The sequence below is a fragment of the Pteropus vampyrus genome, unplaced genomic scaffold (genome assembly GCF_000151845.1).
Source record: "Pteropus vampyrus isolate Shadow unplaced genomic scaffold, Pvam_2.0 Scaffold68, whole genome shotgun sequence".
In the NCBI taxonomy this organism is placed as follows: Eukaryota; Metazoa; Chordata; class Mammalia; order Chiroptera; family Pteropodidae; genus Pteropus; species Pteropus vampyrus.
Genome location: NW_011888849.1, coordinates 2,085,067 through 2,151,257, shown reverse-complemented (window position 1 = coordinate 2,151,257; position 66,191 = coordinate 2,085,067). Strand labels below are relative to the sequence as shown.

Below are 66,191 nucleotides of genomic sequence, written 5' to 3'. Positions count from 1 at the left end.
GAAAGTGATGGCACCTAGGTAGTAATGAAACTTGACAAGAGAGAAATCAACTAGACTGCTTTTTGTAGTGGTCACAAATAATTAACTCCATATTCTATGTGAGGGTCATATGCTTCCTATTTCAACAAAGTATTAGATATGCACTAAACAAATGTTTATTAAGTCCTATATGCTAGATCCTGGCCTTGGCCAGTGAACAGGAATAAACACAATGGCAGGACACAATACCTGTCATTAAGTGACACCGTTTATTGATAAGCAAATTTACTTTCCAAATAAGCCTACTTTGTTTCACTTTATAGTGAGTGTTTTATAGGGTACTCAAACTCTGTGTTAGGTTTCAGACAGATTTTCACACATAGAGCAGTGTTTGAAGATATGTGCTCTTCTATAATTATACAGTAAACCACAATATATCCTCAGCAGCCATGACTACTAACTCTAGGCTTCTGATTCCTTTGTAAAGAGATCCTTAGGACATGGAGATTGGCATTGACTCTCCGGATAGGCCTATTTATGTTCTACCTGGCCAGTGAGAACATGATCAGAATATACTCTGCAGAGCTATTTTTCTATTCAAGAATGAGTACTTAACAGATGCTTTGAACTATTCTTTAGACCATAAGAATTGGAATTTCATTGGAGATTAGCCCTCAGAGTTTGGGAAGCATCTCGAATCTAAAGGTTTCACCAAGCTGCTAACAGAAGATTTTTAGATTTTAAATAGCTACGTACTGACCCCCCTCTAAATAATTTCCTTTTATGCCAAGAGTTGGCTTCAAACATTCAAAATCTCAGACTCTTCATCTCTTCTCTCAGGATGGCAATATGACCTTTGCTCATATGTTGTAGTCCTTACAATGTGACTGTGAAAACTGATTTCTGCTGTCAGTTTCCAGACAGGTTTCAGACATCTTAATGGCTAGGGAATCATGTTAATACAAAATCAGAATAGATGTTAGCTGTGTCTTGGACTTTCGGTATATCTAATATAGATATAATCTCTTCACTCTTCTACCCATATCTCCTCCCCAGCTTAAACTTTAATTTCAGTATTTAGTCATACATTGAGTATGTATTGAGTCTCTTTCTTTAACTTTGGTTTTACACAACTCTATTCTCTTCCCATGACATTTTGACAAAAAGACTACTTGACCTTTCTTTGTCTAGATTGCCAATCTTTTGGAACAGATAGCTTCCTAATTGACGATATCTCTTGTAACAACTAAATGTTCTACTACAGCTGTTTCTGTGCCCACTTCACTCTCCTTTTTTGAGAAGTTAGCCTGTGAGTCACCATTTTGTTTACTTCAGATGTATTGATCACCACTGAAGATCCTTCTTAATAAAAGTGCTTGGGTACATCAAGTAACTTTCCAAAGGAAGAAGTACTTTTACTAATGTTTTTCTCTTTGTTCTGATTCCTTTCTTCTTACTCTCCAATTTAAGAAGTTTTTTCTAACAGCATTTCCTCCATATAAGTGCTGAACAGCTGGGTTAGCAGAACCGTTGATTGGGGCAACAATAGATGGCTTACTTAGGGACAACAATATGATCAACAATGCCCAGGCAGTGAAAAGAAAGACTCAAGTCAGAGAGCATGGTGGCAACAGATTTGGCCTTTCCCTCCTTGAAATTTTCTTTCTTTGCTTCTGCAGTGCCATTTTTTTTCAATTTTACTTCTTAGTCTCCTTTTCTCATACCATGATGTATTTGTTCAGGAAATATCAACAAGGACATTGGAGAAGTAATGATGAATGAAGGTAGAAATATAAGTGCCAGAGGATACTGCTTTGAACAGTGAAGACTTTAATCTCTGTTCTCCTGGGACTTGCATTCTAGTGGAGAAGAGAGGAAAACAATAAATAGAATGTTAAGACAGGAAATAATGTGGGTGGGCAGAATAGCTGCTTTAGATAGGATAATCAGGGATGGCTGTCTTGATCAGGTGACTAGGTGATAACATTTAAACAGGTTAGACAATGAGTAGAAGTGAGAGATGCAAAGAACAAGGTAGGAGCTGTCCAGGCAGAAGGGCAGCATGTACCAAAGTAGGGTGGTCATACTTGATGAACGAAAAGAAAGCTGGATCATAGTTCAGAATGGGGAGAGTGGTAGGAAATGCAGTTACAGAAGTAGGTAAGGACCACTCCATGCAGTGAGCCTTGTAGGCCATAGTAGACTGAATGAATTTTATTCTAAGAGCATCAGTGGGAGGCCAACGAATTTTTTAAAATGGGTATGATATATGATTGTTTTTAAAAGGTCACTGGGGACAAGTGGAAATGAGAGGTCCAGTTTGGAGACTGTTGCAAATAGTTCAGGCTGGAGACAATGATGGTAGAGTTAGTGAAATGTCAGTGAAAATGTAAAGAAGTTGGGGAAACATGTTGAGTTTGAGGTGGCTTTCAAATACTCAGGTGGAGATATATCCATTAAACAGTCTAGAATTCAGTTGAAAAATCTAGACTTCAATTTGTAGGTTGTATATCTAGATGGTATTTAAAGCCATAGGAGTACATGAGATCATCTAAGAAGGGAAAAGAGAATAGTGAACTGAGTCTTGAGGAATTCCGGCATTTTGAAATTGGATGGAGGAAACAGGAAACCCTCAGAGAGATAGGACATGTCCAAAACTTGAACTCCTCACTTTCTGTCACAAACCTCTTTTTTTCTGCAGCCTTCCCTATCTGAATTGATGCCAACTCCACCCCTCCATTTCTCAGTCCAAAAACTTTGGAATCATCCATGACTCCTCTCTCACTCTTGCCCTCTCTCATCTTCTTACCCTTACCCTCACTCCACATTCAGTCTATGAGGAAACTATGCTGGATCTACCTTCAGAGTTATCTAGAATCTGCCACTTATTACTCTGACAAGTATCACCAGATTATGGTCCAGACCATCATAATTTGTCATCTATTTTACTTTTAACCCCTTAAGTCTAGTCTCAACACAACAGCCAGATGTAAGTCATGTCATGTAATTTCTCAGTGCAAAACCCTGCAGTGACTCTCCATTTTCCTCAGAGTAAAAAAGCCAAGAGTCTTACAGTGGTCCTCAGTCTTCTGTATCTGGCCCTCGTCACTTGTAACCTCATTTTCTGCTATGCTCCCTCTTTCTCACTCAGCTCCAGTCACTCTGGCCTCCTCACTGTTGCCATTAAGGCTAATTCCCACTCTTTTAAATCTTTGATCAAATGTCTCTGTCAACAAGGTCTATAGTGACCTCCCTGTTCAACTTTACAGTGCTGCCTGTATGTATACACTGATCACTCCTTATTCTGCTCTTTTTTCTAATTACCTTCTGACATATTTTTTTGCACATGTCGCTCATCTCCCCCACCTCCATAGAAGTTCCTCAGAGGCAGGGATTTGGTTATCTTGTTCGTTAGTATGTCCTAGGCAAGCACCCAGAAAAGTGTCACATAGTAAATATTCCCCAATCATTTGTTAAATGAATGGATGAGACAAAGAAAACTAGGAGTATGTGATGTCATGGAAACTTTGGAGAGGATGTTTCAAGAAAGAGGAATGAGTTAGTTGTTGAATGTTGCTGAGCGATCTAGTCAAATGAGGACAGGCATGTGTCCTTTGGATTTGTCAACATGAAGATTGTAAGTGACCTCAATTAAAGCAGTTGTAGGGAAGAAACAGACACCAGATTGAATTTGGAAGAAGAATGAATAGGAGATAAAAAATTGCCGACAACCCTTAGAGATTTCGTTATGCAGGGGAGCAGAGAAATAAAAGTGAATTCAGGAATATTTTTTATAAAATGGAAGATATAGGGCATGTTTACATATGGTTAGGAACAGTCTGGTAGAGAGGAGAGAGATTGATGGGGTTGTGAAAAGGACAAAGACCTTGAAAGTGAGAAAGAACTACAGTGTAAAGTGAGAAGGGATTGCTCTTTGATAGAAAGTACGCTTCCTTCAACAAAACAAATAGAAAACTAGTGCTCTCTAGACAAATTTATTCATTTTCACACATGGCTTTAAATACCATCTTTATGGTCACAACTCTGAAATGTCAGCCTCTGCCTCATACTGGTTTCCTGAGTTCAAGATCCACAGAACCTGCTACTTGGCATTTGTTCCACAAGCACCTTAAACTAAGCATTTTCAAAAACAAATCACCTTATCCCACAAAACTTCTGTTTTATTTTGTATCTCAGAAATCTGATAGTCATTCCCATTCCTTTTCTCCTTTCTCCAAATTCATTAAGCTACCAGATGCTTTCAGTTTTCTCTCTTTAGTTAGTCCTGGCAACATTGTGAGCAGTGGCAAAAGATTAGAAACAACCTTAGTATCCATGGGAAAAAAAACTAGTTAAATTGTGATACTTCCAACAAATAAAAGTTGTATGATAGGAGTTGATTTCTAGGATACTTACTATTAGATTTTTAAAAAGGGAGTTGTAGGACAGTGTGTGTTTGTTTTTAATATTAGATATTTGCTTGCACTTTAATGACCACTGACATGTTGTAGCAGTATTTTCTATACTGTTTCTAAGAGATGCCTCAGGAATACAAGGATAATTTCCTTTTGGTCTTCGTGAGGGGGAAAAAGGGGAATTCAAATTGAATAGTTTCATTAAGTTGAATTCATTTAATTTGCAACTTTATGAGTGCCAACCATGTACCAGGTATTGGATATTTTTGCAGTGAACATGATGACATATATTGGGATTTTATATAAGATTTCATTAGGAAATGCTAAGTTGAGAAGATATCTGCACCTCCACGTTTATTGCAGCATTATCTAAAATAGCCAGGACATGGAAGCAATCTAAGTGTCCATCGATGAATGAATGGGTAAAGAAAATGTAATATATATACACAAGGGAATATTCAGCCATAAAAAAGAATGAAATCTTGCCATTTGCGACAACATGGATGGACCCTGAGGGCATTATGCTAAATGAAATAAGTCAGAGAAAGACAAGTACTGTATGATCTCCCTTATATGTACAATCTTAAAAAAAAAAAAAAAGAAATCTGAACTAATAGATACAGAGAACATCTGGCATCTGCCTTCTTGGGCATTCTGTGTCCTGGCTCTCATGAAAGATTTGCTTTTTCATGTTTCTGTGCCTGTGTACATTTTGTTTTTTTCTGCTTTGATTCCAGTACTCATCCCATGCTCTGCTCCTTCTCACCCACTTTTCCTCTCATTCTCTATGATCCGTTTATTTTTCTGTAAGCTTTCAGCTCAGATGTCATCGCCGAAATGTCCTCTGGAATAGGCCTTCCTATTCTCTGCTTTCCTCCAATTTAGGTGTTCTCTTCTTTGAGCACTAATAGCATTTTACATATACCCCTATTATGGCAAGTTATACTGTTTTGAAATTATTGGTTCTTATTGCTTCTCCCCATCTTAAACTGAGCTGTTTGAAAATAGGGAGAATCAAACATACAAAGATCCTGTGTTTGTGACATAGAGCCTAGCAATATTAAAACAAAACTAATAAATCAGTTAATCTCTTCAACCATCTAACTCCACAAGGTGGGAAATAATTGAACTTTAGGCTTTCAGTGACTTATTTCATAACCTTTCTCCAAAGACATTGGAGAGACCCTTTGGCTTTCTCATCGAGATAAATTAGTGATCTATTTCAGACCACCTTTTTTCAGTGAATTTTTGATTTGTTGAATCTCTTATTTTCCATTCAGAAACATTTTAGCATGGCTTCTACATACTGATTTTAATTGAGGTATTTGGAGGACTTAAATGTGAATAATTTGTTTTCTTCTAGGTTTTGGGCGGAAAGATGTAGTTGAATATTTGCTTCAAAATGGTGCAAATGTCCAAGCACGTGATGATGGGGGCCTGATTCCTCTTCATAATGCATGCTCTTTTGGTCATGCCGAAGTAGTCAATCTCCTTTTGCGACATGGTGCAGACCCAAATGCTCGTGATAATTGGAATTACACTCCTCTCCATGAAGCTGCAATTAAAGGAAAGATCGATGTTTGCATTGGTAAGACTGTTTACTTTGCATCATTTTCTGAAATGGTTTGTAACTATTCTGAAACTGAATCGACTTCATTTGTTAATATGATCAAATTCTGCCAGGCTGAATTTAAATAGTGCTTAAGAACACTTCCTGTTTAATCTAACCGCTATTTACTGAGTATCTTTTTGTGTATTGTTCTGGGCTTAAGTTCTTTAGAGAATACAGTACAAAATTCCTGTTGTCTAGAAATTTGTATTCTCTTGGGAGCTAGGACACACAAAGAACCAGATAAAAGCATGAAAGAAGTGAACAGCTATGTTAGAGGATAATGAGCACAATGAGTTAACTGGAGTCAAGTCACTCCTTCCAGGAGTCTTTCCAGGAAGTAGTGGGAGAAAAGTTTTTGTAAAGGTTGCCAGGGACTTTCTTATAAAGAGCTTTGAATTCCAGGTTAAGAAGCTTGATACTGTTATGTAAGTCATGTGGAATTATTGAAGACTTTTAAGGATATATTTTAGAGAGAGTGATCTGGTAGGAGGCTGGTGGAATGGATGGCATCAGGGAGATTAACTAGGAAACTGTAGAATAACCCAGATGAGAACTGATGAGGGTAGGAACTAGGGTTGTTGTTGAAGAATAGAAATGGCAGGATAAGTAAAGAATCATTTGAAGGAAAAAATATCAACCATTTAGAATACTATAATGAATGTGATAGGATTTGCCTGACAGATTGATCATTGACAGAAAATTTTATGTGAGAAAGCTACTTATCTGAGAGTTTTCATTAACCTGGTACTGACTTTTCTGAGCCTCACATAGAGATTTTGGACTCTGCTACCTTAGTTTCATTTCCTAATGCAAAACAGGGACAGTTGAAGTCCTTGAGGCAGGAAGAAAGCCAGTTTTATGTACTAGGAAAAGTCCAAGGGCTTTATGCTGGACTTATATTGTTTTCCCTTGCCTCCAAAACCCCAAATCACTATTTATACCAAAGTCACCATCTTAGTTTAAATCAGGTAATTTATAAAGATGTAAAATACATTACCTAGTAACCTCTGCCCAATTCTCCTTTCCTATATGTGTTATTTTGTTACTGCTTTCCGCTCATAATCTTTTTTTGCTTTCTGAGCTTCAGATATATAAATAATTAGCTTTAATAATGAAGGGTTTTCCAAATATAGTTATAGATCTGCACTATCCAGTATGATAGCTGATGATTTGTAATGTGGCTGGTCCAAACTGAGGTATACTGTAAGGAGAAAATACACGAAATTTCAAAGACTTAATATGAAAACAAGAAATGCAAAATATCTAATTTTATATAGGTTAAAATGTAAATATTAAAATGGTAATATTTTGGATATATTGGGTTAAATAAAATGTGTTAAAATTAATTTAACTTGTTCTTATTTTTTTCATGTGGCTACAAGAAAATTTTAAATTACATATGTGGGTCACATTAATGCTTCATTTTTACTTCTTTTGGATTGTGTTGATACAGTTTAGAAGTAGAGTAAAATGAACATTAACCCTGTCAAAGAACAGGAGCTGGGCCTCACTTTCTGCATGTATTTGCCCATCTTTCCCCATCTCCTTATTTAGAGAGTATGATGGAATATCTTTATATATAACAAATAGCAGTACAGAGTATAGCACAGGTTTTTTCCTTTTATATGCTTTGGATTATAATGTAGCAGTTTTGGGATTTGTTAACGCTACAGAGAGTATTTTTCTTTTTTTTTTTTAAAGACTTTACCTGCATTTTTTTTTTTTTTTTATTCCCGGGCTATACACAGCTTTAGAAATTTCATTTCTGTTATGATAGAACGATCTTTCTAATGTTGGCAATATTCATTTGGAATGAGAAAATAAGCTTTCAAGCAAACTTTCCTTTTATTCCCTTATACACTTTTATCTGTCCTTAGTCACTTGTCTGGCAAAAGAAAATCTGACCTTGACCTTTTATTAAATAAAAGAGGACTTTTATTTAATGTGTAAATACGTTAAATAATGGAATGTTATATATATTTTTATAATTAAAATATATTTATTATACTATCAGGATATGAAAGTTCTTAAATAGCCTTGAGACTTCTGAAATGGAATTTTTGAGAAAATTATTTACTAAAATCAATCTGTCATGATTACCATCTTAAAAAAGGTAATGTTGCTATTTTTCAGTGCTGTTACAGCATGGAGCCGAGCCAACCATCCGAAATACGGATGGAAGGACAGCATTGGATTTAGCAGACCCATCTGCCAAAGCAGTACTGACTGGTAAGTCTATGTACTCTCTAGGTATTCCTGGAAGAATATAAAGAATGAGCTTGCTAGATAGTCAGCTTCCTGCAGTTAATGACCTTAAACTAGATATCTTAAATAGTGTTAGTTCAGTCGATATTTTTTTCTACATCTGGACAGTTGGCATTTGATTCTTATCTAAAAAAGGTAAAGCTTTTGTTTTTTCTTTTTAAATTGGTGTTCCTCCTTCACTATTTCATGCTTTTTCCTGCTTTTATCTTTTCAAAAAATCTTGGGAGCTCAAAGAAGCCTTACAGTAGCAGTCAGTACACAATTCATATTGTGGGCAGCAGTTTGGATTTCATTTCAGCAAATCAAACAGTACCCGTATGTTATATTATGTTAATTTAAATTGTATTAATTTTAAAGGGGTTTTTTTGGTATTCATTGTAAATATAAAAGCTACAGGCTTAAAAAGTTTATATTTAATCATTTTTATTTGTATATAGTGTTGTCCCTTGATATCTAAGGTTCCAGGATCCACATGGAGTGAAAAAATATGTGAATGCTCAAGTTCCTCATATACAATGGCCATAGAACAATGCATACAGTCAGCCCGCCACATCTACATATTCCCAACTGTAGACTGAAAATACTGTTTTCAGTCTGAGGTTGGTTGAATTCGTGGATGCAAAGACTGCAGATATGGAGGACTATATTTAAAATAACATTATAATAAAAACAATTTTAATGTTGAAAAAATATAGATTCACAGGAATATTAATGATTATGTTTAATTGGTGATGCTATAGATTATCTTTTGTCATTTCTGAATGTTGGTATATTGGATTTTGTTTTTTCTTTGGCTTTTGAATGAAGTTATGGATACATTTTGTGTGTTAAGCAAATAACATAGTGATTTTAGAAAATTTAAGGAGTAAAAAGGAAAGGCTCACCCATAACTACCACCTAAGACAAACTTTATTCAAATTTTGGTATATTTCCTTCTTGGCTTTCTTTTTTCTATGCATATTGTTTTTGTATAATTGTCACACTTCAATATATAACACTGAAATTTTTTTTTTACTTTTATAACAGGTAATTTGTTATGTAAATATTTTTAAAAAGCATAATATTCTATTGATTAACCATTTTCCATTTACTGGGAATTTATTTCCAAATTTATCTACTTAAATATATTTCAGTAAGCATCTTTATGCATAAATTTGTCATTACTTTTGTAATTAAATTTTTTAAATTTCTGCCTTTTTTTTCCTAATTCACAGGTGAATATAAGAAAGATGAACTCTTGGAAAGTGCCAGGTGTGTTATAAATATGTACCATAAATACTTCACCATTTAGATGGTTTTTTTTACAATAAGCAAACTTTAAAAGAGAATGAATTTTTTTAATGTTCACATAAATGTCTTCAGATAGGATCTGATAAAGAATAGAAATTGCTAATACATTTTTTGCATATTTATTAGGAGTGGCAATGAGGAAAAAATGATGGCTCTGCTCACACCTTTAAATGTCAACTGCCATGCAAGTGATGGTAGAAAGGTATTTCTTTTTGCAACTAAGTTTGTATTCATCTCTTGGTAACGTGAAAATACATTTATCTTATTGTAAATTAAAACATTTAATGAGAATGCTGATATTTTCTTTTGGATAAAGTGAAACAGTAAAACTTTATTGATAATAAACATTTAGTTGTTTGCTTCCTATTTCCAATAATGAACTTACAAACTTTTATACTATGCCTTGAGTGTATATGCTGGATTTTATAAAACTAAATTGGTAACTATTTAGACAGTGAAATTATGAAGTATTTTCTGGATTTCTAGTTTTATATTTGGGATTGTTGCTTTCTGCACTTTTTTTTAGCCAGTATTTGAATTTCATTCATTTTTACGATTAATATTTCAGTCAACTCCATTGCATTTGGCAGCAGGATACAATAGGGTAAAGATTGTACAGCTGTTATTGCAACATGGAGCTGATGTCCATGCTAAAGATAAAGGGTAAGTATCTGAACAAAAATGAGAGTTTCCTAAATGTTACTGTCTTTGTAATTCTATAACCTTATAAAATTCATATTTTTTACTAAACAGCATAAACATTTATCAAGCTTTTACAATATGCAGATTGCTTCAAGGATATGGCGCATTAAAAAACATTACGGCAACACTCTTAGAGCTTACGCTGCTCTTTAGGGAGCATGAAGAGATACCTAACAAATACAAGTTCTCTGCTAAGTGTGTGGTGATAGAGAGGGATACATACTACTATAGGAGTTCCCACGGGAGAATTCTCAGTGATGGCTGTAGTGACTGGGAAATCCTTCAGAAGGAGATGCTACTTGACCTGAACTCAGTTCAAGAAAGAGTTTAGAAAACATCACTACTTTGTGCAAGAGAATTGGTGTGAAGAGGTGCTAAAGCAGATATTATAACATATTTAAGAAAACAATGACTAGATCAGCTTGGCTGAAATAGATTTTCACACAGAAGAGAAATGAAGGTTGGGGTTGGAGAAATAGGTAAGAATCAGGTTTTAGAGGACTTGATATTTTACACTAAGTAATTCAGACTTCATTCTGTGAGCCACTATAGCCAATGAAGGACCTTAAGCAAAAAGGATGATGATTCTAAAAGGAGTTTTAGGAGGTATTTTCTCGCAGCAATGTGTAGGGTAGATTGAAGGTGGAGACTAGAGACAAAAAGAGCAGTTAGGAAAGTGAGTTTTGTAGGGGTTCAGGCATAATGAGGATCTGTTGTGGTGGCAGAGGAAACGGAATTGAAAAGACAATGCAAGAGATATTACAGCGTAAGAATGAATAAGATTTGTTGAATCTGTCTGGATGTGATGAGAGAATAAAGGAATGAAAAGATAACTACATTTCAAATTTTGAAGCTGAATGAGTGAGAGCCAACGATTCACATACTAAAATCCAGGGCGGAGGAATTCTTTTAGGGGAAAACATTGAGTTCACTTTTAGAACTCTTGGTTTTATGAGATGATGGTGGGAACTCAGGTGGAGGTAGCTAGTAAATAGTTGGAAATGAAATTAGTACTCTTAGGTAAGTAAGAAATCATAAAACCAGAAATGGTAAGGAAAGTCATGAGCCTTTAAAGAGAGGACAAATAGAACTAAAGAGTAAGTGATGGATGGCCATCACTCACCAGGGGCCATCATAATGTTGTATGTGGTAACTAATTGTGCATGGTCCCCAAGAAGGAACAGCTTAAAAGATATGTCAAGATTTTAAGGTTCTACTATACCTTCTTATATAGAAAGTTTTTCTTCCATTGCCATTCTGAAGGAATTGGGTTTCAGTTTTATTAAGAATAAAGCACTTTACCTCACAGAATCTCAAAAAAAGTTTCAAAGAAGAGCCAATGTTTGAGCTCTGAGTTTGGAAAAGATGTATAGAAGTAAGCCAGGAGGGAGGGAAATCTTTCCTAAACCCAGGAGATAGTGAACTGCATTCAGGGAACTGCATTCAGGGAACTGCAGATGGTTTGTCATACTATTATTGAGACTAGAGAGGCTCAGATCATTATATGCCAGGTTAAGCAATAGACACTGTCTTTCAAAAGCAAGGAAGAACCAGGGAAGGACATTAAAACAAAGAGTAACCAGACCAGATTCTCTTTTTGAAAAATTGGGCCACAGCTTGGAGGACAAATTGAAGTGAGGGGTTATTTCAGTAGTACAGGGAGAAATAGTAGAGGCCCAAACTAAGACAATGGTAGAAATAGTAAGGGGGGGCGGGGAAAGATAGATTTGAAAGAGACCTTGGGAGTTAGAATTGTTGGGACTTAGAGTTCAAATAGATGTTATTAAATTTTATGCATTTTTATTAGAAAGTCACATAAGCCACTTGCTATTTAAATCTAACTGTAAGTTTAAATTAATTAAAATTCAATAAACAAGCCTAGGGAGTCTATAATAACAGACTTTCTCCCCTCCCCCGCTTTATATTGTAGTGATCTGGTGCCCTTACACAATGCCTGTTCTTATGGTCATTATGAAGTAACTGAACTTCTGGTCAAGGTTAGTTCTCTTGTACTTTTTTTATAATTATATAAATTATTTAAATACATAGTATATCTGTTTTCTATGTTTTTAGTGCTTAGTGGATAGAAGAGTATATATAATTATTATAAAATGTAGATGATTGATTATAGATCAGCATCTGACTGCTTGAGATTTTTGAGATACCATAAGATTTTGAATGTAAAGTAGCCCTACCATCTTACGAATAGCAGATTAAGTGATTCTGTAATTTGTGGCTAAAGGTGAAGTTTAAAAACTTGAAAATATTAGAAAGCAATTTTTAGTGAATCATATATTATTAAAACCACCAGATACATTTGCAAGACTTATCCAGTTGTACTTTGAGTTGGAACAGGCTCACTCGGTAAGCTTTACATCTTCTAGTATGCTAGGTGGCTATTGTTTAACAAGCAGGTTCCCAGCAAGAAATTCCTTGTTTGGCTCACTATTGGATGAGAATAGAATACATATGTTCACCTTAGAGTGGATTCAAGAATATTACCCATCCCCATTTCCTTTTGTCCCCTAGTCTCTATTTATGTATGTGATCATACTTTTAGATTTCTCTTACTCTGCACCCATTCTGTCTTTTTAATATTTTTCCTCCTTCTATAAGCAGCTGTCATGGGAAAAGAAAGAGTACATTTATTTCCAATGCTCCTATGCTTTCTGTGGAGCATGTGCTACCACAGAATACATTTTCCCACAGAAACAACTTTGTTATGATTAAGTACTCTGAGTAGCCCATAAGCCTTTTTAAATTTATAATATAGGTGTAATGTTATACATTTATAATAGTAATGCTTTTGCTTGTTATAAAAGTGAATCTTGAATTCAGCAGACTATTTGAAATGTTATGTAAATGAGAGTGAAACATCAGACAGGTTGCAGTGGTACTTTTACAGACAACTGAATGGTGTTTTCCTAAGACCTAGTGTTTTACTAAATGAGAGTGGAACACTGACTAGAGGTCATATACAGAGAGAAAGTTAGCAAAGGTGAGGGTGCAAACAGGTACCAGAGTAGTCAAGTTCAGGAATGTCAGGAGAAAGCAAGTAGATAGAGAAGGGAATACAGGCAGACGTCCTGGGCAATGCTGAGTCTGTTGGCAACCTTTGCTAAAGGGTCTGGCTAGCAGAAGCTGGCATTTACCAGCAAAAATGCAGCAGCTTCTTTTCATGACCAGGATACAATATAGATTGTGATGTGACTGCTTGTAAAGCTAACATAATTTTATGCCAGTAGTAGAAGTATGGTGTCAGGAGCAAATGTAATAACAGATGCATTATACTTTCACAGTCAAATCACATTGAAAATCTATTGTTATTCTAGGCACTCAGTGTTTTTTAATGAATTTTTAAAACAAGCGTATTTAGTTGAGGTCCACTAGGGTGATAGGAAGTCTACAAAGCATTTGATAAGAAAAGTGACTGAAAAAGCTAAAAGTATTTAGACTGGAAAAGAAAAACATAAGAGTTGCCTTCAAATACTGCAACGAAGAATATTGATCTTTTTTGCTCCAGAGAAGACCAGTAGGTCAAAGTTTAAAGTACGTATTTAACTTAATGAAACAGTTATCAACAGTTATCTAGTAAAGATAAAAAGTTAGGTTAGTTGAGAATTAGTTTTCCCATCACTGAAAGTACTAAGAGAGTAAGTCGCAGGTTTCACCTTCTCCAGGAATACTGTGGAAGGGATTTCGTGTTTGATGCGAGGCTGAACTAGAAGGACTTTTGTGGTCCATCCAACTCCAATACTTGGAAATGGCTAAAATTAAAAAGACGGATGATAAGTATTAGCAAGGCAGTGGAGCACTGAACTCAAACATTTATGGAAGCAATGCAAAAATAATACAGCCATTTTAGAAAAGTGTTTGGCAGTTTCTAATAAAACTAAACATATATCTACCATATGACCCAGCATTTCCACTCCTAGTGATACATGCAAATGACAGCATGTGTCCATAAAGAGACTTGTACGTTAATGTTCATAACAGCTTATTCGTAATAGTTAAAAACTAGGAATGCTCCAAATACCCATCAACAGGATGATGAATAAGTAAATTATGGTATTTCTTATACAATGGAATGCTGCTCAGCAATAAAAATGAATTATTGATACAACAACATGAATGACTTGTAAACATGTGAAAGAAGGTAGTACATACTGTGTTCTTCCATTTTTATGAAATTCAAGAACAGGTAGATCTAATTTATGGTGCTAACATCAGAATGGGGGCAGAATTGTCTATAAAAAGGAGCATGAGGGAACATTCTGGGGTAATGAAAAGTGTCCTATATCTTGAATTGGGTGATAGTATCATGAATATGTACATTTGTCAAAACTCAGCAAACTACAGTAGTCCCCACCCACCACCCACGGTTTTACTTTCTGCACTTACAGTTACCCACAGTCAACTGTGGTCCAAAATGGAAAATTCCACATAAACAGTTGATAAGTTTTAAATTGTTTGCCATTCTGAGTAGTGTGATTAAATCTTGCCCTGTCCCACTTGGAACATGAATCATGTATCCATGCTGTAAATGCTACCTGCAAGTTAGTAATTTTTTAACTATCTGTTACCAGCTTGCTGTGCTGATATTATGGTGATTGTATTTAACCATTATTTTACTTAGTAAAGAGCAAAAGTAGTGATGCTGGCAATTCGGACATGCCAAAGAGAAGCCATAAAGTGCTTCTTTTAAATGAAAAGATGAGTACAGTACAGTAAATTTTTTTCTCCCCTTTAATTCCACACCCCTCCCCCACTTCCACCCTTGATCCATGTATGTTGCCGTTTCCCCTTAAGAACTGGATCTCTGAAGGCGGGGTGTCCCCACCCACATGCTTGTGGCGTGCACCCAGGGCCTGGCACACCTGGGGCATGGTCTGTGGCTCCGCCTGGGGCGCGAACCCAGGGCCTTCTGTGTGCAAAGCAGACGTACTAACCACTGTGGAGCTACCCCACAGTAAGATATTTTGAGAGACCACATTCACATAACATTTATTACAGTATATTGTTATAATGAATCTATTTTATTATTAGTTATTGTTTCTCTCTTACTGTGCCTAATTTATAAATTAAACTTTATCACATGTATGTATGTATAAGAAAAACATAGTGTGGTTTGGTACTATCCACGGTTTCAGGCATCCACAGGGGGTTGGAACATATCCCCATGGATAAGTGTGGACTGTATATACTTAAGAACTGCATTTTACCACATGTAAATTATTCCTCAAAAAAGGAAAAGATGCATTTTAAATCTAAAGCTTCATACTTAACTGTTTTTAACAATAAAAGAGTTAAATAGGCCTTTGTGGGTAGACCTAGCAACCAGCTACTGTTTCTTTTATGGAGAAAAAGTCTTTCTGAAATAATTGGTTTAAAAAGTGAACTTTGGAAACATAACCTGTTTAAGCTTGCTTAATGTTAAATTACAGAGTACTAATAATTCTAAATTCTCTTAAAAATTAAACTAAATATATGCTTTCCTCCCCCAGCATGGTGCCTGTGTAAATGCAATGGACTTGTGGCAATTCACGCCTCTTCATGAGGCAGCTTCTAAGAACAGGGTTGAAGTGTGTTCTCTTCTCCTAAGTTATGGTGCAGATCCAACACTGCTGAATTGTCACAATAAAAGTGCTATAGACTTGGCTCCCACACCACAGTTAAAGGAAAGATTAGCATGTGAGTATGAAATGATGAATGTTTAGCTAGGATATTATGATAATCAATAAACTAAAAATTTTTTCTTTCTTGTTTGTAGAAATTTTTAAATAAAAAATATTTTCCTTAGCCATGAGTATCTGTTGTTGCTCAGATAGCGTATTTAATCATTTGGAAGTTCACTCATTCTGCTCTTCAGATGCTATGAAAAATGCTTCTTTGTATGTATCGGTCTTATTGATGATATGCTTTTGGGGAAAAAAACAATTGGGGTTTTGTTCCTATCTTTGATGAGACCCTCTAGTTAATCTGCCATTGAAGTTAGTGTTATTTATAGGATTACCATATTGCAAACCTATTTCTCAGATTTACCATTTAATATTCTTTGGTATTTGGACAATTCTATGGTTTCTTGTTTGTAGCTGAAGTAGATGTACTGAGAAATAGTCACCTAGTTCAGATATAGTATTGTTGTACATAAATAGGAAACTTGTATTATTCTGTAATAATAAAGGTTAATGGATCATTTCACAAATCTGATGAATAAAAGAGAGGAATCTTGAGAAAATACCCTCTTTCATTTGTTCATCAGTAGGTGCGTCTTGAAAATTTCCAACTTGTCTAGTCCTCAGTTCTCTGATGTGTGAGCACAACTACCTGTTTCCATAGTGTCAGTATAGGGACTATGATCATCTTTTATTTCTTTACTGAGGAAAGTTCTGTGCTTTGGAAAATTCTCAGAACTCTCGTCTGGGAATATATTGCAGAACTCCAGATACTTCCAGACTAAAATAGACCTTGAGTTGGCCATGGGCTAAATGCATATATAAAGTTGAGGATGAATTGGGTCATAACTGAGGAGAACTAGAATACCACTGTCTCCCTTTTCAGGGGTTAAATTTGAAGAATATCTTCAGAGCCTCAATTTGGCTATTTTAGTAGATAATTCTGAAAATAATTTCAAGGAAAATAGTGTCTTTTACTGACTAAATCCCATCCTTTCAATAATTCTCATGCAGATATAAATGCTTGTTCTTTATCTAGATGAATTTAAAGGCCATTCTTTGCTGCAAGCTGCGCGGGAAGCTGATGTTACACGAATCAAAAAACATCTCTCTCTGGAAATGGTGAATTTTAAGCATCCTCAAACACATGAAACAGCATTGGTAATGTTTCAGACTTAAGTTTTTAAAATGCAATAACCAAAAAATAAAAAAATAAAATAACCAAAAACATGCTTAACTAATCATAATGTCCTACTTCCTTCGATGATACAGGGTAACTACTTTCTGTCCTACTTTCAATAATAGCATTATTTTAAAATGTGCTTTTTAAAAATTAATGCCTGTACATAAAGAAAAAATGTCAAACAATATAGAAAAGTAGGCAGTCTCACCCCGCAAAAGGCAATACTGTTATTCATATGAGTATCCGTCCATAAAAAAGATTTATTTATATACCGGCATATAGTATATGTAATTTTTACTATCACACATGGTATATATTATAAATGTTTCTGACTGAAATCTTGGAACCCAGTGAAAATAATGAAAAAGAAGAATTCTGCCATCAAGATAAAAATTACTTGGTTTTCCTTCTAGTATTATAATATTTTTCAAAATTAGGTCTAAAATCTATGTGTCTCCCCTCTATGTTGTGTGAATAAAGTGTGTAAGCGGAGACTACTTCCCTAATAGAGGTAATGACAGCTCTGTGGAACTGTAACAAACTAAATGAGAGCCAGGCAGTCTGTGGAGAAACAGAAAAGAATGGGAGCTAGTAAGGGTAAACTGATTATACCCTTTCCTAGTAAGATAGGAAAAAGAATGATATAATCAGAGGCTACCTTAGAAGTAGAAATGTAAAAGGAACAAAGTCCCGCTATATGAATTATTGAATGTACTTTGGGTAAGGGAAGATGACTCTAAGTAAATTAATGTGTTTAGGGGCAAATTTAACTCATAGTAGCCTTAACTTTCCTAATACCTTTTATGGTTAATTTCTTTCTTTATGCCATGATGTAAACTATGCAAAAGTCATGTAGAAACCTATCCATAAAACATTTTAGACCTTTTTGCTACTTAACTTGTAAAAAGTATCCAAGTTAAAAAAATTGCAAAGATGCAGACTAATAAATGCTAATGCAAAATTAAAATCATAACGTTAAGGTAGTACAGAGAAACTTGGAAAGACTGGCATGGAAAAATTTCTGGCCTGAAGAGTTACTACTACGTGTTGTTTTCCCTGAAATATCCTGCTATTAAACAACTTATTTTTGTTTTTAACCTTAAAACATTCTAGAGCTAAGTATTGGATAGTTGTGGTCCAGGGGAAATATCTTCCAGGTTTCCAGAGATCGCAGGCCCTGTCCCAGGATGGAGCAGAGGAATAAGGGTGCAATTTGAAATGGATGTGATCAAGAATTCTTAGAAATAGTTTATTTCCATCCTAGTAGATATCCTGGGATGATTACTCATAACATACCAAAGGAGTTATGTTCACCAATTAGAAATGGTTTTATTGAGGGCAAAGGGATTATTTTAGTGACAACATTAAAGAATGAATGAAGCAAAGTCACGAAGATAATACAAGCTTTATTTTTAGCAGGAGGTCAAAAATCAGAACAAATTTCATGTTTACTATATATTTAGATGTATAGAACAATTTAACTTAACAATTATTCAGAACTTTTATTCCATGAATTTTTAGGTTTACACCAACATCAATTTAGTCATTCAGCCATTCAGACATTTATTAAACACTTATTTATGATATCATCCTGGACGTTGAGGATGCAAAGATTTCGGACCTGAGCATGAAACATTTAATTAGATTTATAACTAGCAAATCCCTACCTCCTGTCTCCCTTCCTCCTTGATAAATCCAACTCAAAGTATATCATATTCTACCACTCATTGTTGCCAAACAAGTAATCTAAGCTCCTTTTTCTGCTACAGCAACTAGTTGAAAGAGAAATACATACTACTCATCTTGTCAGCTATTCCATTAGTGCTATTACCAAGCAGCACCCAGAGCTGATGAGTGCTGTGTTACTTCACATAAGGAAACCCCAAACTTTGAGGCATTTTATTAATTAACCTTTAAAAAAATAACATAAACACCATCTATTTTTTTTAAAGGAGTATTGATCACATTAAATTTTTCGTCACATCAGTAGTGGCTTTTTCGAAGATGTAAGACAACTGTAAAGCTTGAACAGAATATTTAGTAACAGACACCATCTGGTAAATAAGATTTTCAGGCCTTGCTAGAATTTAGTAATCATTGCACATTCTATCCAGTAGAAAGTCTTTGAGTAGCAAAGTTAAAATCAAAATAAAACAAGGAAGTGAAATAACTTCTTGATTAGTAACACAAATGTTCTTAAAAATCAATCATGTATCATCCTTGTTTAATGCTGCAATTTAAATTATCTAGCATTGTGCTGCTGCATCTCCATATCCCAAAAGAAAGCAAATATGTGAACTGTTGCTAAGAAAAGGAGCTAACATCAATGAAAAGACTAAAGAGTAAGTATACTTTTAATAATTAAAAATTCTTGACATTTTATTATTTGGAAAATACATTCATTGTATGGCTGACTTTTTCTCTTTAAGATTCTTGACCCCTCTACACGTGGCATCTGAGAAAGCACATAACGATGTTGTTGAAGTAGTGGTGAAACATGAAGCAAAGGTATACTTCCTTTTTGCATTATTTTCTGTTTAGCAGATGAAATGCCTGAGTTCCTAAACTATTTACTTTCTGATAGGTATTAATTTTTTTCTCTTAATCTATACTTAATAGTCCTGCAGATAGTTTATCTGATTTTTGCTGGAAAGCTTATGGAAAATATCCCCAACTAGAGATATACTGATTCTGGCCTATCTTACTTTTGTTCCTTGGTTACTGTGGTAACTCCTATTGTTTACCTCAGTCACATCCTTTCTTATTTTCTTACCCTTTGTTATTTCTATAACTGAGCCAAAAAACTTGGAACAGAAGGAAATTATTTCAATAACTTAACTAAAAAACTACCTCCTCATATTGGGAAGTCACTGTTTTTCAGTTGACATTTGTACACAAAGCATTTTATTCATGGAATAATTATGTTTTCATCAAGGCTAAAAGTCATCATTTCTTACCCAGGAATTTAAAAAATTAATAGTCAGTGAAAGATAGACATAGCATCCCAGATTAGGAGATGAAAGTCACCTAATTCAGCAGTTTCAGATCCTTGCTACAGATCCTTGCCTTCTTAAACAAAATATTTAATAGAAATTCGTTATGAAACAAAGAATGGTGTTGTTCTGAGTGAAGAGAGAAGAAAAATACAAATCCTTTCCCCCTGGGTGACCCCAAAGCTCTTCTCTAAATGCGCTTTGCAGAATAGTTTTCTGATCTGTCCTTCTTGGGTTTCCACTCGAGGAACACTTAGAATTCTACAATTTCTTTTTCTGTTGCCTCTCAGTATCTTAATTTTTCTTTGATTTGGAGGATTTTCTTGATAATGTATAATCTGAATCTTTTCTATTGTAAATTATTGAATAAAATAAAGTTATTTCTGCATGACTGCTTGGCATATCTCATTTGTCTTTTCTACAACTTTCCACTGATTGCTTATTTTATATATGTGATACGTTACTAGAAGAATATTGGGATGCATATTACATTTGAGTTGTGAAACTTAATGAAACTGTCCTGACTAAGGTGACCAATCATTCAGGTTTGTCCAGGACTGAGGGATTTCCAGAAACACAGGACTTTCACTGCTAAAACTGGGAAGTCCCAGGCAAACCAGGACAAGTTGGTCACCTTAATCTTAAAACAAGAGTGGTACCCAAATAAAGTTTATAAGTGAATATGTCTCCAGATATGTTTCATATTTCATCGATTTTGGTATGTGAATAAATAGATTAATTACCTTGAGCATTTTAAATCTTCTCAGATTCTATAAGCCTGGAGATTTAGCTATTTGTAGTTTTAGATTCATTGAGAAAGTCAACTATATTTCTGTTTATTCTCCAATTCCATGAATATGAATTGGACAGTGTCTCAAAACACACTAGTAGCCACAGGATTGTTTACTGAGGAACTTAATTTCTCAGTTATGTTCTGAATTATTTCTGGTGCAGAGGGATTGGGGTTAGGGATGAGATGGGGGAGTATTAATAGGCGATTTTTTAAATTATGATGAACATTTTCAAAAATACAACCAATTTGAAAGAATTTCATAGATAATAACTATGTACCCACCACCTAGATTTGAAAGAATTTCATAGATAATAACTATGTACCCACCACCTAGATTCTATTACTGACATTTTACTGTATTTTATTAGGTATCATTTTTTTCCTCTATCAACATATCTTATTTTCTTGACACATTTCAGATTTAATTTGCAAATTATTGTGTACTTCTCCCTAAATATTTCCACATAGACATCAGCTAGAGGTTATTATTCATTTAAAGGGGTTTTTTGGATGTAAAATTTACATGCAATGAAATGCACAAATCTTAAATGTACATTTACTGAGTTTTGACCAGTACATACACCTGTGTAACCAAAACTCGCCAAAAAACAGAACATTATTTCATGGCACAGACAGGGCCCCATTCAAAGTAATCTCCACCCCTAGAGGCAATAACCATTTTGATTTTTTCCTGCATAGATTGTATTTGCCTGTTCCAGGCTTTCATGTCTATGGAATCATACAATATATAGTCTTGTGTAAGGTTTTTTCTTCGGTATAATGTTTCGATGATCCATCCACATATCCATTGTTTGTTCTTTTTTATTGCTTATGAGTATTCCATAGTGTGAATATACCGTATTTATTCATACAGGTTATATTGTACATGATAAAAAAATGTAGAAGATTCAGCTAATAGAAATAAGTGTTTCTAATTTAGTCTCTGGCTTTGTTATTGACTATTGTCTATCTTGGTGTTAGCCTCCACATTTCTGGACCTCAGAGATCCATAAAAATACATGGATTGGGCTTTCTTAGGCAGTGTCTAGCTCTGAATGCAGTGAATCGATTAATACTGTAATGCCAAACACAACTGTTAATCAGCATTGCACACATTTAACCCAAAATTGAGTCTTCCTTCTAATGTCAGCCTTCATGAATTGGTGAATTTACTCTTTAGATTTGAGTAGAAATACTTGCTTTGGCACTGGATAATAAGCTTCATAAAAAAATAATTGAAAATTTTAAATTAGTAGCAGGTGTTAAATACATGCTTGGATGGTTTTAGATTTTGCATTGAAGGCTAATTTCAGTGTTTTCTCCATTGTTAAGGTTAATGCTCTGGATAATCTTGGTCAGACTTCTCTGCACAGAGCTGCACACTGTGGTCATCTACAAACCTGTCGCCTACTTCTGAGCTACGGCTGTGACCCCAACATCATATCCCTTCAGGGCTTTACTGCCTTACAGATGGGAAATGAAAACGTGCAGCAGCTTCTTCAAGGTATTAGGTGCTTTCATGAAATTAATTTTTTTATTTAATCTTTAAATTTTTTTCACATATGTGGGAGTTGGAGGTAAAAAGAAAACATTTTTTTTAATTTTGGCTGGCTGTTTTTTCTCCCTAATTTATTATTCTCAATGCCCAAATGTCATTAAATCTTAATTATCATTTTGTTCCAGTAGCATTTTCTGTCCAATTTCTCTAAAAGAAAGCTTTTAAGAGTAAGATATAATAGTTACTATTTCTTTTTAAAGAAGGGAAAACTTTAAGGTATGTGTCTCTTAGTAGAGCAACTGTAGCGATAGATCATGGTCTAGAGATTGGCTCTATTTCTTCACTCCTCTTTTAGATTTTTTTGTATGAAAGGCATATAGATTTTGTTATCCAGCCATTTGATGTATTATAACATTTAACTATTAAATTCACTCATATTCATTACATTTAAAAATATATCTACACATAGGTTAAACATTTCAGTCTAGAAATCAGGTCACCTGAAATTAAAATCCTTTGCCTACGTTGCTACATTTTACTAAAATTTTGTGTGCCTTTGACGTCCTCAAAACTCAAATGAGAAGAAATGTAACACATCAAGCCTTTTGTATCTTTAACAGTCACCCTCGATGATCCTTACATCTGAGGCCTAGAAACTACATTTTGAGAAAAACACTACTTGAATAGATAAAGGCAGGTTGATAAAACCTCCTGGAAACTGCTAAAACTGAACTAACTACAAGACTGCTTTCAAGATTACCTGTATTTTCCCATACACTACACATTTGTTCTATCAATCTTGAGGGTATAACACTAGTCCTATTCAGTTGCCTAATGACAGACATTTACAGTCTTGATGGTTTTATGCTAAGTGCTATTACTTACCTTTCTAGCTACTTTCTTAGAATAAATGATCCAAGTACAATTTCTAAGTCAAAGGATAGCTTATAATTGTCAGTTCACCTTCTAGAAAAGTGGTTATGTACCATTTTACACTCTACAACTAACAGTGTGTGACAGGACCAGTTTTCCTTGTCAGCACTAGGCATTATGATTCTCAGTCTTTTTTTTAGATAAATTTTGAATGTGTGTATAAATTACAGAAGTAATCGATGCTTTTAAAATGCAAATTATAGGAAAACTGTCATGTAGTTCTCCCATTTCCTCTTTGCCCACTAATGGTTGGTGGGGGAATGTTATTTTGCTTTCTAAAATGTATGTTGCAATGTTCTATTTTTCTCTTTGCCTTATAACTTCATTTAACGCCTGGCAGATATTTTTTCTAAACCAGTTTTGGTTCTGCTTTTTTCTACTCTAAGACACTTTTCTACTGCAAGATAAAAAATATTCACCTATATATTCTTCTCTTATATTTAAGTTTTAATTTTTATACTTAAGTCTTTAATCCATCTGGAGTTTATTTTGGTCTAAGATACAAGGTACATGTTTTGTTCCTTTTCTTTGAGATTTATATGAGTTATAAAACAGAATTTCAAACCTGAAAATGACTTCAGATATCTTCTAGTACAACTTGTCTCTCTTTAGAACTGGAAAAATTTGAGAGACCCAGTAAGTTCAAACAACTTGCCCCAGTCAGATAGCTAGCTAGTTAATGGCAGAACCATGGTTAGATCTCTGGCCATTGCTCTCCTAATTTCATATTTTTCTGCCATTCAACAGGCTTGGTTTTAGAGCAGGCCATCTTTTTTCATCTATTTTATGTTCCTTTACATTGTTTAAATCACATAGTGATAATTCACATTTACATATATATATTTATATATTTAAGTTCGAAGAAATTATTACTGGTTTTTCTTTACTGCCATAGGGATTTTCTGCATAATTTACCAAACTGTAAAAGAACTCTACTTTTAGATAAACTGCCTCCTTTAAAGCTTGGTTCTACCTCTGAAGTAGGAGTTAATCACTCTTTCATTCTCTCTCTTTTTAGAGGGTATCCCATTAGGTAATTCTGAGGCAGACAGACAGTTGCTGGAGGCTGCAAAGGCTGGAGATGTAGAAACTGTAAAAGTAAGATATGATCTTATGTTTTTTGTTAACTTTGGATTTTTATTTTGACATTGCTTACTTAATGAATCTGTAATGTTAAAATGAAGAGCCTAGTTATATGTCTTTTATTTTAAAAGGTAAATGATACTAATTTAGTTTTCTGCAAATTAGGGTTATTGAGTCATAAAAGAAACCTTTTAGTTTCATATGCTTCTCTGTAAATACATCATAGTCACAGGTTTAAATAAACTGCATGTTTATGGAAATGAATTTTGTTTAAAGAACCTATACATTTGTCCCTTTAAAAAAAATAAGGTATATCAAATTATTGTCCATTTACATACATATGCCACATAAAACAAGAAATGAGGAAAAAAGCTAAACATTGTGTCACTCTGTCTCTACATTTCTTATGGTTTCTTCATTTCTTTGCCTAGTATTTAAATATAATAATAATACAGTGCATTGCCACTTTTAAGAGCCACTGTGTCCTAATAATCTTCAATTCATCTAAACTGACATTTTTTGAAGAGCTAACTGCAGCTCTTACATGGCCCATCTCCTATAATAGTCTTTCCTAGAATAACCCTTCCTCAGATTTTCCTTTACTTTTTCAAGTAGAATTGTATGTAATGTAATACCTATACCAGATATTTGTGTTACCTACAGATACTGTATATCTAGGTAAATATGTAATTCAAAAGCCTAACATTTTGAAAGAGCAAGAATGGTTTTTAGTTCAACTAATATAAATTAAAATCAACTCAGCATGTATGTTTTCTGAGTTAAATAATTTTTTTAATAATGCAGTAATGTGTTTTTTTTCTCAGTTTGGAAAACTTTTTCTGGCAATTATGTTATTTTAATTTCTAAAACTAGTAGGAGAAAAAAACTTTGTTGTGTTCCCTCCCCCGATCCCAGACTTTTTCACAACAATACTGGTCGTATTTGAAGCATCATTGACAGATAATAAGTTTTATAAAAATCTAAATGTATTGATTTGATTTGTAGAAGTAGCTGTTTCATTGAGCAATATCACTATATTTCCATATGGTGTTCTCAATCCAGAACATACTCGCCCCACAAAGTCAATTTTCTGAGATTTACTGAGAACAAAATATAAATGTTGGTCTCATCTGAGCTTGAGTGCTAAGGAAACTTATTCACTGTTTTTTTAAATAGAAAGATTTCCGGAAGTTAATTTAAAAATCCATGTGATCCTTTCCTACTGCTTTATCTACATAGATAGTACAGTTATTTCCAAATAACTTAAGATTTTTTTTTTAAAATAATATCATTTTTCAAAGAAAAAATGCTATTAAAATGCAGTTTTATTATTTGACATGTTTCATATTTATTCTCTTAAGTAGGAGGCTAGTAGGATGTGGAAAGGAGGATTTTGTTTCTGTTACTGACTACTGACTTATAGGAAAACAAATCACTTGAGTTAAAAGTGGTGAGCTGATTTTTTTTTCTGCAGATGTGAAAAAAAATTAAGTTAAAGGCAATGAGTTAAAGGGCAACTAGCTGATTTTTTTATTGGTTGTGGAGGCGATTAAAAATTTTAAATGCTCATCCACTGACATATAAAAGAGCATAAAATTATATTTAGCGTACATACTATTAAAGACTAGACTTTGTTTTCATAAAGATAGAAGGAGGAAGAAATAGATAAAGAGATGAGATTGGGGCCAGGAATTGGACTTAGAAAATGGAATAATGACATCGGTTGAGAAAGACCTTCCTCTCTCCCTTAGTCTGAGAATAGGCATCAGGCTGTCTTCCTTCACCTTGGCTTTTAAAATCACTTGAAGGAAATTTATCTTCATTAACATTTCTATTCCTTATCTCTAGACTGGTGGCATGATGTGAATCACTGGGTCAGTAACATCTGCATATTACCCAATGCACACTTAATTATGTGCTCATTTGTATTTGTTTAGTAGTGATCCATAGGCTGGATAATTCCTATTAGAAAACCTGGCTCAAAGTGGACAAAATTGGAACTGACAGGTAGGGTGTCGAGTGGCTGGTGATAACTACCAAACCTAGCAGCACCTGGCACATCTCTTCCTAGAGCCTTCAGACCCATAAAATGCCAGCTCTCAATTGGGACCCTGAATCTATATTATCTGACAACCTTTTGTTTGAATAGCATAGAAGAGCTTTATCAGTTCTGTAATTAAACCTTTTGAGGTTAAACCCACTGATAGTTGGATTCTTTTGTTTATTAGGCTTAGGTTATTACTGCTTTTTGGGTAGGATAATAGAGTAAGGGTTTTTACTAATATTGATGTTCTTAACTTTGAGCACCACGATTTATCATTTGTGTTGCTTTTCTTCCCCAAACACTTTCATGTACGATACTCTGATTATTTTGAGTATTACCATCGTAGCCTTTCTCAGCTAAGCTTCCTCATCTAAACCAAAGAACACAAAAAATTATTCGATTAACTATTTTCTTAATTCTCCCAAGGGTGCGATACATAAGCAATAGCATTCATTAGCGAATTCATTCCATATTAATGCAATATAATTCTGTAAATGCAGTTCCTTGACTACTAGCATCAGCATCACCTAGGAACTTGTTAGAAATGCAAAATCTCAGACCCTGCCCCAGACACAGTGAATTAGAAAATCTGGAGGGAGGGACCCAGTGCACACGAAAATTTGAGAACCACTAGTCTAGAGCACAACTTTTCAAATTTTAGTGTGCTTACAGATCACCTTTGAATCTTGTTAAAATGAGGTTCTGACTCAGTAGATGGGGTTCTGATATTCTGAATTTTTAATAAGCCTCAGGTGATGCTGCTACAATGCTGTGTACTTCTACATATATTTGCCAAAAATGAGACTTAACACTTGCTGATAGTTGATACTTAGATTATCTTTATGTAAATAGTAGCAGTGGTAATGAAAAAATTTACCTACTAGCTTTGGCAAATAAAAGATGATACAGGCATAGATGAGAGGACCAGAGGTTTTTCCAGTAAATGACAAAATGAAATAAGAATAGCAAAAAGTTGTTGAGGATGCTGATTTGATGAGACAATAAAATAAAATCAGACATTTGAAATTTCTACTAAATGAATGAAAACAAGCCAAAATATGTATACTATGTATGCATCATGTGTATATTATGTTCCATCCTATAGAAATTGTGTACTGTTCAGAGTGTCAACTGCAGAGACATCGAAGGGCGTCAGTCTACACCACTCCATTTTGCAGCTGGATATAATAGGGTGTCTGTGGTGGAATATCTGCTGCAACACGGAGCTGATGTGCATGCTAAAGATAAAGGGCAAGTACCAGCAATTGCCATGGCCTCTCTCCTTTATCTGACCTTTCTAAGAAAATCTGAAAATATTTTTATGGTAGTTGGTAGCTTTTTTATTTTCAGGGAAGTCTGTTTCCTAACATGGCTTAAATATAGCTTCTTAATTTCAGTTAAAATTTCATGATAGTTATCATTTATGTATAGACTTATTTGCATAATGCCTTATAATTTTATCATGGCCAAGGAGATTACAATATTAGTATGATACTGACTTTTAATATAGTAAATTTTTCAGTTTGCATTGAGGATATTTGAATTCTTTCAGTTTATCTTTAAATTACTTTTCTTTAAAATTATATAGTTCTCAATTATAGATACTAAGTAGATAGATGTCTGTGATAGTCTCTGCAATTTTAAGTATTTCCTCCCTGCCTCCCCCCAAAAATTTCCATCTATGCTTTCAGTAAATATTTAGATTCTGTAAAATATAATCAGTATAATCCCTTGTGCAGTTCAAGAAATTTATCATCTGTATGTAATTACCTCAATTAAAACCTATCTTTGTGTTGCATTGCTTACTTTTCATTTCAGAGGCCTCGTACCATTGCATAATGCATGTTCTTATGGACATTATGAAGTTGCTGAACTACTTGTTAAGCATGGAGCGGTAGTTAATGTAGCTGATTTATGGAAATTTACACCTTTACATGAAGCTGCAGCAAAAGGAAAATATGAAATTTGCAAACTTCTGCTCCAGGTATATATAAGTACTACAGACAGAGTGTATTTCATAGAATATGTTTGATATTTCTAATAACGCTAATATAAACTTTAGTAAGGAGATAGGAAGCAAAGTTACCTAATTCTCTACCTTGATTTCAGAGTAAATGTCATAAACAGTATTTTAATCTATGAGTATATTTACCACACATAGATTTACTATTGCATAAAGTCAGCTCTCATGTAACAGTTCTATAATTTTTCTTTAGTACTTTACTTCAAAATATTTGATGGATTATGTAATTTATAAGCCAGATTTATTTAGCACTCATAAAATTGATAATACTGGTTTAATACAGGTACCAGTATAGATATTTTACAGTAAAAACAAGACTAAAATTTAAATTTATAATTTATTTCAGTGTTTGTGAAAACTAAAAATAGCATACATGAAAGTTAATTTTTAATGAAATACCTTATTTTGAATGTAGTTTAACATTTTGATTATATTATTGCATTACAAGAGTCCAATAACATTTAACTGCCTCTATAATATTTTTATTATAATTTTCTGTGTATTAAACATTAAAAACAACCATGTTAACCTTTAAGGTAGAGTCTCAGTATAAAATAGTTTTCTTTGGTGTAGTTACATTGTCTATTTTCTCATTGACCTAGGACAAACTTAAGCCAATTCCTCCCTTTCTCTTTTTCACATGCCCAGCATGGTGCAGATCCTACAAAGAAAAACAGGGATGGAAATACTCCTTTGGACCTTGTGAAAGATGGAGATACAGATATTCAGGATCTACTTAGGGGAGATGCAGCTCTGTTAGATGCTGCCAAGAAGGGTTGTTTAGCCAGAGTAAAGAAGTTGTCTTCTGCTGATAATGTCAATTGTCGTGATACCCAAGGCCGACATTCAACACCTTTACATTTAGCAGGTAAGTGAATGAAGTTTCACAGAGTTAGTCTGGCAACACCTAAGATATTGTCTGAGTAAAATATTTAACCTGAGTAAAATATTTTCTGTAAGTAAACTTAAAGGATTCAGTTCAAATATCTTCTAATACCACGATTATACTCTAGTGTATTTATACAAGGCAACTGTACTTCATGTTCACTTTAGTACTAGTATGTGGCATTCAGTAAGAACAATTGAAAGCAGCTCTGCCAGCCACTGTGTACTTTGGAACCTTTGTTCCAGGTTACCGTATTGTTTGAATCATCTTTGGTGAGTGAGAAAAATATGCTGCTTGAGCCAGCCTTCCTCTTGAGAAGCTAAAGTTTGCCATTCTTCTGATGATAGTTGTTAAGCACAAGCAGAAAAGAAATCTTAAAAGATTTTCAGAAGTTACATAAACCAGCCCTGGACCATAGACTAATACCAATCCATGGCCTGTTAGGAACTGGGCCGCACAGCAGGAGGTTAGCAGTGGGCGAGCAAGTGAAGCTTCATCTGTATTTGCAGCTGCTCCCCAACACTAGCATCACCACCTCAGTTCCACCTCAGATCGTCAGTCATTAGATTCTCATAGGAGCACCAGTCCCTGGTGCCAAAGAGGTAGGGCACTACTGGCTTAAACAACAGAAATTTATTTTCTCCCGGTTCTGGTGATCAAGGTGTTGTCATGATTGGTTTCTCCTGAGGCCTCTCTCCTTGGCTGGCAGGTGGCCACCTTCTGCTGTATCCTCACACGGTTTTTTTCTCTGTTGTGAACACGTCCCTAGTGTCTCTCTATGTCCTAGTCTCCTCTTATAAGGACACCAGTCAGATTGGATTAGGGCCTACCCTAAATTACCTCGTTTTAACTTAATTACCTCTTTAGAGGACCTGTTTACAAATAATAGTCACATTCTAAGGCACCTTTTTGGCACCAGGGACTGGTGCTCCTATGAGAGTCTAATCCCTGATGATCTGAGGTGGAGCTGAGGTGATGTTGCTAGTGCTGGGGAGCGACTACAAATACAGGTGAAGCTTTGCTTGCTAACCTGCTGCTCACCTCCTGCTGTGCGGCCCAGTTCCTAACAGGACACAAACTGGTACCAATCCATGGCCCAGGAGTTGTTAACCCCTGTTCTAAGGTACTGGTGGTTAAAACTTCAACATAGGAACTTTGGGCGAACCCAGTTGAGTACATATATTTGTTGTAAATTTTCACTCATAAAATTGGCACAGTGCACCTTTGTTTTTAGTGCAGCTACACTGAAGGTGATAGAGAATGGGCCATTAAAATCACTGAGCTAGTACTTCCGTGGATTTGCATCATAGGCACATTTGACTCATACAGTGTATCTAACCACACATGGTTTAAAAAGAGAAAAGAGTAATGCAGGTGTTTCTGCCACTTTGATATGAGAGAAATCTACTCTCAGTTCATTTCCATCTCACCGTGTAACTCAGTGTGTTCCTAGTGTTTAAAGGATAATTCTGGTTTTATGAGATTTTTACCTTTAAATTCTCACCTCCTATAAATTGGGACTCCACTGCCCAAGGAAAAGAATTTTTCCATCGATGTTGTCTTTTAGAGAATTTTAGAGGTGATAAGGTACAGGTGCTGTCACTTTTTCTCATATGGTGAGAAAATCAGGAGTTTCTAGTTTATGCAAGAGAAGATGTGACCTGATTTGATTTGAAGTGTGCTGTGCATATTTATTTATGTTAGCTTTTTATATCTTTATGGTAGCTTATTTAGAACATTTAACATTGCTATTTAAATCGATGTTGCCTTTGTAAGTGGCAAATATGTTATATACACGAAATATTTCTGCCCACTTGGGCAGTGTTATACCTTAAGACCTGGAAGGACTTTTGGATTCACTGTAATACTTAGCTTATGAAAGTTATGTGGTTTTGTTTTTCTCTATCTTACTAAAATGTTTTACTTTAGATCCTTCAGCAAAAGGATAAAAACTACAATAAAAATAAGTGTGAATAAAATGTTTTGAACTATTTTAAAGTTTCAAGTTATAATCTAGTTTTATGTTGGCAAAGTTAAGGTCCAGATTTGGATTCAGTCTATGATTATGTGGCAAATAAAGGATACCTTTACCACAAGAGTGTGCACTAAGAAAGCTGACAGTTCCCAAGATGACAGATGATAGGTTATGGCATTATTTATAAAATACTTAGTTTTACTTCATAGCATTAGCACCAAACATAGATCCTGCTGCCAGACTTGTAAAGATGTGTACCTCTAAGTTCTCTCTAGCAAAAAGCATGTCCCTGTGGCCATCTGGGTAAATGGGGTCCTGAGACCCATGGTGGGTGCTGTCTCCTACTTTGCCAGCCACTTATGTTCCTAACTTGGCTTTTATATGATTGACTGCCTTTAATTTGCAGCCCTTTAGACCATGTAACTGAGTTCAGGAACTTGTACATAACAACCAGGAGGGCAGGGACTTTGGTAAGAAGGTTTTAAAAGGAAAGATACAAGCAAATCACTTTGAGAGTCTAAAATGAATGGGTATCATTACTAAAAGCTTCCAACTTGAGGCCAGTGGATAGTTTTTTTCCATAAGATAAATTTTTAATAGACTCCAATCAAGAATTTCAGATTTTTCTAAAGTTTGTTTTTAAAATAATGTTTATGCTTTATATATAGGTATATAGAGATATAAGTAACTTTTTTATATTGACAGTTGAAAGTAATTTTACTTCTTTTCTAAATCAGCTGGTTATAATAATTTAGAAGTTGCAGAGTATTTGTTACAACATGGAGCTGATGTGAATGCCCAAGACAAAGGAGGACTTATTCCTTTACATAATGCAGCGTCTTATGGGGTAAGTTCTTTCATTTTACCTTTAAAAATCTCTGAGATTTTCAAAGTGAAAATCAGTATTGCAGTTCAAAGGGATTCTCTCATTTTATAGAGGAGTAAATATGAGGGCTAAAGAGGTTAAATAACTTCCAAGTTTCAATTCTGGATCTATTGCAAGCACATTTTACCATTCATTTTATTACTTTCCTTGGCAGCTATCTCTTTTCATAGAGATGTTGATTTTATTTATTTGTGCCTAGGAAACCCATTGGGATTCATAGGACTCTGTAGAGATTCAGATGCATTTTTCCTGACTTTTACAGCCCTAAATGTTACAACCAAGATTTACCATCTTCAGTAGTATAGTTTGAATAATTGAGGAAGGCTGCTGGTTTATAAATCGATGTCCAGCAGCTTTAACACTTGAAAAAATGAGAAATTGTTAAAGTCATATTAGTTAGTTCTCTCCCTTATAGAATTCTTCACACTATCTAGATCATTTCTCAAGTTATTGAAATGTCTACTATAATTTTAAGTTAACTAGCCATAAATTATAATGTTGGGGAGAAACACAGCTTTTCTTTTCATTTTCAGACTAAGAATGAAAACATGAAACAACAGATATATGACTAGATTCTTTTTAGGAACTAAAGTGTGATAAAATTTCAGACTGTAACAGGAGTATTTTCTTTTACAGCATGTAGATGTAGCAGCTTTGCTAATAAAGTATAATGCATGTGTCAATGCCACGGACAAATGGGCTTTCACACCTTTGCATGAAGCAGCCCAAAAGGGACGAACACAGCTTTGTGCTTTATTGTTGGCCCATGGAGCTGATCCTACTCTTAAAAATCAGGAAGGACAAACACCTTTAGATTTAGTTTCAGTAAGTGATGGGCTCTTTGAAAAATCTCAATGCTTTTCTCACTTTTTAAAATTCACTTGGTATAGATAAAATGTCTTCATGGTGAATGTGGCAAAATCTGGTTTTTAGCCCAATTTAAATGTAGAACTTCTTTGGTATTAAAATGTAATAACTAAATAATAGAATTATCAATCAGTTATTTTGTCCCGAGTACTTTGGGAAATGAGAAAAGGTATAGCTGCTTATGTTAGTTGGGAAACAAAACAGGCACAGGCCCTCATGAACACTACAGTGCATGCAGTGCAGGGTAGTACAGGACATGGGTCTTGATGAACTTCCACATCTGGGAACTGTGCCCTCAAGGCACAGATGCAAACCCTGCTTCTAGTAGAGATTTCTTTCCCTCCCACACTACTTCATCCCAAAGTTCCTATTCCTTACCCCACCAGAATTATTCATGGATCAAGCTTGTTCTTCCAGTTTTCTATGGAAGTCCTTTTTTTCTTTCCTCTCCAAGCAACTCGTGTAGAAGTCTTTCTCCCCTCTGCCTCTGCTTTGGCCACTGTGACACAGGTGCCTCTCTTGCCTCCGCCACTGGGGAAATTGACCAGAGCAGTGGGGAGAAAGGGAGAAGAAATTCTTGAGGTAGGTAGGAAGAAGTCTCTTCTGCAGACTGCTTTCTACTGAGAGAGATTTAGTTGTTCCAAGTTACATTGAGAAGCTGATTTAGTTCAGCTGCTCTGGGGGTTAAATAGATTTTTCTCAGGTTGACAACCCAAACATATCTGTAAGATTTTTTCAGGGGAATATCTTTACCATTCCAAATTACCTTAGAAGTGAACTTTTCTAATTCAGTCAACCCATTTGTTAGTTCACTAGATATAACTGACAATGAAACCAAGTTCTTCAGAAAATATACATGGGCTTTAGAGTCAAACAGACCTGCCATAGAATTCCAACCCTACCATTTATACTAGTCCAGTCTTGCAAGTTGCCTAACCTCTGAGCCTCAGTTACCTCATCTATAAATGGGGATAAAATATATCTGGCTATTATGAGAATTAGTAATGTACTTAAAGTCCTTGGCATGGTATCAGGTACATAAAAAGCACCCAATAAATGGTGCTAATATTATTTTAGAATGTTATATACAAACTATGAGTGCCATAGGAGTCCTCAGATTTGGGGGGGAAGAAAAAGGTGAGGATTGGAATGGATGATATAAATGACTAACCATGAAAACAAGTACTGATTTACTTCTTGCTAAACATTAATTACTCAGTATCATAACTGAGCATTGTGAAAGAATGGTGTATGTCACTAATTAAACAAATTAATGTACCAGTAAATTTGGGGATTTTTTTCATTCTAGCAGATTTGATTAAAATGATTATCTTTGTTACCCCCCCCCCAAAAAATATGTTCAGTTTTGAGGAAAAAATATATCGTTGAATAGTTTCCAAGAAATATAAACAATCATTATGTTTGCTGAAGATCCATGTAGGTTAGATTAACTTCTTTCAGAGTAATTGTGATAATGTTAAAAGCTCTTCCTTTTTTAAACTGATATTTCTATAATTCATTTCAGTGCTTTTTCATAGTATGAAAGTTATTTTTTTTTTCATGCTTTGCCACATTTAACAATTTTATTTTCAGTGTCTCGGAAGAGATGTTCTGAATTACGTTTTATATTTAATAATAGTTTAGCTAACTATCACTTATTTGCTTCACTTTTTTATTTAAAAATTATCTTACAATTTTTATATAAAAAACAAGTCTAGTGCAAATCCGCTGGGTTTTTGTCATGTTTTAAAATGCATTCTGTTGGATATAGTAGAATTTTAAAACCTGCTAATCATAGATTTCCTCTCTCTCTGACATGTACCTTAGGCAGATGATGTTAGTGCTCTCCTGACAGCAGCCATGCCCCCTTCTGCTCTGCCTTCATGTTATAAACCTCAAGTGCTCAATGGTGTGAGAAGCCCAGGAGCCACTGCAGATGCTCTGTCTTCAGGTCCATCTAGCCCATCAAGCCTTTCCGCAGCTAGTAGTCTTGATAACTTATCTGGGAGTTTTTCTGAACTGTCTTCAGTGGTTAGCTCAAGTGGAACAGAGGGTTCTTCCAGTTTGGAGAAAAAGGATGGTGAGACATTCTACAAAAATAACTTTCTAACTCGTAGCCACATATTTAGTATTTGGAATGCTAAAAAGTTGTTTTTTAACCTTAAATATAACTTTTAGTATCAGATTAATTAACATAGTCTAAAAAATTTATCATTGTATTATTTTCCTTACATTATTACTAGAATTTCTAATGTAACTTTCTCCTTCCAAGTTGAACTTGATCCTTCTAACCTATTCTTTAGATGTAAATATGTTTTTTGAAAGGTTTAGAAGTCCTTTTAGTTGAGTAGTTATGCCTTTATTTGCCTCTTCCAGTGTATTATTGCAAAGTTATGAAATACTTTTTACACCATGTCAAAATACTGAATTTTGAAGATTATTTTTTAAAAAGAAGAGGAAAAGGCACACATATACGTGCAGCCTCTGTAAAGCTGCTCTCTCTTTAGCTTTTACCTGTCAAAATTTATCTTACCCTAAGCAACACTGTGGAACTTGTTTTCATATGCATTTTTGTGAAGTAGCTTACATCCTCAAAGAAAGAAACTTTCTTTTTTTTTTTTAGTGAAGGTAAAATTAACATTAATTTCAGCTGTATGAAACTTATGTTAAAGGTACAGTTAAAAATAAATTTTTAATGAAAAGTTTTTTTTAACCTGAAAGTGCCTCACCATTGGTTAACTGTTTCGTGATGATATTTTATAGCTTTCTCTTTGCAGTTTTTATGTTATGTTCAGTATTATATCCCAAGTGGTTATTAATATTTTGCTTCATTTTTATTTTCTTCATGTATATAGTAATAGCACAAAGCTTCATTGTTATAATTTTGATATAATTCTGATGTGAAATTTTGTTCTGGATTTTTTATTTTCTAGTTCCAGGGGTGGATTTTAGCATAACTCAGTTTGTAAGGAATCTTGGGCTCGAGCATCTAATGGATATATTTGAGAGAGAACAGGTGAGTAGATGGATTGTTTTGCTTGGTTTGGTGTTCTGTGAAATCTTAGGGAAAAAAGTAGAAATACTTGAAATTCACTGACTCATTGAACTTGTTTGAGGAGTTAGGGGATGGTTTTTTAAGAGACTGAAAATCAGTTACTCTTCTAATTTGGCTTGATCTTCGCATTCCTGTTTAGTTTATTAGCACATAAAAATTGATTATTGGGTAGTAATAGTAAAAGAGCTTTCTTGAATGGAAAGTTTAGCTTATTCAACCCTTATGTTAGCCTTGATACCTATTTGTTTAGTTCTGTTGGTCTATCACTGTAAGCCTGACATTTTGATAGCCACTAGAGAAAAGTATATAGATATGACAACTAATATCTGGGCTTTTTTAGAACAGTCCCAATTTACAGTACTCTGTTAGAATACAATTATTGATTTTTTGGTTCAGAACATATACTTACTTTTGTACCCTAAGGAACTTTTGTCCTAGTTATGGAGCTATAACAAGAACATGAAGAGTTAAGTATTTGGCATAGATTTTAGATATTCAAAGAAAGAAAAGATTACCGCAAGCTGGAGTATTCAGGGAAAACTTCATGGAAGATGTGTAAATAAAACAGGATTTTAAAGAATGTCTTTAGTTCCATGAAGTGAGAATAATATATTTGAAATGAAAAGGTTAGTTTGAACAGTGATGCAGAAGGGCCAGTTAGCATAGCCTGGATCCTGTAGAAACCATAGAAGATGTTGGATGGTGGAAAAGATAAACTAGTGTACCTGAATGTAGTTAATTTGAAAGTGTATTTTTGTTTGGCACTTTAGTTCTTCTCAAGTCTTATGATAAATGAAAAAGACGATAATTTTGACAATTTGTGACTCCGCTTTTTGTAATTAGTTAGCTAATTACCTGCAATATTTTTGTTTTCAATTTTAGTTTCACAACTGGTTTATTTTTATTCATAAGCTGTTTGAAATAACTTGAAATAAATGTATGAATCTAATATATTGTGAGATCACCAATATATTAATGTTCACTAAATGAGTAAGTCTTCTAAACAGTTTTATCCTCTTTTGTAAGATCACTTTGGATGTATTAGTTGAGATGGGGCACAAGGAGCTGAAGGAGATTGGAATCAATGCTTATGGACATAGACATAAACTAATTAAAGGAGTTGAGAGACTTATCTCTGGACAACAAGGTATTTCATTTTAAATCATTGCTATCATCGGTTTAACAGTTTACATAAAGGCATTCTTCAGTTTACTAAATGATAATAATATGTAAGAGAGAGTCTATTTAATAGGAAGAGCACTAATTGAGATTTGGGAAACCTGGAATCAGGTCTTAACTCTGCAGCTTTTAAGCTTCCTGAGCTGCTACTGTTTTCTGTATGAACCTAAGTAAAATTTCTGAGTCATTTAGAAATTTGAGGATTGCTTTAACTCTGAACTTTTTTTCTGTTATTTCTATTCAGTTATTTCTGAAGTTATTCTGCCTCTAAAATTTTGATTCTAAAAGATCTGAAACTTGGATATTGTATCTCATGTTAATATAGTAGGTAATGACTAGGTGTTCAGGCCTTCCCATAAAATAGTTTTTAAATCTGTCTTTTGTTGTAAATAGCTAAATTCTAAAAGCAGTGAAAATGCTAAGAAACAATAATGTTGTAACTGAAGAAATTTAACAAAGTCGAATAATATTTTTATTTCTCCTGAATGCTGATACATAAGGAAAATGCAAATCGTATTGATACAACAAATGTTAACACTCTATGTACTAAAATGTGAATTAATTTAAGTGTCAAAACCACATTTTCACTTTATTGTTAAACTGAGGAAATGATTTACCCTGGGATCAGAGCATCCTATAATTGAAGTCCTGGCTGTATAATTAGGGTTGAAGATAAAACTCCACTAGCAAAATTAAGGAATTTTCAGGGAAAAATGTATGCTAGCCAGGATAGGGTTCATGTCTCAAAGAAGAAAAAAAGCACCTCTAAAAATTAGGTGATTCAAGCTTAGGAATGCTTTAAACTGGAATTTTGGAGTAGGATCAATAAAGGTAGGTGAGGTGGCAGCAGGGAGGTAGATAGGGTAAAGGGGGTCAAATATTTGGCAGGAGAAGGAAATTTAACTTTGGGTGTATACACAGTGCAATATACATATGATATATTGTCGAATTGTATACTTGAAACTGATTCGATTTTGTTAACCAATGTTACCCCAATAATTTTAATATAAAAAATTTTTTTTAAAGGTAGATGAACTTGTTTGGTAGAGACTAAGGCAAAATGTTTAAAATATGAGATAGTCTTGGATATTTCCAGTATACATGACAAAATTTTATAAGATAAAGACGAGGGAAAAGCCATGGCTTCATGGGATGTTACTACACAATATGAATAGCATCGTGAATGAAAAACTAGAGCCCTTAGTTGTAAACTGTTATTGTGACACCACTAGAATAATACTGATCTGGGAGGGCAGTAATTGTGATAGAGTACTGGAATAAGAAGGGTCATTTAGGGAAGTGGCAGGTTAAAAAAGGAAAGCAGGCAGTCTTTGTACATTAAACACATCAATATCTGGCACACAGTTATTAAGACTGCATTGAAAGGCCCAGGAAACAGTGATGGAAACAAAGACACTGCCTCCAAGTGGCAGAGATAAGTACCTACATACTACCTGTGGTGCTGGAGTCATTCTGAAACATCTAGCTACAATTGGATAATAATGTTCATTCCTACATGAAGGAAAAACATGCTCATGACACAGAATGTTGCCTAATCTGGCACATCAGGGTCACTTGCCTCATAAAGTTATCATCCTCCTCATCTTCATTTGAAGCCAGGATTCTATACCTACCGTATACCTAATTTGCAAAGTGGAATCTATGGCAGTCTTGTGACAGTCTCTCATCTTGCTGTCATTCAAAAGCCTTAGCTGTCATTCAGTGTATCAAGTCAATAGATTGCTTGTCCCGATCTTTCTGTACTAATAAGAATCTTTCTTTGGGGCAGTCTGAAGATATCTTAGTCAAGCATGTGTGACAGTCTTTATTCTGTTCAGTTCTTTATTCTATAAAATTTTCACCTCTTTCTAGTTTCCATGCTTATAGACATTGTAATTCAGCCATACCATTAAGTCTTCATCAGATTTTGGCATGTTGGTGGTAGTCTGGTTATTCAGACCAGAACTCAGAACTAGAATAGTACTCTTAATCTCCAGAGGCAAATTGCCATGCATTGATCCAGCAGTAAAGGATTTGATCCCTACCTGGGGAAACAGTGGAGCTTTGGCAATCTTATTGTAGAGATTAAAAGAGGATTGTGTTACAGATACACCAAAAGAAGTAGAAAATAAGATTTTGTTTAAAAAGCTTTTGTGAAAGTAAGGATACAAAAAAGCATATGGTTGTCATGATTATTAACATTCAGAAAATATGACAAATTCATTGCCAAATTAAAATTTTTATTATGGGTTAAACTGAGCATTCTGTAGTTAATAAATTCTGTGGACTTCTCATTCTAAGACAATTTTAAATTACCTTAGGCCATGCAAGTTTCATAATTCTTGTAGTTATAAAAAACAAAGGGACTGATTGCTGAAAGGGTTGCACATTTAGTAAAGGAAATAATTTTAGGAAGAAAATGTGTGGCAAACTCATTATGAATTAGAAAAAAGAAAAAGATTTTGTGAACTATTCCCACAAAACCTTATGCCTTGTCAGGTCAAAAATTAGTAGTTTAAATGCAGTGTGGTGTTCCAGTTTGGATTCTGGAACAGAAAAAGGTCATTAGTGGGAAAAAACTGGTGAAATCTAGAAAGTTTTTTTAAATCGGTAGTAAGCATCAGATAAATCAGATGGTTATTTTTGGTTGGTGTTAATTTTTTTTGGCAATTTTTTTTTTACTTTCAAATTTTACTTGATAGGTCTTAACCCATACTTAACTCTGAACACTTCTGGAAGTGGAACAATTCTCATAGATCTGTCTCCTGATGATAAAGAGTTTCAGTCTGTGGAGGAAGAGGTATGTTCATATACCTTAAATAAATGTTGGTTCAATAGCTAAGTTTCCTGAGGTTTCCATCTACTTGAAAAAGTAGTAGAGTTTTTAAATTATTTCTAACTCTTTATACCATCTGGAAAACTTTCAAAATCATTTAAGATACACTCCCTCAGTAAACCTTAAGTCCAGCAACTTGACTCAGCACTACAGAAGTCCGTTGGAGAAGAAGTTGCTGTCATTGGGGTGAGGGGAGGGGGGGAATACTAATGTTCTCTTCCTTCACAAAGGCAGTTGCGAAGCCCGAAACTCAGACAAGACCCAGAACATGTGGATGCTACATATCCAGAAATTATTTCTTCTAGCTTTTCCCCCACAAAACTCTTGTATTCGCTGAAATCTAATAGTGCCTTACACGTTGAAGAATGTATACCCTATATGTTTGAGTTGAGCTCAGAAGATATAAAATTGAGACTTAGTTCTAAAACTCAAGAAACTCCAACTCTTAATGAAATGCAAATTGCGCTTTATTAGAGCAAAACAAATAGGAACAAATATGTTTTATTTTTTAGTATGTCAAGCTGTTAGTTTTGATTAGCTCACCTATGTATCCGGTTGTTTCTTTTTCTTCCTTTAGTTTGCATTATATGGTTTTCACCTATAAATACTGTTTTCAAGTTGAGCGTACTAACATCTATTGCTAAAAAATAGTACTTGTGAACTTATAGAACTCATATTCTTTAAACAACAAAGTTATAAAAACCCATATTTTATACTCTCAAAAATAGAATTCTATGAGTTAAGAACTGTGTTCCCCAAATTAAAAAAGACATAAAAGCTAATGGACATATATTTGAAATATTTTTCCATCAGATGCAAAGTACAGTCCGAGAGCACAGAGATGGAGGTCATGCAGGTGGAATCTTCAACAGATACAATATTCTCAAGGTAATGTTAGTAAAGATAAGTTTGCTGAGACTATAGTTTTCAAAGCCCAAAGTTATAATTAACTTTCATAAGAACGCGATGATCTGTTCAGCCCAATAAGTCTTTGACGAGGCATCAGTGGGTATTTTGGGAAACAGTACATCCTTGGAAGGTTAAGATTCTCAAAACTGGTACTATTTTTATAACCAGTAATTTAGTTCAGCACTTTTTGAACATACTCAAATTTAGGGGTTATGCTTTATCTTGGGGTAATGAAAACTCCTGTAGGTTTAGGATTTCATATAAACTATTAAGGTCCTCTGTTGTAACAAAGGTGAATTTTTTTTTGTGACTCATGAAAAGACCCCCGTCTTTATAGTTATATAATGCTTTTTTTGTTTGTCCTAACTATGACTACTGGTTTTGATGAGTCACCATACATATCCCATTTATAATTTTAACTGTACACTCAACTTGAGATACATAATGATTTTATAATTACATTTATATATTCTTAATCATCATAAAAATAAGGTCATCAATATTAAAATGCAGATATCTAATACCTAAATTTTAAACTCAAAAGTGAATCGTATCATCTTTCAGCTATTGTATTACCATTTCACAATAGTATATTATTATGAGTATAATATTAGATGTCATATTTTAGAGTTAGTGAATACTAAAATTATAGTTGAAATGCTATATTTATACTATTAGAAATTAGATGATTTAAAACAAACACATTCAGGTAAAGTTTCATACTTCTGGGAGTTCCTTTTGATTAGTTTATATCGTAGTATGACATGAATAACATCTTAATATTTCCATTCACGGACATATATAATCATTTTTAACAAGATAAATAATTATGCCTATTACAGGCAAGTTTTCAGTCAAGTCCACTTTGTAACAGTAACAACATGTAGAAGTTTGTTAAGGGCGACGGCAAGTGTTTGATTTCCAGAATGCAAGCCTACCTCTCTTTATTGCGCTTCGCTTTATTGAGCTTCACAGATACTGCATTTTTTACAAATTGAAGGCAAGACCCTCCACGAACAAAAAGATTACAACTCGCTTTATTGCGATACTCGCTTTATTGCGATACTCGCTTTATTGCAGTGGTCTGGAACCGAACCCACAATATCTCTGAGGTATGCCTGTAGTTGGATTTGAGAAAGTATTCCGTTTTCTTCCTCTATAATGGTATTTTAATGCAATATTTAATGAGAATTTTTTCAGTAAGACTTTTATTTTTGTTCCCTTTTTTTTTTTTTTTACCTTAATTGGGTTTTTTTTTTTTTGTTGTTTTCCTTGATATTGTCTGTGGCAATATTTTGAATTATTTTGAGCCAAAACTAGAACCATCAGACCCCAATGTGCTTAGGACCAACAGGGGGCTGTAGCAATGTTAAACACAGCTTAATAAATGGCTCTAGAATTATGAAATTTGATCCTAGAAATACTCCAAATGAAACCAGCATTCATCTTTAACTCTTCTCCAGACAAAAACTTAAAAAATTGGAGGGGTAGGGAAAGCTAGAGGAAAAAGTAGGGTTATGTGTGTATGTGTTTTAAGAATGTGTTTTGGTGTGACTATTTCAAGTATTTTTAATCAAGAGCAGGTAGAGATAGTACTTTGAGCCTGATAAAGCAGCGAGGGAATACTGTTTACTCTTTTTAATACTTATATACAGAACTCAACATGTCTGATTTGGAGATGTGTTAGTAAGAACTAAATTAATGAAATGGAAGTATTTTAATGAATGGTATTATTAACTTTCACATATGGCCATATGTAGCTTTTTTCCTTTTGAAATTTTCTATTTCCAAAATGTAGCTATATTTCCATATTGTGGTTGGAACAGAGTATTTTTAGTTTACTAAAATAACACAGTTTACATTTCAGAGAAAAGTTTTGTCTCTTCTGGCTATGTGGCCCATTTTTTGGTTAAGAGGAACAAGTAAGTAAGTATTATGACCTAAAGATGTGTTTTTTTTGGTTTCTTTTTTATAGATTCAGAAAGTTTGTAATAAGAAACTGTGGGAAAGATATACTCACAGACGAAAAGAAGTTTCTGAAGAAAACCACAACCATGCAAATGAAAGAATGCTATTTCATGGTAAGACTCCTCTTCCCCAACCCTTCCACCTTGCTTCTCCACATTAGGGTAGTTTTTGGTCAGGTATGAAATAATAATCTGTATATTCCTCGTATCATTTTTAAAAAATAAACATTTCTGTAAATTTTACGTTTATATTAGTATTATCAACCTCTTTTGAATTTGTATATTTTACAATGGATAGTTTATAAATAGGATTACTTAATGGAAGAAAAAATAGAAATGGGAATATTGACTATTCCTATTTTCCTTTTTTCTTTAAATAGTAGATTTTGCTTATTGTGATCACTAAGAAATTGTTTTATTTTTAACTAGTCTACTAAATTAAAATTAAAATAAGATCTGTGAATCACCTCAGAAGAATGTATGCACTCTGTCAAAACTACATTTAACTTCATTGTTAAAAGAACTAAATTAATGAAACTAAATTAATGAAACATCATTGAACCTGTGATGTTTTCTGAGTACTTTTGTTGAATTGAGAACACCGTTACTTACATTCTTGACATTTCTTGTATTTTTTTATGTTGCAAGTTGGCAGGTGTTGGTCTTTCAAATTTATAGATATAAATATAGATATTAATGTAGTATTTATCAAGTCTTCAAGCACATTACCCATAGTAGCCACAGTCTTTTTTTTTTCCACTGGGCTTCGACTACAGAAAATTTATTTAGAGACCTGTAAAGTTCTATAAAATACAGCATGTAAGTTTCACAATCCCTGGAGACTCTGTAGCAGTCTGAATTTGTGTGTAATATCTAAGTGGTACTTCTCATTCTAAACTCCTAAAAATCATGATAACCTCTTGGCACAGAGCATAATATTTATTTATGTATTGACTTTGTGGTTATACTGAATGATTTTTCTGTTTTATAATATGAATGGTTTTGGCTTTTCCAAATTAATTCAAATAAATGATTGTATTCAGTATTTCTGTAAATTAGAATTGTGTATTTTCTCTTTGTGAATAGGGACACTCATTTTGATGAAGCAGTTAGCTGTATTATATTGGCTCTTCTTAGTTCCCACCCTCACAATACTCCCTGGCCTGGTTACCATGCTCAGTATCTCCTCCCCTTTGGCTAAACTTCCCGTCTTGGCACATGTGCAAGGAAGGAAGGAACACACCACATTTTAGATGGAATCTAATATAGCAGGTGATGAAAGGCAGAGAAGTGGAAGAATAAGAGAAAAGAGGTATAAAGAAGAGAATGAACATGAAAAGACAGAGTACATAGACATGCGTGTCATTGTAAGACCTAATTGTAACCAGTTTTATTTCAGATGAGTTATAAGACCCTTGGTTCTAGATTTGTATGGATTTGGGGTCTGGAATTTGATAACTCTAGCATTGATGTTTCAAGTGATCTGATATTCTAATTGAATCTGTATGTGTCCTTATTTTTGGTATCTGAACCACCACCCTATTAGAAACATTGACATTAGCAATTCCTCTAAAATAGTTATTTAAACTAGTGAACCAGCTGGCCATTAACTTGCTACCCTTGTTTTCTGATTTTGCTTTGTCGTAGTGGTGGTGTATGTATGCTTAAGAATTTAACTTCTTAGAGTCTTTATGGTTTTTTTTCTTTTTCTAAGATGATTTTAAATTATTATCCATCTATATGTATTTTAGGGTCTCCCTTTGTGAATGCAATTATCCACAAAGGCTTTGACGAAAGGCATGCCTACATAGGTGGCATGTTTGGAGCTGGAATTTATTTTGCTGAGAATTCTTCCAAAAGCAATCAGTATGTATATGGAATTGGAGGAGGTACCGGGTGTCCAGTTCACAAAGACAGATCTTGTTACATTTGCCACAGGTAAGAGATCACTTGTTCTCATTTTTTTTATAAGAATCCAATTAGAACTGATTTCATATTTGAAATTTTTGAGAAGCAAGACATTATCTTGGACAGTTCTACGAATCCAAGCTAGGTGTGTTGCAGGTTGCTTTTGGCTCTCACCAGTTATAATAATAGCATATATTTATTAAAAGAACTTTACGGCCCAAGAACAGTTCCATGCATTTGATCTATTTAACTCATTTAATTATTAGACCATCTGGTGCTTTAAAGAAATACTGAGTATGAAAGATTTTTGTGGCTCTTGAATATTTTAGGACTGTGGACTCATTAAAAATATAGTATTCACATTCTAAGATGGTATTACTTGCCAAGCCTAATCATTTCGTGAGACTTCATGAGCGAATCTCTCTTCCATTATGATATCCTAACCCTGAATTTATGATATTACTACCTGAAAAGTTATAATAAAATGCATCAATCCTTTAGGAAGCATATTATTATCAAATAACTACTTTGCACGTTTTCCTCCCACTTTTTGTGACCCTGATCTAATTCAGTTGTTAAAATCATTCAAATAACTTGGCTCTAGTTGATAAATTCCTCATAGATAAAGAAATTACCTTTTGCCATTTGAAAAATCAAGTAAGATTAATTATTGAGATTTATCCTAGTTAGGGCACTGTTTATAAAGATCTAGAGCAGTAATTATCAAATATTAGCTAGTTCCAGAATCACCTAGAGAGCTAGTTAAATGCAGATTCCTAGGCCTTGCTTCTTGAGTTGCTGTTTTTAGTAGGTCTGGGATAGGAGCCCCTGGGAATTTCTACCAAGTTCCCAGGTGATACTAACACTTAATGATCACTGATCTAGAAACATCCCTAGAGCAATAGTTCTCAGCTTTGGCAGCACATTGGAATCACTCAGCAATCTTTAAAAACTACTAATGCCTGTGTCCCACCCTCAGAGGTTCTCATTTAATTAGTCTGGGGTATGGTCTGGACATTAGGATTTTTAAAGACTTCCCAGCTGATTTTGAAAGGCTGCCAAAGTAAGAACTATAGTCCTGGAGAGAAACAGCGTCTGTCGATTTTGTTTTGTTCTTGTTCTTACTGTTTTCCCCCAAAATTTAGACTTATATAGATGTCTATTAAAGTCTGCCTTGCTGGGTTTGACCTCCCACCCACTTCTATTTTAGATCATAAATTGGACTGGTTAGGAGACTTAAAATTTCTTGAGATTTTGTAAATTGAACACTGCTATTTTTATTTGTCATGTTATCTGGAGGCTAAATATTTCCGATTATTAGTAATAAGCAGTGTTCTAAACTGTCTTTGGAGCAGAATGCTTGGTTGTTTGGAAATTAAGACTTCTGTATTCTGTATTATCTAGGGGCTGATTGTGACTATAATAGAAAATCTATTAGAAATGCTAAGAAGGTTTCCAAAGGGCATATTTAGAATAAAAGTATAGATAGCCTCTCTTTGGAGAACAGAATCATCAACTGGTCCACCAAAATCTCCTATTCTCTCCCCTAAAAAGAAAAGAAAACAAAAGATAGAAACAGTAAAGTAACTAAAAAAAAAGAGAGAGAGAGTGGTATTGGTACTAAAGAAGGCCAATCATATGCCTGAGGGGAATAGGAGAATAATCTACTTAAACTTCTGGTAAGGGAAGACCTATTCAAAGAAATATTTCAGCTGAAACCTGAAAAATGAGTGTTAGCCAAAAAGGAAAAAAAAAAAAAGTGTTAGCCAGTTGAAGAGTGGTAGAATAGATACCATTCTAGATGGTAGAGGAAATAGTATATAGCATGTGTGATGGCCATGGGGTAAAAATAAGAAAGTTTGACCCATGTGAAGAAAGAAAATTAATGTGTCTGGGACATAATGAATACAAGGTAAGATTAGAAAATTTGGAGCCATTGTAAGAAATTTGGATTTTCTTCTAAGTACAGTGAGCAGCCTCTAAAAGGTTTTAAGCAGAAAAGTGATCTGATTAATATTTTTTGTTGTTTTTTCCCTTAAATCACTGGTTGCTTGGATGGAAAATAGTTTAGAAAGGAATTAGAATAGAAGCAGGAAGACTCGTTCAGAAGCCATTGCAATAAGCAGTGTTCTAAACTGTCTTTGGAGCAGAATGCTTGGTTGTTTGGAAATTAAGACATGTTGTAGTCCAGGTGAAAATTTTGGTGATTTAGACTTAATGGTCGTAGTAGAATTAAAAGAAGAGAATGGATTTCAAATTTTTATGTATAAATACATTAAAAAGCTCATGCAGTGCACACAAATAAAATTGTCACATACTACCTTATCTTCAGGGAGATCTTTTTCTTTTCACATTATAGGCAGCTGCTCTTTTGCCGGGTAACCTTGGGAAAGTCTTTCCTGCAGTTCAGTGCAATGAAAATGGCACATTCTCCTCCAGGACATCATTCAGTCACTGGTCGACCCAGCGTAAATGGCCTAGCATTAGCTGAATATGTTATTTACAGAGGAGAACAGGTAATTAAATTTTATTTGTTCATCTTGAAAAATGCTTTGGAGCCATTCTTTAACCTCTTCTTACTAATTTCTTAAATTGACAAGATATCTTGCCTTAAGAACTGGCTTTCTTTTTAACTTTGAAAATAATGTTATACTTAGAGAAAAGTTGCAAAAATAGTAAAGAGAAATGTCTTTATGCCCTTTACCCAGATTTTCCAATTGTTAATGTTTTAATAGTCTCTCGTTTATCATTCTCTCCTTCCCAAGTGTGTGTATGAGTTTTTTCCCAAGTGTGTGTATGAGCTGCTGAAGTGCAATTCCTTTACTCTTAAATACATGCTTTGGTGTATATTTCCTAAATACAAGGACATTTCTTAAAATTATCAAAATCAGGAAAATACCATTGATATATCTAACCTACAGACCTTATTCAGATTTTGCCCACTTACCCTGGATTTTTTTTTAGCTTCTCTAAAATATAATCAGAATCCTATATTTAATAGTTACCCTATGTATAGCAAAGAAATGTATAATTCCTTCTTGCTCTTAGTGACATAAATCCAGTCAAAGACATCTCTAGAATGGTGTTCTGAACTGAGGATATGTATCAGAATCACCTAACTTAATAAAAACAGACAAACACATACTTAGTACTTGTCATAGACCCGCCGATTCAGAATCTAAGGGATTGGACTCAAGGTAAGGATGTTTTGAGAAAATGTTCTTATATGATTCTGATCCACAGCACTAAGTTAGAACCTCTTCCCTAAAGATTAAGAATCCTTATGGTAAGTCTCCTTTCAAAAAATTTGTTGACCAATATTTCAATTCATCTTTCTTTTCCAGGCTTATCCTGAATATTTAATTACTTACCAGATTGTGAGGCCTGAAGGTATGGTTGATGGATAATTGCTTTAGGAAACTAACTCCACTGAACCTAAAATCATCTAAGCAGCTGGTGGCCTCTTAAATTTTTACTCCTTTGTCGAGAAAAATCATCTTGTTCACAAGCCTGTGGCAAAAAGGATAAAAAATGTGAAAGAAGTTTAACATTCTGACTCGATAAAGCTTTAATGATGTACAGTGTTTTCTAAATATTTCCTGTTTTTCAGCACTTTAACAGATGCCATTCCAGGTTAAACTGGGTTTGTCTGTACTAAATTATAAACAGTTAACTTGAATCTTTTATATGTTATGCATTGATTCTAACAGAAACTGTAATCCCCTCAACAGAACTCATTTTACTAATACAGTACTGTGTTCTTTAAAACACAGCATTTACACTGAATACAGATTCATTTGTAAAACTGTAAATAAGAGCTTTTGTACTAGCCCAATATTTATTTACATGGCTTTGTAATATAAATCTACTGTTTCGGAACTGCAGCGGTTTACAATTTTTTTTTTTGATATGTACCGCTCATCTGTATTTCATCTTGCATCATCATGATTGAGTGATCTTTACATTTGATTTCAGAGGCTATGCTTGTCAGTTGGGGAAGATTGCTGTATCACATTTAATTTGCTGTTGAGAGCATTTATCTCTTTAGAAATCTTTCCCATTTAAGAACCTGTTTCATGAATACTCTGGGGATTTAACTTGTGCTACCTTTGTATGTATAAGATACATTCCAAAGAACTCTAACTATGATAGTTCTGATTATTAAAGACGCTTCTTTACTGGCCTCAAACTCTGGGTTTCACATTGGAAAAATTGCTCATTATTTTGTGAAAATTAGAGCAAGTGCTTTTTTTCTTTAGAGAGGTTAGATCCTGCCACTGAACAATTGTGGTGTTCTTTTCATGAAATATAAATAGGAAGTTAAAATTCAGAGGTGGGAAGGGTAATCTTGAATAATTTTCCAATATGTTCTAATTACTGCAAATCTAAGTGGAAAAAATAACAAATAGGAGTGCGTGATTTTTTTTGTCCTAAGTATTTTTTTCTTGTTCTTTTTCCTTGGCCTTACTGTTATAGCCAATCTATACACCATAGGTAAGTTTAACTCAGAACATGAAATGCAGATGTCCCAGTTCTCTCCTGGCCTCCTGAATGGGCAGGTGAGACAGGTGCTTCTGCTTTGGGTTGCTTCATGACATTACACCCAATTGGAAATGTACTTTGTGCATCACATGGTGACCAGGCTTGTTTGGCAGCTTTGGGGGGAATGCTATCCCATAAAATGCCACTCCTATTTTCTAATGTAGACTATCTTTTTCATGAAATATGCTAAAGTATCTTGGTACAGAAACGAGTTAAAGCTTGGCAGTCTATTGACTCTAGCTGCCTGGAAAGTCAAGGCAAGATTTTCACTCACTTAAGTCTTTGTAAATGAGGACATTTTCATTCACTCTGTAACAGTTTACCTTTGTTTTTCATTTTACTCAGTCTCTAAATAACTGGCCCTTTCCAGTAACTTGTACATAAAGTGCTAGAAATCATGTTTTATGTCTTGCGTAAGAGTTAATCAGAGTAAATGCATATCTGGAGTTTCTATGATGTAAATTGTGATTATTATTTAAGAGGTCAATTGCTGACTTTGAAGTGTTTTTATACAGCTCTCTAATAATTGCAAACATGATCCTAAAGTCATTTCTTGGAACTCAAATGGAGTATGCCAAATTTTACATAATTTTTCAGGTTCTGGAAGCTTCCAGGTTTTATAATTAGAAGATAATGAGATGAGTTAATGGAGTTTATATTTACACACCTTATCTCTCAACCTTTATCCCATAATCCTTACCCTGGAATTACTTATCATGTAAAATTATCATGGTCTATGAATTTATGATATTGCAGCCTGTGTTGTTTCATCTAATCCATTGCTTAATTAGTGTGTTGTTTTTCTGTGGATGATTATATTGTGGTTAATATGCTAGCATGGCAGTATTTTCAGATAGCTTTTGTTTGTTGTGGGGGGTTGGGAGGTTACAGGATTTTTTTGGAGTTTTTGCATGAAATATTTTACTTTATAATGATGGAATTGCTTTTTCTTTTGTGAATTTTTTTTGAAGTGAAATTTAACTTTTTGTGTGAGTAGTACTATTATACCCATCTTGAGTGTCTTACTTGTACTATATCACATTCCATACCCTCATTTAATTCTTAATAAACTGTCCACCTGTTTTTCTGGGTAGCATGGTAATTACTGGAATAGTATAAATGTGTTGAATGGTCTTTGAGAAAATGGATTAAGATTACAATAAACCACAATTTCAGGAAAATCATGTATTTGAGTCTGATAGTGATAGAGTGCAGTTTAAAGGGTGAAATATTGACTGTTGTGATCATACCTGCTCAGATGCTCTAAGATGAAAGTAGCTATAAGATGCTTTTAGACATTTACTCTATCCAACACAACTTTTGGCAGACCTTAAAGCTCACTCCTGGGAAATCTGTCTTAGCATAAAAAGAGGAATATGTTTTTGTTTTCCATGTCATCTAAAAAATCTTTTATAAGTTTTCAAATCTGTTTTTTCAAATCTTAAAGTTAGTGGTACTTATTACTTTTAAAAGAAACTATAGTAATGTAAGTATTTTAGATTTCAGTAAGCTAAGTGTCTCTGTGTTTGATCAATTCTCTGCTTTCCATAATAAGAGAATAATGATGCAAATAACCCATAAGTCATGGCTTTGAAATATTTGTCAGCAGGTTTATATTTCTGCTTCGGTTAGAATAATAGTAAACTATTCACTTGCTAGTTCCTAAGCATGCATTCCAGTGTACAATGTGATCCAGTTGATTGCAGGGTGATGAAGAAAGAAAACATACAAATAAATTTCCCTAAGCTTTTATGATTAGTATTTCTGACTGGCTCTTTACCTACTGTCCGGCAGAGGACTAAAGTGACAGAGGAAGAAGTAAGTTCTTCACCAGGACTGTCAGATTTTTATAAAGTTAGTCTATAATCTGGCCTTTTCACTATCTCCTGAATCTCTACCACCCTATCCCCATTTTCATGCTTACTAGTTTAGGCAGATTGTGACTTAAAAAACTTAATTACACCTTATTAGAAGGTTCTTGCTCTCCACATACAAGCCGCCATTATCAGAAGTATCTTCTCCAATTCACTATCTACCCACAGTTGTCATCCCCATCACACAGATATACACAGAGTCCCCAAAATGGTCTGCCAAAATACTCCAGAGCAGTGCTACATAAAAGTAGCCTGCAGGTGAGATTGGTCTGCAAACTATTTGTTACTAGCCCATGGAGAGATGAAAAAAATGGAGAGGAAACTTTTATAGGAGTTTCACATTGCTGCAATGTTTATAGTTAACAAAAATATTGGTCTGTAACAAATTGGAAATTTTTTTTAAAATGGCCCCTCACAAATAATTTGAAAGGAATAAGAAATATATCTCTCTTGATTACCACTAGACCCATCACTTAGCACATCCTGGCACATAATAATTGGTCAGTAAACTTTGGTTAAGTGAATAAATGGTGATTAAGTGATTGGTCTCTAGGGTCAAATGGATCTGTATTTGAATTTGACCCTATTCCTCACCAACTATACAGCCTTGAATAAATTACATATGCTTGATAAGCTCTATAGATAGTACTTACTGGCTTGTTGAGAGAACTAAATGATTTTCTCTGTGTGCTGCTAAGTGTTACACTTGTCAATAACTGGTTATTGTAATATTGTTATTTCCCTGAATTCTCCGGGACTAGAGATTGAGTTTTCTCGCTTGTCCTGGACACACTGAACATAGTATTTTAAAAACAGCAAGATTAGTTACTGATCCCTTCATTCAAATAAATCTTAAGAAGCTCAAAATGTAAAGTGTATAAATCCCTAGGCCCTGAGGATCTCAGTTTAAAAATTAGCAATAAAAGCACCAGGTCAGACATGGCAGCCTGGTGAGGGAAAAAAGATACACCAATAACCTGTGTCGTATTCCTACAGTAAAGAAAAAACAATCCCCACTCAAATGAACTCATGATCAAAAATATGAAACAATATTTTAAGCACAAATCAGCAGATAATCTTGAAGGATTAGCACCCCCACAAACTTAAAATAGTAGAATAACTGTAATGAGAATGTTTAAAATGATTGGGAGCGGAGAAGAAAGCATAAAAACCATTAGGATGGCACTAATGAAAAGAAAACATTTGAAAAGCGACATCTTCTAGAACTAAAAAATACGTAATCGATGAAATTAGGAACTCAGTGGACAGACTAACCCACAGATTGGGCATATCCAAAGTGAGAATTGGTGAACTAGGAAATAAATTGGAAAAATACCCAGATTATAACAGAGGAAGAGATGGGGAAATAGGAAAGGGCTAAGAGACATGGAGAATGGAACAAGAAGATAAAACATACGAATAGGGGATGGAAGAGATACGAAGATATTTCCAGAATTTATAAAGGACATGAATCCTCAAAGAACCATAACGAATACCTTGTAAGGTGACTAAAAACAAGTCTTCTTCCAGACATGTAGTAGAATGGCAAAAGACAAGGAAGAAATCTAAAAGCAATCAAAGAGGAGAGATTACTTACAAAGCAATAATTACACTGACACTAGGCTTTCGCTGGCAGCAATGTAGGCAAGAAGACAATAGAACATCTAAGTGCTGAGAAAAATTTGACGTTAGCCTTGAATTCTATACATAAGTAAGTTGATATTCAAAAGAAGATGAGTAACATTTTCAGATTTCGCTGAACTCAGGATCTAAATCAAGAAAGAAAGCAGTTGACTCGAAGGAAGGAGTGATATGCAAGAAAATGAACAAAAATTGGTAAACATGTTGACAAATAGACAAGATATTCATGTATAAAACGAATATTAAGTGTTTTGTTAACTGATATGGGATAATCTTCAAGACAATCAAAAGGTTGACCTATATGGTTTGTTACTATTTGTATAAAACAGGAAAAACTACAATATGCATTAACTTCTTTATGCATAAAATACTTCCAGGATACACATAAACCACTGAGAGAACACCTGGGTGCCCGGGCAACAGAGGTGTCAGAGACTTTCCACTGTATGTTCTTTTATTTCTTTTGAATAGAAAAAATAGGATTTTCATCTAAAGAAAACACGATAAGCACTTTCTATAAAACCATTGTAGACATAGATTTGAGATTTTAAAAACAAGTTGGAACTTAAAGTACTACTTTACAATAATATGGAAGATAAACTCACATGTTGTTGAACTGTACAGTTTATGCATATTAAATTTTTAAGGATAATCACTAAAAGAGTAGGAATAGAACTATAAAGGTAAAAACGAAAAGTAAAAAAAAATATATACACTCAAATAGAAACGGGGCTCGCAATTTTTTCCCCAAAAGATATAAAAGAACCTAGAATAAATAGGAAAGAAATATCAGTAAAGGGCTAAGAATAAGCTAAACAATCCTGAAGAAAACTAATAAGACAGGAGGGCCAGCGATCAAGAATGGTATTAATGCTGCAGTAACTATGACATTAGTTACTGCAAGGAAAGGTTCGTATGACCAACTGAACAGAGCAAATGCAGTATTTTTATATACACCAGAAGTAGCATTACAGGTCACGTGGAAAGGAGGAACTATTCAGTAAATTGTTATGGAACAACTGGTTATCCATATGGAAAAAAAGAGATCTGGATGCATGCACAAAAATAAGTTCCAGATGGATTTCATATATAAGACATATATGAAAAGCAACATGTTTTAAATGTCGAGAAGAAAATTTAGAAGACTTTCTGATTTGGGAATAAGAAAGAACTTTGAGCTTCAAAGAATGCTAACTCTAAAAGAAAAGATTGTTAAATTTGTCTATATTAAAATTAAGAACATCTGTTCATTCAGTGACCTCTGTAAAGAGGCAAGTCACAAAGTAAGAGAAAATATTTGCAACACATAAAGGACAAAGGATTCATATGAGGATATATTAAAAAACTACAATGGGAAATACACAATTTAAAAAAGGATTTCTCAAAATGAGAAACTCCTGTGACCAGTAAGCATTCCAAAAAAACCCTCAGCCTCATTAGTAATAGATTCAAATTAGGTATCATAAGATACTGTTTTACACCTGCTAGAATTGGCAAAAGTAGAACTCACAATGCAAGTATTAGAGGATATGGATCTCTTACACATTGCTGTGGATCCAAGTGCTTTGGAAAACAATTTGGCATTACTGATAAAGATGAAAAATCCTACTTCTGCATATGTAAAGACGAAACCCTTGCTCAGGACCTCCAGGATGCACATAAAAATGCAGAGCATGGATGGCAATGTTTATATGGTAACTAACTACTCTTTGCCCTCCCAATATACTCTTCACTGTTTACCCTCCTTTCTGCCCCAGAATATTTATGGACCACATGGACAGATTCACTTGCCATCTGCTTCCTCTTGGGTTTGGCCAAAGGGGAATCCTAGCAGGATAAGAGGAAAGGAGGGAAGGGAGTGAAATCTGAACATTTAAGTCTCCAGCTCCCTTCCTGCCCAGTCTCAGGATGACCTTGGCACTGTTGACATTTTTTGTTATTGGCACAGTCTTGTGAAATGTAGGATGTTCAGCAGCATCTCTGATCTCTAACCACTAGATGCAAATAGCACCTTTCCCCCAAGCGTGACAGCCAGATGTCCATTTGGAGGCAAAACGCTCTGAATGAGACCAGTTAGCGGTCTCCTTAACTTAAAAAGATCACTGCTCCTCAGAGAATGGCCTTCCTTCTTAGGCAACTCTTCTGGGTTTCAATACCACCCCCTCCACTTACTCCTTCAGGCCTAGGGGTGGTCACAGTTCCACTCTACTGCACTATCCTTTATGATTTCCCTCCACCCTGTCTATACTTTGTAAATACTTTATTAAATCTTTCTTGAATTACTGACTTTGCGGCATCTGTTTTCTGCTTCAGCAATAATACAGGATTATTACTAAAGGTGCCACTCCAAAACCACTTCCTGATTACTTCTTGTATGCCAGGCTCTTTGTTAGGCACCACATGGAAGGCTAAGAAAGAATGTGGCCAAAAAAAAAAAAAATACTTTGGTGGGAGGGGAGCAGGAATAGATGTGCCCTTTAGTCAGCTGATAAAAGAAGTGTTAGACTGAAATTCATAAACCAAGCTCTAAACTTTTGACTCACTGGAAATCTGTGACCACACGTCTAAGTGAATTTAGTAGTATCGTCCTATTAACATTAAATAATCAATTCTCAAGCAAAACAGTTTTTGAAGATTGCAGAAGCTGGTCCATGACCTATTAAAACTAGCACGTGGAAGCCTTTGTCATACTGCCTACCTCATAGTAAGTGCTGCATAAATGGATAACGAATCTGAAAGATAGATAGGACTTTGAATCTACCAAACAGTTAAGGCATTTATATGATGGATTAAAGAGACAAAAAAGAAGTAAAGATATGGAAGACCTAAATAACAATGTAGATCTAAATTGATTATATATTTTTAAAAATTCTATTCCCCAACTGCTTGTGGAACATTCACAAAAATTGCCCATGCATTAGACCACAAAGAAAACCTTAATAAATTCCAAATACTAGAAATAATGCAGACAATATCCTCTGAACACAATTTGTCAAAACTAAAAATTAGCAACAAAGCTAGCAAACAAAAAATCCTAAATACTTGAATACAGAAGATGTTTCCTTTGTTCAAACAGGAAATTAAAGCTTAAATTGGAGAATAGTTGCTACTAGTCAAGAGGGAAAAAATGAGTTAAAAGTGTTAAAGTAGAAAGTAAAATTATTTTTACTTACAATTGGTAATAGCTGAAAAACCCAAGAAAATCAACCGAAAAACTATTTCAACCAGTAAGAAAATTAGTAAGATGAGTAGGTATAAAGTTAATAAATAATAGGTTTCCTATTTACACATAAAAAGCAGTTGTAAAATATAATGGAAGAAAATATCACATTTACAATGACAACATATATATAATACATAAGAATAAACGTAAAAAGAAAACAGTGTTACTTAGAAATAGGACTCACAAATAGAATACCATATGCTATTCTTGGACAGAAAGATTTAATATAATGGTTTCAGTTCTCCCTAATTTAACATAAATTTGCTATAACTTAATAAAATAACCTTTTCAAGATAAGGAGTGAGAAACTACAAACCGATTCTAAAACTACTATGGAAAAATAAATGTCCAAGGATTCTTATTTTTAAAAAAAAAATCAGGGAAAGAAGAGTACTAAAGGGCTTTTAGCCATTACACATTAAAAATATTTTAAAACTACTATTATTAAAACAGTAACACTGTGCATAAGCAAATCAGTGGAATGGAAGACAGAGTCCAGAAATGGTCTCAATCCACTGCCTTTTATATGATAAAGGCAGTATATTATAAAATTGTGGGGAAGGTAAAGGTGTTGCAACAACTGAGGAGCCATCTGGGAAAAATAAAGTTGGACTCAATTCTTTATTCTTTACGTCAGAATATTTCAGAGAAGTCAAATATGTAATGATAGAAAATGGAACTACAAATTTACAAGAGGAAAACATAGAACAATGTTACTAATCCTGATAGACCTTTCTAATGCAAAACCCAGAAGCTATGAATGAAAATACTGACAAATACAACTTAACAAAAGTTTTGTCTGCAAACAAAAGTAAAAGATAAATGGCATAATCAAACTATGTCACGCCTTTCCCTCAAAACTTGGTGGTGGCTTCTTATTTCACTTAAAGTAAAAAGCTGAAGTCCTTAAAATGCCAGCTTGACCTACATTGACCTGCTTCTGCAATCTGGTGACATCATTTCCCACTCTACCCCTGGCCACTCCAGCCTTCTGAACACATGGGCATGTTCCACTGCCACCATACCTCACTCCACCCCAAACCCTTCCCACCACCCCGTCCCCCTACCCCTGCCTTTGTAGATATTGTGTCTGCTGCCTAGAATGCTCTTACCCCAGCATTCCCTAGGACTTTCTCCCCCACTTGCTTCCTGATTGTTCAAATGTCACCTCAGGGAGGCTTTCCAGAACCACCTTCTTTTAAATTGTATTGCATCCTTCCTCTTTTCTCCCAGCTCACTCCCAATCCTCCTTACTCTGCTCCATTTTTTCCCTGTTAAAGTAAAAGTTATAAATTCAACATAATTTACTTATTTATTATAATTATTGTCCATCTCACCCCACCAAAAGGTAAATTTTGCAAGGATGGATTCCACTGATGTAGCCCAGTGCCTGGAACAGTGCCTGACACATAAACGATGCTCAATAAATACTAGTTAAGTGAATTAATAGGCTTATATGATCTTCTATCAGGTCTTTTAGTCTACTCATTATTATATGGAGACAGCAATAGCTAATAGTGGCATTACCAGAAATAACAATAACAACATGGTTATTTACAAATTCACTACCAGCAATAATATCAATAATCATAATTATCATGTATTCAGTTCACTGCCAGCAATAACATATGAATTATCGGTATTATTTTTTAAATTTACCACTAGTAATAGTAATCACAGTTATCAGATTCGCTCAGGTCCATCAATAATCATCACAATTACCATGTATTAAATCTCTACACCATGAGCCGGATAATCCCATATGGATTCTCTTTCAGGTAAGAGAACTAGAGCTCAATTTGCCCCAAGCCAAGACTGGTAAGTCTTTTCAGATTCCCTTTTCCTTATGTTCCTCAAATCTCCTAAGCCTGCTGTGCTCTTGGGAGCAGTAACAGCCCTGAAGAGACAAGAAATCTTTCCTTGAAGCTCTGTGAGAATGTCATTTGTTGTACCATACAGAGACGCAGGATGGGTAGGTGTGTCTGACTTTTCTGGTGCTGCCAGTCTCAGATCATGGGTAGTAACAGCTGTGTGTCTCTCCTGGAGCCAGCACTCCTCCCCACCTCAGTCAACATGCAGATTCAGAAAGTTGCTCCAACTTGCCTTAGAAGAGGTTTGGACTGAGTAGGAAGCTGGAAATTAGACTGTGCCTGTCTCAGTGCCCTCCCTCTTGAAATAGATGCTGGAAAGGATGTTTTTACTTAGAATCTCTAATCAGCTGAATTTTAAACTGACCACCAGTGGAGGAACAGATGCATTCTGGATGAAGCTGTAATCCAAAGGTCGAAACTGATTTCTGCTGACAGTTTCAACCATATTTATTTGTCAGGAGAGAATAGTGAGAACTCTTCTGGGAGAGTAGCCTGTCCCAGAAAGAGAATGTTTCTGTTCTGACCACTGAATGAAAAAAGAGAATGAATCTTGGCAGAAATGACCTGGCTGAACTTTAAAAGATTTTAATATAAAAAGGCTAGCAAATTCCAGTGGAAACAAATATAGTCAATTTGTATTTACGCATAGGGATTAAATAAACTAATCCGAAGGGAGTCTGTGTAGGCAATTGTTTGGGAGCAAGATAGATCCATCTGTGTGTAAAGAATTGTGAATGAATGAGGATCCATGGCTCAGTGGGCAGGCAGGGCATAGGGGAGACCACCAGTCCAGATAATCAGACATTCACGTTTCCTACTGTTTTGTCCTATTGTATCCAAATGTGAGAAGCTGCTTTCCAGTCCCCTACATACAAAGCTCTTTATTGGACTTTATTGAGGCATGATCCCTGCTGCTTTAATCAAACTGCCAGCCTCAGAAGAAGTTTTTGCTTGATGGTGTCTGGCAGCTCAGCTTTGCCCCCCAAGTAGATTTATGAGCTGTGAAAAATGGTCAAATTAACACCCTAAGCATTCCTGATAGGATTAGAGGGTGAGAGACAAGCTGGCATTTGCATACCTTCCTGATGCACAACATCTTTATGTCTTCTCAGCTCTTCCCCTTGGGGTTTGGAGAGGGCAAGTAGGAGGTGACACCACACACCCTTCTCCCAGCTGGCGACACAAAGGGTCCCATGAGATTCCAGATGATGTTATTTGGCATTTAACGTCTAATGGCAGCATCTCCCATTCAAAAAGACAACCGAAGTGATAACTGCATCCCTTTCAAGGCTGGATACCCGTCCATGACTCCCCATGGAGAAAAAGGCCATCTCCACTCTGGGATAGGATTAACTCCTCCAAATGACCTGACAAGTGGTAGGCCTTAAAACATCCATTTAAGTAATACTAATTACTGATTGTAACAGTAAAGCACATTCATTGTAGAAAATTTGGAAAACACTAAAAAATACAGCAAAGAAAAGCCACCCATTATTCCTTTACTTAGAAATAGCTTACCATTAACATTTTAGTGTATTCAATTTACAATCTATTTTCTGTTCATACAGACAGATAATTTGTTGTTTTTGTTTTAACAAAGCCAGATCATATTGCTTAACCTTAATCATTTATTACATCTGAAGCACTTCCCCCACATTACTAAATATCTCTTTTTGGAAAGGGTTATTTTTAATGACTGCATTGTATTCCATCACATAGAATAAAGTATCTCAACTTAGGATGTGTGAGGGTCAGGAGCAAGTGTCTCCGGAATGTGCCACCCTGGTGTGCAGGTTATTTTGAACTGAAATCAATTAAAGCCCAACAAACTCAGGAAGAGTTTTCTATTTCCCCTTTCTCTTAAAGAAATTCAGATAGAAAAAGCTGCTTTAAGAAGGGAACCTTGGCGTAATCACCTTAAGCGTTTTCACCCTGGTATTAGTCTGAAAGACTCCAAGCAAGTTTATTAGATTACCTTCTGTGTCCCACTTTTCCTGAGTTGCTAGCAAGAATTTGCCTGTCATGTAAGTGTTCCCCTCTTCCTCCAGGGGAACATGTGGCCTCACTGTCTTTGTGAATTCCTATGTGAATTCCCCATGGACATGTAACTAAAATTTGATTTTCTCCTATAAGTCTGTCTCTGGTAATTCGATTATTAGCCCAGCCAGAAGAACTTAGAATGTGGGAAGAAAACTTTTTCTGGGGGGGAGGGGGGAGCCCCACAGTTAAATGAGCCAAAGTAGTGTGTTTTGCTTTAGGGGACAAGGTGCACGAGCAAGTATGTGCTGTGCAAACAAGATGCAGGATTAAGACTTTCCCCCTGATTTTGCACTGCCTGAAACTAAAACATTTATTATGAGGCTATAATAATTAAAATATGTGCTATTATTATAAGAAGACACAGTAAAAATTGTTGAAACAATAAAAAATGGAATCAATGGGGAATTAACTATGTAATAATATAGAAAAGAGGCATGAGAACTACACAAATTGACTAAATATTAAACCAAGTTGTATTCAGAGCCTGATACATGCTCCTAGACAGGGGAACCTAGTTGATAAGTTTATGGCTAGACCACAGGGAACCTACAGGAAGATTCCTGCTGAGATTACTAACAACTACTTCCCCAAGCTTTTAATGCAGCATACCCACACCCAGATATAAACTGAATTCCTTGAACACTCAGAGTCTCTCTCATTCTTTGTCTTTGAGAGGAAACCACATCTCTGTCTGTGGAGCATTAGTCCTCTAAAAAAATTTCCTTTTGTCTCTAACTCTGGCTCGCACTTGAATTCTGTCTTGCGCATGGTCAAGGACCCTCTCTTTCTCAGTGTAGGACTTTAAGTAAGCAGTTGGGAGAATTCACCCCATCCAGCATCACTAATGTAATTGATTATCTATTTATGTAAAAATTAAGTTAAATCCTCACTTCATATCATATTCTAAAATGAATTCCAAATAGGTTAAAAAGTTATATGTTTTTAAAAAATAGAACAAGAGAATGATAAAGGTGAATATTACGTGATCTCAAGACGAGGAAGCATGAAAGCAAAGAAGTCGTAAATCAAAAGATTAAGAGAGATGATAATCTTAAAATTTTTAATTTGATATGTGAAAAATAAAGAAATACAAAAAAGAACTGCAAAGTAGACCAAAGATGTGACAAGAAGTTCAACCTTAGAATTAATAAAATGAAAGAAAGTTAAAACAACAATAACAATTTTATCTATCAAATTGGCAATTTTTTTTTAAAGAATAATCTGGTAGAGGTGCTAAAAAATAGGTACTCTCATATACTGCGAGTGGGAGTGTAAATTTGTGTAAATTGGTGCCCTCTGGAGGGCAATTTGTAAATCTGCAATTCATAAAATTATAAAACAGCATTGCCTAGCTTTCCTTTTCAGATATTGAAAGAAAGAATAATAAATATCATCTACCATGTGGTATCATATATCAGTCTGTTTTCCCAAAAAAATCACCATTAATTTTCATAGCAAATCTACATAATTTCATCTGTAATGATGCCCATTTTACAGATGAGGAAATGGAGTTAAATATTTGTAAGCTGTATGTGTTTCATTGTTCTGACACTATTTCCTATGTGTTATTTTTTTCATTTGGCCTGATTAGACTCAATGCTCAAAATAAATTAAAAACATTAACCGTACCCCTGAATAAAATTTAAGGGAAAATTCTCATTTGCAGGTCTTTAGTTGCCTTCTAAAATTTTCAGAGCTGCCCACCAGAGAGGGTATGGAAGGAATGATACTCTGTACTATAAGGCCCACTGACTAAAGAGTTGTACCATCTCATCACCACATACTTGAGCCCCTAGTGTAGAGACAAGGAATGACTGGGGTGGTAGAAGTTTGTTTTTATAGTTGAAATTCCTTTGGAACCGTCTAAAGAATAGAGTAAAGCCAAGAAATCCAAAACCCTATGAATCACAAAGGTTGGAAAATGCATTCCCGATTGTCCAGAATTCTTACCACCAAGATGGTCCATCCTATTTCTTGGATGTTTTTTAAAGCATGTATTTTGTCTTTTTGTATTTTATTTTCAGGATTCAATTGTCGTTTGTGGTATGAAATGGGTTTTCAGAATGGTACCCTAGTTTCTAGCCTGGTAGCTATAGAAAATAAATTTTTGTGATTCAATTAAATATCATGTAGGAATCACTTAGATTGTATTATTAAGTAAGAGGGTTGCCTATAAATACATCGTTAGAGAGGGATTCTCAATTCTGGCTGTCATTAGAGTCAACTAGAGCATTTTAAAAACACTGCTGCTTGAGCCTCACCCTCAGAGATTCTGATTCTGTTGCTCAAGAGTGGACTTAAGGTATCAGTATTTTTTAAAAGATCCCAGGAAATTCTAATGCGCAACCAGAGTTGAGAGCTGCAGTATTTGATTCCTTGTTAAATTGCCTTTCCAACTGAGCAGCTGTCTCCATGCAGATAGGGACCAGGTCAGTCTTGTTCATGATTGCCTTCCCAATATCCAGCCCAATACCGGAGACATTTGTATTAAACGAATGCAAAGATGTCCTTGGAGTTCATTGATCCAGGCCTTAGTAGTAGCCTGTTTAGACTCAACAATGGCTTCTTTTTTTTTTTTTTTTTTTTGGAGAGGGGCTCTGAGAAATGGCTTGAGCTAAGTTTGGAAATAACCGAAGAGAATCATATAATGGGTGACCAGGGTATGTGGAAACCTAATTTAGCAAGGGTTGGAGGCAGGCTTGGATGGCCTGGAGTGTGAGAAGACTGATTCAGTGTGAAAGGCAATGATTCATTCCTTGAAGGACCCTGGGATTTCAATTGTATGAGGAAAGTGAGATGTGGGACCAGTTAAGAGTTTGCAATAGGGATGAGAGTTATTGAGTCACTCATGTTCAGAGCCATGCTTCTGCTTTCTGTAATTCCAAGCACAAAGTTGTGCTATAAATCAGAGCTTTAGTTGCTACAGTAGTGTTCAGAGGGAAGGCCCAAGGAAGATTGACGAGAATTGGGTTGGGGTATTAGAGGTAGGGAAAAGGGGCCATAAAAAGTTGGCGTAGAACAATTCCAAAGACTAGGAAGCCAAAGGGAAGAGATGCTGCTTTCAATTTTCTGCAAGTCCCTATCTGAAAGGATGAAGGTAGGCCCAAGGGCTGACCCCTTTAAAAGAGTGTGTTTTTTGTGTTGTTCTGGCTCTGAAGCAAAATCATAATGGCAGTTCTTGGTATAAAGGAGAAGGAAGGCAAAGTATACTTTTATATATTTGTTTTAAAACATTAATTATTTAATTTTTGAATAGGTAAATATTGACATGGTTCAAAAACATAAATGTATAAAAATATATTCAATATTATCTCTCTTCTATCCCCATTCCCTAGTCACCCAATTCTCCCTATTGATGTACCTTGACAATGTTTCAAACATTTGTCATTACAAAAAAAAAAAGCTTCAGTGAACAACTATATGGTCATGTCATGTTTTGAACGTATGGATATACCTGTTGTATCAATTCCCAGAAGTAGAATTGCTGGTTAAAATGTCAAAAGGAGTGGTAGGGGAAACCAAAGTGCAGTTTGAAAAGTAAAATGCTCATCGTGAAAATCAAAGGGATGAAAGGGTATAAAGTGAAAATCAAGCCTCCTTCCCATGCCATCCCCTGCCACTCAGTTCCCTTCATAGAAGTTACCAGCATCAACAATTTCCTTTGTATTTCTCCACAGATTCTCTGCATAATCAAATTTATATATTTCTTCTTTCTCTTCTTTTCCCCCACAAATAGTAGTACACAAAACACCTTGCTTTTTTTCTCTCCACAGTATGTTCACTATCTCCAAGATACTTCCATGTCAGTGTGTGTTGCCTCAATCTAAAGGGGAATTTTCTGATTATACTCCAGTGTGGTACAGTCGTAATCATTCGTTTTAATTTTTCTCATCCAGCTAGAAAGCAATTTAGCTGAAGTCTGAGATTATCATAGAGTTGGAACAACTCTTAGAGGTTATATCTGTTTTTAAGAGATGTGTGATTTAGGGGTTCATTTTTTTTGCATTTCTATCTCATTGAACCATGATATGGGGAAGAATGATGATTCAAAAACATAAAACTATTTCAGAAGCCTCACATGTGCTCTGCACTCTGACTTGCTAAGCCCTGGTGGACTCCAGGAAGCTGTCATACATATCAGGTCTTGCAGGTCTCCTACCCCATTCAGCCTTCACCTGTTTTACACATTGGTGTTCGGCATCAGATTTTGTTAGAAATAAGGATTTGGGTCTGATATACCTCCTTGAATTTCAGAAGAGCATAATAAGGCCAAAAGTGGTTGAACAACTTCTAAGAAAATTTATATTAATTAAATAATAACACTTAAAATGTAAGCCATATTTAGATTTTCTCAGCTGTTCCAAGGCCACCCAACTGATATAAGTGACTAGAACGAGGATATCCCAAGCAATGCCCACATTCTACTCTCCTCATGCCAGGATCTTCTTCCAACTTCTTAGGACAGTTTGTGTCTTAAATTTACAACAGACTATTTAGCCAGCTCCTCTCAATGACATTGGATAATAAAAATGAAGCATTTGCACTCTTTTATGTTTTCTATATCTTATAAATATTTTAGAAAATATTTCCAGCTGAAGCTCTCAAATAAAAGATACAAAAATGTGATTTGTCACGAAAGAAGGTTAAATGATTAGACTTGGTTCAGAAACGTTATTTATGAAAATCTGTATTTTCGCTTAGGTTTCTGTAGACTTAAGACCTGTTTTTTCTCCTAGTATTTACAAAAGTTTACATTTTATGATTTATAAAGTTAGACAAAAACAAATCAGTGTCTCCATTTTATTTGTTCCATATGGATTCAAGGAAAGGGCACACCTGCGCCCACGCAAACACACACACACACACACACACACACACACACACACTTCCGAAGTTGTACCACGTTTTATTTTTAAAATTCAGACAAACAGATCTGCAAACACAGGCCCCCTGTAATTTATGGAATAGGTCAGATTACATGCCTGGGCGACGGGCAAAGGGGGTTGGGGGAGCTTCAGGATCGCGGTAATTGTCTCCACGTTCCGGGCCCCACATTTCTAGTTTCTGCGACGCCCGCAGACTTCTTAATGTTCCGCTTTGTAAACCCCCCGGGCCGCGTGAATAGCGGAGAGGGTAACTTGACAGCAGAGCTTTGCGGGGGTCCGGGAGGGACGCAGGTCTGGCCAGTGGGAAGGTCGGACGCGGAGCCGCGACATCACCCCACCAGCATCAGGCCATCGCCTCCATTCAGTGGCGGAATGTGGGCGGGCAAACGGTGCGCGAGCCCCTCGGGCCGCCGTTAACCCTGTGCGCGCCCCGCTGCGGAGCATCACCCCGAGGACGAAGCACCGCCCGCTGTCGCCGCACTGCCCGCGGTGTCAGCACCACGCGCGGCGCTGCGGCTTGACAAGTTCATTTTTCTCTACGTGAACGCGTAGTCCTTTGGGTGTTGAAGGTTTTGTAAAATCTCACCGTTTAATTACCAAAATTACTTTCCCCAGAACCACATATTTTCATTACAGTTCAAGTAATGTAGAAAACATTGTAAGGTAATCGTGGGGCTGGGGAAGCCAATGCAATGTAGACGGCAGTCGCAGCACAGCTCCCAGAGGAAGGAGGCCAGCGCCCAGGCAAACTCTCAAAACTGTAGCCCCCTCCTCCGCACTTTACACGTGGGAACAGTGAAGCAGTGGCCTTGTCTCTTTTGCTTTTCTTCCCTTCTCTATAACTTTATGATATCAGTGAGTAGAGGAGTGATCAGTTTCCGGTTAGTTTTTCTTAAAACTTTTTATTTAGAAAATATTCAAACTTACAGAATAGTTTTAAATGTAGTACAATGATACAAATGAATATTTCTCTATCTTTCTAGATTCACCACTTGATAGAAATTTGCCATATTAGCTTTATTAACTATCTGTATAGAGAGATTTTTTTCTTCCAAATTTATTTGGAAGTAAATTGTAGACCTCATGACATTTTATCCTGAAATAATTCACATGCAGCAACTAAGAATAAGGACCTTTCCATTTATAACGACAATAGTG

General features: G+C 34.9%; 1 protein-coding gene across 1 annotated transcript; it reads left to right on the top strand.

Moving 5' to 3' along the window:
* The first annotated feature begins 5,737 nt into the window (after positions 1 to 5,737).
* Positions 5,738 to 50,679, top strand: TNKS2 (tankyrase 2). Its single transcript, XM_011361577.2, has 26 exons — positions 5,738 to 5,982; positions 8,140 to 8,235; positions 9,486 to 9,522; positions 9,688 to 9,763; positions 10,130 to 10,224; positions 12,194 to 12,260; positions 15,768 to 15,954; positions 16,978 to 17,099; positions 19,372 to 19,463; positions 19,551 to 19,629; positions 22,240 to 22,411; positions 24,357 to 24,436; positions 27,571 to 27,716; positions 28,284 to 28,449; positions 29,137 to 29,356; positions 32,087 to 32,196; positions 32,872 to 33,060; positions 34,930 to 35,182; positions 36,036 to 36,118; positions 37,184 to 37,304; positions 40,039 to 40,136; positions 40,986 to 41,060; positions 43,057 to 43,162; positions 44,800 to 44,986; positions 47,316 to 47,472; positions 48,301 to 50,679. Exons 4-26 carry the CDS (start codon positions 9,707 to 9,709, stop codon positions 48,361 to 48,363), a joined length of 2,925 nt encoding a protein of 974 aa, XP_011359879.1. The 5' UTR covers positions 5,738 to 5,982; positions 8,140 to 8,235; positions 9,486 to 9,522; positions 9,688 to 9,706; the 3' UTR covers positions 48,364 to 50,679.
* Positions 50,680 to 66,191: the final 15,512 nt, after the last annotated feature.

Coding starts and splice junctions, on each gene's coding strand:
- TNKS2 (XM_011361577.2), top strand. CDS start 9,707: ATGATGGCTCTGCTCACACCTTTAAATGTCAACTGCCATGCAAGTGAT. Junction 19,630..22,239: donor TGGTGAAACATGAAGCAAAG/GTATACTTCCTT, acceptor TCCATTGTTAAG/GTTAATGCTCTGGATAATCT. Junction 36,119..37,183: donor ATATATTTGAGAGAGAACAG/GTGAGTAGATGG, acceptor CTCTTTTGTAAG/ATCACTTTGGATGTATTAGT.